General features: G+C 43.1%; 1 protein-coding gene across 1 annotated transcript; it reads left to right on the forward strand.

Annotated features, from left to right (window-relative positions):
- The first annotated feature begins 1,968 nt into the window (after positions 1-1,968).
- LOC117442243 (transient receptor potential cation channel subfamily M member 1-like) lies at positions 1,969-47,321 on the forward strand. The gene is given in 29 exon segments (XM_034078242.2): positions 1,969-2,052; positions 6,943-7,019; positions 7,248-7,310; positions 7,312-7,441; positions 9,268-9,481; positions 9,992-10,116; positions 11,264-11,435; positions 12,066-12,240; positions 12,491-12,614; positions 12,804-12,876; positions 21,674-21,778; positions 23,520-23,689; positions 25,194-25,328; positions 28,882-28,932; positions 29,053-29,193; positions 29,504-29,533; positions 29,701-29,993; positions 30,454-30,682; positions 30,763-30,891; positions 30,965-31,102; positions 31,334-31,462; positions 33,641-33,892; positions 40,929-41,103; positions 41,998-42,018; positions 43,129-43,273; positions 43,841-44,043; positions 44,271-44,403; positions 44,923-46,088; positions 46,430-47,321. Coding segments are annotated over 29 exon segments (5,334 nt in total). The 3' UTR covers positions 46,882-47,321.
- The last annotated feature ends 24,768 nt before the right edge of the window (positions 47,322-72,089 follow it).

The following is a 72,089-nucleotide window of genomic DNA, read 5'->3' on the forward strand; positions in this document are numbered from 1 at the left end:
GAAGTGACATGTTTCATCCTCCATCATGTTCACCTGAGCTGAGGCAGCTGACCCATGGCTCAGTTAAAAACAATATGTTTTGCAATAAATATGTAAAAATATGTGTTTTTTAAATACAACATATAAATATATTTATATAAGGGAAGCAATAAGTCATAATGTAAATAAATATAACCAACAATACAAAGTGAGAAAGGAATTTAAAATAATACTTTTACTACAGAATATAGAAATATATGAATCTATTATTAAAATGCACTCTAATATTTGTTCAAATGCACCGAATAAATACTTTATGAATGATTTATTTCTACTTCCTCTCAGATTCACAGAGACACAAAAGCTGCTGCCTCAATAATCCTTTATAATCTGTGTGTGTGTGTGTGTGTGTGTTTAAGCTACATTATAACGTCAACATTAAATGTCTTTCTGTAAAAACACGGCCTTTATTTAAATCACATTATTATCGGAAAGCAGCTGCATCTCAATCCCTCTGTTCTCCTCCAATCAGCAGCCACTAGATCTGCTTCCATTGGAGCGGAGCCCCACCTCCTCTAATCCTGATAGCTGAGGGGTCGGGGGGGGGGGGGCCCTGAACGCATCACAACACTGCAGCCTGAGAGACAGGAGGACAGACAGGAGGACACACAGGAGATAGACAGGAGGAGAGACAGGAAGACAAACAGGAGACAGACAGGAGAGAGGAGGACAGACAGGAGGAGAGACAGGAAGACACACAGGAGACAGTTTGGAGAGAGGAGGACAGTTTGGAGATAGATAGGAGATAGACGGGAGAGAGGAGGACATACAGAAGACTGACAGGAGACAGGAGGACAGACAGGAGATAGACAGGAGACAGGAGGAACAACAGGAGATAGACAGGAGACATGAGGACAGACAGGAGATAGAGAGGAGACAGGAGGACAGGCAGAATATAGACAGGAGACAGGAGGACAGACATGAGATAGACAGGAGGACAGACATGAGATAGACAGGAGACAGGAGGACAGACAGGAAGACAGACAGGAGACAGACAGGAGACAGGAGAAGAGACAGGAAGACAGACAGGAGGACCGACAGGAGAGAGGAGGACACACAGGAGATAGACAGGAGACATGAGGACAGACAGGAGATAGAGAGGAGACAGGAGGACAGGCAGAATATAGACAGGAGACAGGAGGACAGACATGAGATAGACAGGAGGACCGACAGGAGAGAGGAGGACACACAGGAGACAGACAAGAGGCAGGAGGACAGACATGAGACAGACAGGACAGAGGAGGACGGACAGGAAATAGTAAGGAGACAGGAGGACAGACAGGAGATAGACAGGAGGACAGACAGGAGACAGACCGGAGAGTGGAGGAGAGACAGGAGGACAGACAGGAGACAGACAGGAGACAGACAGGAGAGAGGCAGGAGATAGACAGGAGGAGAGACAGGATATAGACAGGAGAGAGACAGCAGGAGAGACAGGAGACAGACAGGAGGACAGACAGGAGACAGACAGGAGAGAGAGGAGAGAGACAGGAGGAGAGACAGGAGACATACAGGAGAGAGAGGAGAGAGACAGGAGGAGAGACAGGAGACATACAGGAGGAGAGACAGGAGAGAGACAGGAGGGGAGACAGGAGACAGACTGGAGGACAGACAGTAGACAGACAGGAGACAGACAGTAGACAGACAGGAGACAGACAGTAGACAGACAGGAGACAGACAGGAGAGAGAGGAGAGAGACAGGAGGAGAGACAGGAGAGAGACAGGAGGAGAGACAGGAGACATACAGGAGACAGACAGGAGAGAGAGGAGAGAGACAGGAGGAGAGACAAGAGAGAGACAGGAGGAGAGACAGGAGACATACAGGAGGAGAGACAGGAGAGAGACTGGAGGACAGACAGTAGACAGACAGGAGACAGACAGACAGACAGACAGGAAGAGGATGAAGGTAGAGGACTGAACTTCCTGAAGATGGAGGGCCGAGGACGGAGAGGAACCAACGGGTCCTTCAAACGTTCGTCCATCAAACGCAGCGCGTCGTCTTCGTCACAGAAGGTGAGCCGATTCAAACTCTCACAACTTTATTATGTTCTATTAAAGATCGGGATGTGCGGATTTATGTTCACAATACAACACATCTTCTAAAGTCGGGCGTGGTCAAAAGGACCTGCTGCCTGACTTCCTGTTGGTAAAGATGCACTTTAATCTGTTATATATGTATTCATCACCATGCAGATTATAGTGCATTGTAATCTGTAGTGCATGCTAATCCCTGTTTAATGATTATAATGTGATTATAATTATTCTCAGTGCTGCTTACTTTATTAAAGGCAACAGTTTGATGCCGAAGTCACCATTATGAAACGGCTCATAACAGGAAGTGAGCTTTCACAGGTATTCATATTTCAGTTAATCCCTCTAAACGGCAACCTCTGCTTTATTGAGCAGCTGTACTTTCTGTCACTGTTCACCAAGTATTTCCAGAAGCTCCGTGAAACACAACTTCTCAGAGAATGGATTCTCTGAGAAACCAGAAGCTCCGTGAAACACGGCTTCTCAGAGAATGGATTCTCTGTGAAACCAGCAGCTCCGTGAAACACGGCTTCTCAGAGAACGGATTCTGTGTGAAACCAGAAGCTCCGTGAAACACGGCTTCTCAGAGAACGGATTCTCTGTGAAACCAGCAGCTCCGTGAAACACGGCTTCTCAGAGAACGGATTCTCTGTGAAACCAGAAGCTCCGTGAAACACGGCTTCTCAGAGAACGGATTCTCTGTGAAACCAGAAGCTCCGTGAAACATGACATAGAAACCTTTAAAAATTTAAATATTTATTTATGGACACATGCATGCTCCAGCATCTGGAGTAGCTTTGTTGTAAATGTATTATCTTTTTCATTTACACTCGACATCTATTGCAGTCTGTCCGTCCTGCGTGAGGGACCCTCCTCCGTATGGAGTCAGAATTGGGTCAATATTCTAGCGCACAAAACAAGCTACTCACGAGCGTAAAATGTGCTTTTACATGCGCATAAAATGACCCTCGCGCGCAGATTAAACCCGCGCAAGAGAGACAGCCCTCTCGCTCGCTCGCGGCAGTTTCAGCCAATCAATTAATTTGATATAAAACAATATCTTTTTGAGTGGGCTGTGTCTGTCGAACACTGCTAGCTACTGTCTGCTGTACACTCTTAGAAGGGATGTGTAAAAAATGACACAACATGTGTTGAATTTCATCACCCCTACAGAGTGTGCTCAGGGACAACAAGTGATGTGTAAATCATTTTTACACACAAAATGTGTTACATGCCCCTAACACACAATGTGCACATTTTACATTGTGTGTCATAAATGTGTAACCAAGATGAACACACTCATTTGTTATTTCTGCACATTTTGTGTTATTTTTCTTTCACCAGAATTCACATTTGATTGTGTTATATCTGCACATTGTGTGTCAATGACGATTACTGGAAGTACCAGGTGGTGCATATGGTTTTTATTCAAAAATCAAATGCAAGAATACATTCATTGGACATTTATTTACAAGGATTTAATTAGCACAATATCTCATTAAGAAAATAATTTTGAACATTTAAAAACATTAATATTTTTCTAATGCATTAAATCACACCTAAAAAAACCTTATACCTTGGTTAAAACAAACTTAGTGAGGACATGCAAATATGTTTGTTGTCTACTACAAAGACAACCAATGATCTTAAAATATATATATAGATATATATATCTATATATATATATCTATATATAAATATATAAATATATACACTGAACAAAAATATAAACGCAAAACTTTTGTTTTTGCTCCCATTTTTCATGAGATGAACTCAAAGATCTAAAACATTTTCTATATACACAAAATAACCATTTCTCTCAAATATTGTTCACAAATCTGAAGAAAAGGGTGATAGTGAGCACTTCTCCTTTGCCGAGAGAATCCATCCCACCGCACAGGTTTGGCATATCAAGATGCTGATTAGACAGCATGATTATTGCACAGGTGTGCCTTAGGCTGGCCACAATAAAAGGCCACTCTGAAACGTGCAGTTTTGCTTTATTGGGGGGGTCTGGGGGGGTCCGAAAACCAGTCAGTATCTGGTATGAGGGGTAGGGGTAGGGTTAGGGTTAGGGTTAGGGGTAGGGTTAGGGTTAGTGTAATGTTGTGAATCGAATGGCCCATGGTAGTGGTGGGGTTATGGTATGGGCAGGCGTATGTTATGGATGACGAACACAGGCCACTCGATTCACAACATTACCCTACCCCTACCCCTACCCCTCACACCATATACTGCCTGGTTTTCGGACCCCCCCAATAAAGCACGTTTCAGAGTGGCCTATCACACATTTTTTCAGATTTGTGAACAATATTTGAGAAAATGGTTATTTTGTGTTTATAGAACATGTTTTAGATCTTTGAGTTCATCTCATGAAAAATGGGAGCAAAAACAAAAGTGTTGCGTTTATATTTTTGTTCAGTGTATATATTTATTTAGTTTTACATTACACAACACCCTGTTAGTGCATTAATTCATTGCTTTAAAATATATTGTTTTACGGCCTCCAGATTAACTTGTTTCCTACATGTTATAACAATGTGTGGACCTTCATTTTCTTATGTCATTCTGTCAGTCACTAACAGAGGATGGACCTGGTACTGTAAAACGATTCCATACATGGGCACAGCATAGCTGTTAAGGATCCGAAATATTTTTACCTAGCTTATAAATGTAGGCTAGGTGCGTACAGCAGACAGTAGCTAGCTGTTTTCAACGGATACAGCCCACTGAAACATATATATTTTTATATAAAATGAATTGATAATATATAATTAGCTGTACACTTTACGAATATAATAGTTTTCTATGGACAACTTTACCATTCAATCTCGTCCAACTGACCTTGCTGCCGTCACTCCTCGGCTCTTGGTAGTTCAGGCATTTATCAAACTTGGCAACTCCGGGCTTCCAGGCAGCTGTCAATCAAAGTCCAGTGGCTCCGCCCCAAAGTGTCAGAAACGTTTCACTCACGCGCAGACAGACTCCGTGAGCGAGTGAGGCTGAAACTCCCGCGAGCGAGCAAGAGGGCTGTCTCTCTCATTTTCTACGCGTGTAAAAGCACATTTTCCGCTCGTGAGTAGCTTGTTTTGTGCGCTAGAATATTGACACAATTCTGACTGCATACTCTGTTGCTCTCCTGAGGTTTTTCACATTGACTGGGGGTTTCTTCCATCAACTGAGGGGTTCGTCCCCTTAACTGGGGGGTTTCTCCATTAACTGAGGGGTTTCTCCCAATAACGGGGGGTTTCTCCATTAACTGGGGGGTTTCTCCATTAACTGGGGGGTTTCTTCCATTAACTGGGGGGTTTCTCCCATTAACGGGGGGTTTCTCCATTAACTGGGGGGTTTCTCCCAATAACTGGGGGTTTCTTCATGAACTGGGGGGTTTCTCCATTAACTGGGGGGTTTCTCCATTAACTGGGGGTTTCTCCATTAACTGGGGGTTTCTCCATTAACTGGGGGTTTCTTCATTAACTGGGGGTTTCTCCATTAACTGAGGGTTTCTTCATTAACTGGGGGGTTTCTTCATTAACTGGGGGGTTTCTTCATTAACTGGGGGGTTTCTTCATTAACTGCGAGTTTACATATTCTGTACAAACGGCAAAGTCCACAGAGACAAATCTAAAGGTTGTGATATTAGGCTTTATATATAAACATTGATTGATTGAAAACAAGAAACTATTAACACAATATAAACTAAAATGATACATCTTCTCACTGTGTCTGATTCATAGTAGTGTTGGTGGGCAGTGTGTGTAACCACATCTGCTCCTGATACACAGGCTGCCGTCGAATTGTCAGTTTCTCTTAGGAACCTTCCTAACGGAGTGAAATGACCCGGAAGTACCTCAGTAGCAGCCATGATAAGAGCTGTAAGAATGATCTAGAAGATAATACGTATTAGGACCATTTGTATTAATGTGGACTGGAGGGAGAGGGTGAGGAGCATAAGTTTCACTTTCCTTTTTTATTTCAATTCCAAACTCATGAAGAATATATGTTTCTCTGTTGTCCACGTTCATAAAGCATATTTAAAGCAACAGTATCAGAGCAGGTTAGGGTTAGGGTCGAGAGGTGCAGTGTCTCTAGATGTGCTTACAGTAGTCTGCCGTTCTTATTAAACATCCATGTAGTCCGCTGTCCCACAGCAGATGCACATTGATGACATCATAAATACATCCAATAGTGTCAGTGCAGTCAATTCTCAAGTCCTTTTGAATTCTCCTATCCACTAACCCTTAACCAGACACTTCACACAGAGGAGAGGAAAAGACGAGAGGAGCTTATTCCTGGACAATTCGACTGCAGCCCCCGATCCTTATTCTGACTGCAGACATCGTTAGTGAAACACACTGTAGGTGTTTACGCTGTGACCTCTCAGTTTACGCTGTGACCTCTCAGTGACCTCTCAGTTTACACTGTGACCTCTCAGTTTACGCTGTGACCTCTCAGTTTACGCTGTGACCTCTCAGTGACCTCTCAGTTTACACTGTGACCTCTCAGTTTACACTTTGACCTCTCAGTTTACGCTGTGACCTCTCAGTGACCTCTCAGTTTACACTGTGACCTCTCAGTTTACACTTTGACCTCTCAGTTTACACTGTGACCTCTCTGTGACCTCTCAGTTTACACTGTGACCTCTCTGTGACCTCTCAGTTTACTCAGTGACCTCTTTACACTGTGACCTCTCTGTGACCTCTCAGTTTACTCTGTGACCTCTCAGTTTACACTGTGACCTCTCTGTGACCTCTCAGTTGACGCTGTAACGACCTTCAGTTGACGCTGTAACGACCTTCAGTTGACGCTGTAACATAATCATGTCTCTTCCGGTTCTAACAAGTAACAGGTAATGTAATGGTTTGTTTTCAGACTCAGCGAGCTTGGATCGAAAGAACCTTCCAGAAGAGAGAATGCATGCATATCATTCCCAGCAAAGATGCCAGCAGGTACTGCAGCAGATACAGCTCTACAGAGAGGGGGGGGGGGGGGGCACTTATTAATGCATACTCAGCAGCTGACTGATGACATCATCATGTTCCAATGTCTGAAGCTATCCTAATAACATCACAGCTACCTGTACTCACCATTCATATCCCTGCTGGCTCTCTGCTGCTTGACTGAGAGGGTTGTGTGTGTTTGTTATTGTTGTTGTTGTTGTTGCTGTTGTATTTCAGGTGCGGCTGTGGTCAGCTGGTGTCGCAGCACCAGTCGGTCCCGGGGGGTGCCCCTGAAGAGGGGGGGGGGGGCGGCGGTGCAGCTTGAGGCCCCTGCAGAGAGATGGACCCCCCCGAAGCACACGCAGAGCTCCGGCACCGACGCATATGGACTCATTGAGTTCCAGGGGGGGGGGCACGTCAACAAGGCCATGGTATATCACACACACTATCATACTCTATATTATATTTCATTATACAACATTATATATCATACATGAACATTATATATCGTTATTAGGGATGTAACGATACCAAACAACTCATGGTACGATAATATCGCGATAACAAGTCCACGGTATGATATTTATCGCAACATTGGATAATAAAGAAAAAAAAATGTAAAGATTATTTTTAAAAAAGAAGCATTTTAGTAGGATAGCAGTATTTTAAAGTGTCAAAAACAAAGTGACAGTAACAGACTGGAACAAGAACAGTGTTTTTGTACATACTAGTACTACCAAACAAAGTAGGCATTTTCTTTGTGCCACTGCACCTCACAAATAAACAAGGACATTTAATAATCAGACCCCGCAATAAAATAAATCAAGTTTCACTTTAGATTTTCAAGTAACTCAACTCAAACTCACTAAGTAACTCACTCAGCATCATCAGACAGGTTTTTAGGAATATTAGCATGTCCACATTTCCAGGTAGAAGCTGGGGTGTTTGGGCGTTTACAATATCCCCTGCTGGGACAGCAGTGGTCGCGTTAACCGAATATCTTTTTTAACAATGACGGACAAATCTGAAAGCAGTCTGTCATTTTGACAGATTAGAACAAACTCGGAACAGCGCCAAAGTTTCCCCGCAGCGAGGCACTGGTATTATGCCGTGTTATGCATGCCCTCCACAAGCAAATTATATAGTTTCCAAACTGTACTTTGTCGTACAGATCATTGAAATATCTGGGAGTTTTTGCTTTACGCTGTGCGCGCTCCCGCGAGGTGCATGCATATCTCGGTGAGTATGCATAACACGGCATAACACTGCCCCCCGTTGACAGTTCACGAGCGTGCTCCCTCTCTCTCCCCCCCCATGTCAGTATGACACGTTAGTGGCTAATTCAGACCCGACGGGTAATAATGGATTATGACGGATATTTTACGATTCGGTCTGTCAAAATGACGGACAGCGAAAAAGTCTAACGCCAACTCAATGGGACAGAGAGATATGCTTTGGCCATGGGTGACAGTAGTGGGTCAAACTGTACATGGTCTCTCCACCACTTCAAAAACAATACCGTTTTTGCCAAGAAGGTGAGGCTTATTGACAGGGTGAGATAGACATATACTGTTGGTACTAGTAAATGTCTCTAGGTATGTAAATGTAGCCCTGTAAATATGATGTCCTTCTGTGTTCTGTTGTTTTATGCTCATGTTGTAACCTACTTGGTGCCATGTTGAACAGGTCCATCTCGAAAAAGAGATCGATGATCTCAATGGGACCAACTGGTTAAATAAAGGTTTTTCACGACAGTTTTGGGACGTTTATTTATGGTGATACCGCGATATTCAGTATATCGTTACATCCCTAATTGTTATACAACATTATATATCATACATGAACATTACATATCATGCATTAACATTATATATCATACATTAGCATTATATATTATATATTAAAATGATATTAATTATACAACATTATGCATCATAGATTAACATTATATATCATTATACAATATTTTATATAATTATACAACATTATATATCATGCATTAACATTATATATCATTATATGTCATGCATTAACATTATATATCATTATATATCACACATTAACATCATATATCATTATATATCATACATTAACATTATATATCATTATATATCATACATTAACATTATATATCATTATATATCACACATTAACATTATATATCATTATATATCATACATTAACATTATATATCATATGATATACATATAGGTATTATAAAACATGATATATCATATTAAGACACTTAATGTTCCAGTACATCCGGGTGTCGTACGACTCGAAGGCGGACTCGCTGCTGCACCTGATGGTGAAGGACTGGGAGCTGGAGCTCCCCACCCTCCTCATCTCCGTTCACGGGGGCCTGCAGAACTTCGAGCTGCCCCCAAAACTGAAACAGGTTTTTGGGAAAGGCCTGATCAAAGCGGCGGTGACCACTGGAGCTTGGATCTTCACCGGGGGGGTCAGCACGGGTAACAAAGCGCTCCTCACTTCTATTGCCTCTACAGGTGCAGGGTTAGAGGGAGGGGTTTGAAATGTTGGTTCATACGGTCCTGCAGCTGACAGGATGTCCAGGGTTCTCCTTAGAGAGCTTCAGGGATTCAGTTTGATACAGGCTCGGTTCAGACCCAGGTGCTGTTCGGTGAGATTCAGATAGGGGGGTTCACGCTTTACTCTGAGAATAATGCAAACAAAAAAATCAGTTTAATTGATTCGTCACATGTTTTGTGAAGTGCGGTATCTGCTGCATGAAACTGATCTCCTGCATCAGATCCTGCACTGAAACCAGGACCCAGACACCAATCTGAGGACATTTCTACATCCTTCAGTCCATCTGAATGTTCATATATTTCAGCTCTCTTTTACATATTTCAGTCTAACGTTGTGATGGCCAGAAATAAATAGAATCCTCTCCGGGTGAAGGTACAGTTGAGATTACCTTTATAAACTCTTCATGAACTCCTAGCTGATCTGTGTTTCAGGAGTGATCCGTCACGTGGGGGACGCTCTCAAAGACCACTCGTCAAAGTCCAGAGGGAAGGTCTGCGCCATCGGCATCGCCCCGTGGGGAATCATCGAGAACAAGGAGGACCTCATTGGGAGAGACGTGAGATATTGTTTGTTTTTATGTTTCATGTGGAACTAAATTGATGCAGGTCTCCCTTGTAAAAGAGATCCATGATCTCAAGGGACCTATCTGTCTAAATAAAGGTTTGAAATGAAATGAAATTAATTTAGAAATACACAATACCACACGGCAGGATGATACCATACTTTACTGTCAGATCTAGACTGAAGTTTTCCTGGCAGCTTAAGATAGATAGATAGATAGATAGAGCCACCATCCCATTTAGGAAAAGTGCATTCAGCCAGGCTGTCTTTTCATTCCATGCATCCCATCAATGGAATTCAATACCTCAACCAATAAGAGAATCCTCATCCTATTAAACATTCAAGCACAGTATTCAAAAGTAGCTCATTAATAATCAACAGTGTCAGCACTGATGTGTGGGTGTAGGTGTGTGTATGAGTGTGTATTGTGAATGTTTTATTTATTATCATGACTTTCTCTTATCTTTATTCAGTGATGTCATATATTGTAAATATGCAATATGGTATAACAATGTTGTGGTATTTTCATTATTGCTTTTAGGATGTCTATCACCATCTGGCAAAGGTACTATCGGTGAAAACTAGCCTTTTGGCAAATTCGAGTACTTTCACAAGTTTTTAATATGTTGATTAATGTACACTGTCCCTTGTTTTCTTGCACTTATATACTAATAAAGGGCTGGCTTATCTAAAACCAGTGAGTAGCACTTGAAATGTTTTAGCTCTATGAAATCTGATGTACTTTATGATTCTGTTTTCTTCAAGGTTGTATCTTGTTGGTCGAACGCACGTAACCCTAACCCTATTATATATTTATCCAAAGCGACGCACACACCCTTCAGTACCAAAGACTCAATGCCTACAGGAGCAGGGTGGGGGGGGGGGTTCAGTATCCTGTCCAAAGACACTTGTTGACTGGAGTCAAACCACTGACGCTCTGATTGGTCGATCAGATCTATTTTACTTTCTGATTACATTTTACGTTAGGAATATTCTCTGTTGCACTGTTGCAGGCGACATTAGCTGCTACACAGACCTCACTAAATCCTTTGAATCTTGAATACAGCACATCAGTGAATCTCCGGTATCTGTGCACGCTACAGAAAGCTCTGCTGGTTCTTCACTCTAAACCCTTTTTGCAGGTGACCCGGCCCTATACGACCATGTCCAACCCGCTCAGCAAGCTGTCGGTTCTGAACAGTAGCCACTCCCACTTCCTCCTGGCTGACAATGGGACGCACGGGAAGTACGGCGCCGAGGTGCGCCTCCGCCGGCAGCTGGAGAAACACATCGCTCTGCAGAAGATCAACACTCGTGAGTCCCACGTTAACTCAATGCTAAAACAACTTCTCCGACACCGAGAGAACTTACATCTATTCAAATGTATGCAGTACAGTTAGTGACTCACTTACCATACTTGTATAATACATGTAGTCCTGAGCCAGGACAGACTAGCCATGGAGAAGTGATTAGGAAAGACAGAGGATGGTCTCTTATCTATATAGAGAGCTGCAGGGTGTGGGGTTTCTCTGTTGGACCCTGAAGGCAGCATCTCCCTGGTCCAATGGGATTTCTCAATATGATTTTGGATTATGTCAAACGATCATGTGACCAGTGGGTTTCCCTTTGTCATCCTATGCCTTGAGCTGTGTAAGGCAGGGACAGCAAAGGGAGGCCCAGCCGTCACTACCTTCAGCTTTAGAGGACCAGGAACATCTGAGACATCTGAGACATATTGAAGACATCTAGGACATCAGAGACATCTGAGACATCTGTGACATCAGAGACATCTGAGACATCTGAGACATATTGAAGACATATGGGACATCAGAGACATCTGGGACATCAGAGACATCTGAGACATCTGAGACATCTGAGACATCAGAGACATATTGAAGACATCAGACCATTCAACTTGTTTTACTGACCCAGTGTTTCCTCCAGGTCTGGGTCAGGGGGTCCCGGTGGTGTGTCTGATCCTGGAGGGGGGTCCTAATGTAATCTCCATCGTGTTGGAGAGTCTGAGGGAGGAGCCTCCGGTTCCCGTGGTGATCTGTGACGGCAGCGGCCGCGCCTCCGATATCATCTCCTTCGCCCACAGATACTGTGGAGAGGACGGGTGAGGAACCAATATATAGTCCACTAACCGTCCTGCTCTCCGTCCCTGAAGAATGTGGTTGGGGGTCTCTAGGAAGGTTTAGAAGGTGGTTGCTTGTTAGGGTCCTGGTCTAAGGTGAGCTGGTAGATGTTTGGGAGATCTGGACTCTTGCAGCAGTTTGTGTCTTTGTTATTTTCACTGGCTATTAACCAGTAGCTGGTTTCAATACATGTTCTCTGATCTCCCTGATCTTCCTCCTCCTCTTCCTCAGATTGCTGAGTGACAGTGTGAATGAGCAGCTGTTGGTCACCATCCAGAAGACGTTCACCTACAGCCGCAGTCAGGCGCAGCAGATCTTCCTCATGGTGATGGAGTGCATGAAGAAGAGGGCGCTGGTAGGCCAGACGTAAACATATTACATGTTATTATGTATATATGAATAGATAGATAGAATCATCTGCTACATAGATACATCACAGTGCAGGTGTCTGCTATTAACCCTGGGTAATGTAGTCTTTATGTAACGCCTCATTAACTTAATGACGCTCATAATGGAGATTGTTCTCTATTTATTGTGTGTGTAGATCACGGTATTCAGGATGGGCTCAGAGGGACAGCAGGACATTGAGATGTCCATCCTGACGGCTCTGCTCAAAGGTGACTCACTGATCAAAATATAAAGAAAAACGCTCATTAAACAAAAAACAAAACAGAAAAAAGAAAACAAAATAAAAAGCACTTAGATACTAACCAAGCACTTATATACTAACAAAGCACTTATATACTAACAAAGCACTTAAATACTAACAAAGCACTTCGATACTAACAAAGCACTTAAATACTAACAAAGCACTTATATACTAACAAAGCACTCATATACTAATTAAGCACGTATATACTAACAAAGCACTTATATACTAACTAAGCACTTATATACTAACTAAGCACTTATATACTAACAAAGCACATATATACTAACAAAGCACTTAAATACTAACAAAGCACTTAGATACTAACAAAGCACTTAAATACTAACAAAGCACTTATATACTAACTAAGCACTTATATACTAACAAAGCACTTATATACTAACTAAGCACTTATATACTAACAAAGCACTTATATACTAACAAAGCACTTATATACTAACAAAGCACTTAAATACTAACAAAGCACTTATATACTAATTAAGCACGTATATACTAACAAAGCACTTATATACTAACTAAGCACTTAAATACTAACAAAGCACTTATATACTAACAAAGCACTTATATACTAACTAAGCACTTATATACTAACAAAGCACTTATATACTAACAAAGCACTTATATACTAACAAAGCACTTATATACTAATTAAGCACGTATATACTAACAAAGCACTTATATACTAACTAAGCACTTATATACTAACAAACCACTTAAATACTAACAAAGCACTTATATACTAACTAAGCACTTATATACTAACAAAGCACTTATATACTAACAAAGCACTTATATACTAACAAAGCACTTATATACTAACAAAGCACTTCGATACTAACAAAGCACTTAAATACTAACAAAGCACTTATATACTAATTAAGCACGTATATACTAACAAAGCACTTATATACTAACTAAGCACTTATATACTAACAAAGCATTTATATACTAACAAAGCACGTATATACTAACAAAGCACTTAAATACTAACAAAGCACTTACATACTAACAAAGCACTTATATACTAACAAAGCACTTATATACTAACAAAGCACTTATATACTAACTAAGCACTTATATACTAACAAAGCACTTATATACTAACAAAGCACTTATATACTAACAAAGCACTTAAATACTAACAAAGCACTTATATACTAATTAAGCACGTATATACTAACAAAGCACTTATATACTAACTAAGCACTTATATACTAACAAAGCACTTATATACTAACAAAGCACTTAAATACTAACAAAGCACTTATATACTAACTAAGCACTTATATACTAACAAAGCACTTATATACTAACAAAGCACTTATATACTAACAAAGCACTTATATACTAACAAAGCACTTCGATACTAACAAAGCACTTAAATACTAACAAAGCACTTATATACTAATTAAGCACGTATATACTAACTAAGCACTTACATGCTAACTAAGCACTCATATACTAACAAAGCACTTAACTACTAACAAAGCACTTAAATACTAACTAAGCACTTATATAATAACAAAGCACTTATATACTAACAAAGCACTTAAATTGAACAAAGCACTTACATACTAACTAAGCACTTACATACTAACCTCTTTAGCCCCACGGACCCGCCAAAGGGGCCGCAACCACAACATCTGCAAGCAACAGTGTCTGAATGTTTCATATCCATGTAACGGGAAGATACTCAGCTAACTGATGATTTATTTATTTTTGGCAACAAAACCACAAGGCTAACGCTGAGCCTCTGAATTAGCCCTGGGCGAGAACATCTTAACACCGTTAGCACAGCAACTCTAGGTACACTGATCGATATACTTATTGGATCTGCACAAACAAGCTTACATAACATCCTGAGAGTCCACAGATTATAGAAATATAAGGATCATCACTGAGCGATGAGAACTCGTGACAGGGGAAGCCAATACAGACAACACACGACGTAGCTTTAGGTAGCAAAACATGGAGATATGCTCACCTTAGCTGTTATTCTCATCAAAAGTCGTGTTCAATGGCATTAAAACGAGAAAAAACGCGATGAAGGTTAATCCATAGGTTATAGCAATGTGTCTGTCACTTTGAACAAATTATTGATAATCCATAATTCAATTTTTATACAAAAATCGGAGACTAAACATTAGCTGCTAATGAAACAAAACCCAGTGACGTCCCTAACCCACCCACCCACCCACCCATCCAGATCACCATCCCCATTAGATAGTTATCCTAATATGTGACCCGCTCTATCGAAATCAGTCGGAAGTCGCAACGGCTCATTTCAAAATAAACGTGGATTTACGTAAAAAACAATTTTTTTTGGGGTTTGGGTGTTTTGTTTGATTTTAAACAAAAAAAGTCTTGGCTTTCAGAATATGAAACTTTTATTTCCAAAATCACACGATAAATACATTTTTGAAGCTTGTAAAGGGAAGATGACAGGCACCTCTCATTCGCAATCTGCTCTTCCACGGCGCCGCCCCCCCACCCTCCGGCTGACATTATGAATGTAAGAGTATAGTAATCATAGATAACACGGCAGGGTCCGTTACAGTTTGTTTTCATCTGATTTCAATTAAACAAAGTTTAAACCACAAAATTCTGAATAATTTCCTCAAAATCTAACTTTTTTTCTGAAAAAAGAAGATTGTGTTTGTTTCCCGGGGAAAACACTCACGAGAAACACCGGCTGTTGTTATGCCTGCTGTGATGTTAAGTTACTCCGTTCTCCGCTTGTAATTATGCCGTTACAAGCTTCAACGTTGTATTTATCAGCTGAACAAGTTTAATATTCTGAAAGCCACACAAACGCAAAATTACACAAACACACACACACGTATACACACACACTCGCGAGCTTCCCCTCCAAACGAAAATATCTTCCCTCCGTAGTATTTTGATTATTTGCTCCACTAATAATCAATCAGATCGATGGATTCCAGAGAAGAGAAAACTTTGAAGGCCTTTTTCTCAAAATGACGACTCGGTGACAGTCATTATATAATGTGACATATTTCGCTTAATATTTGGAGTACAAAAACAATCCTGATATCATTAGAAAGCTAGGAATCTCCTCTTTTCAGCAGTGTATACAACTAAAAATGTGTCTTCGGGTCAATGCGACTGATTTCGATGGAGCAGGTCACATATGCTCTTGAGGTTCACAATGAGTGAAGTCCACATCTCTATTGTTGACTCATTTGCCCCATGTACCCGGGCTGTCAATACTTCTAGATACGATATGTCTAGGTATGTTAGAACCCAGACCTTACGTGAGAGGGAATGGGGAGGCTTCCAACGAGTCGCAACCATTTTTTTTGCTGTAAGCCCGGCTAATAGTGCTCGCCTTTTGATCAGGGTTAAACCCAGGTTGGACAGGTCGTTTAGGATAAGTGTAACAGGTGAATGAGGCATGTTGGTCTCAAATATCGCCGAAAGGTTAGAAGCAACCATCTCCCAGAATCTGGCCACTGGCGGACATTCCCAGAACATATGTATATAAGTACCAATAGCCTCTATGTCACATAGAGTGCAATTTGGATCAGCAATTATTTTCATTAAACAAAGCTTCCTAGGTGTAAACTCTGTGAGTTAAATTATAATGTATGTGTTGGTGGTCAGGATTCATAGAAGCTATTAGTATATTGGACCAGACTTCATCCCAATCAAACTCTGGATCCAGATATGGGATATCGGCCCTCCATATCGCCTCTAACGCCAGGGGTCTATAAGTGTGTTGTGAAATGAACCAGTAAAGTTTGGAAACAAGGCCACTTGTACCTCTAGTGGAGTGTAGAATGTTATGCAGCGGGTGTGGTGATAGAGGACTTTGCAATGGAACACCGCTAGCCCTTAAAGCCGATCGCAACTGTGAGTAAAAGAAAAAGGAGGAACGAGGTAAATCAACTTCTGTACACAGCTCCTGAAACGAACACAGACCTCCATCTCCATAGACGTTCCCCAGTATATGAACCCCTCTCACTTTCCACTGAGGAAACTGAATGGGATGGCCACCAATCAACAATCTGGCATTGTTAAATAATGGGGAACATGGATTCCATGCATAGGGGCAGCCACATAGTTTCTCTACCGCCCTCCAGACAGACAGCAATTGTGATACAATGGGGCCGAACCTGCAATGACACTGCGCAATAGGAATGTTTGAATACAAGAGATCTTGAAGGGTGTAAGGATGCACTAGACTCTCTTCCAGGGCACGCCATGACACTGATATCTTAGACTGGAGCCAGGTTAATAAGGGTCTAAGCGTGAAGGCCCAATACTAGTGCTTACAATTTGGGAGAGACAAACCCCCGGCCTGTCTTTCCCACTGCATTGTAGAGAGCTTGATGCGTGGGTGTTTGCCTTGCAATACAAATGTCGTCACAGCTGTCTGTAGCTTGCTCCAGTACTGAGTTGGTGGAGGAAGAGGTAGCATTGAACTACAACAATTAATTCTGTGTAGAATGTTCATCTTGATTATTGATACACGGCTGCGAAGTGAATTAGGCAATGAAGACCATCTATCCAAATCAGAAATTATTTTATGAAGTGTGTTACCATAGTTATGTTTAACTATTGTCTGAATCGAAGGAAAAACGTCTATCCCCAGGTATGTACAAGTTTTGACAACTGGGATAGATGGAGGGACAGGTGCATTGATCATTGCCTGGTTCAGTGGCATCAAAGCAGATTTCTGCCAATTTATCTTAAACTCAGAAAGCTGACCATATCGATCAACAATAGACAGTATTCTTGGGATACATTGTACAGCATTGCCCAAATACAATAGCACATCATCAGCATATAACGAAAGATGATGATGCGTACCATTAATAGAGATTGGGGTTAACGTGGGTGACTGACGAATGGTGTGTGCCAGCGGCTCAAGTGACAGCGCAAATAGCAAGGGGCTTAGCGGAAAGCCTTGCCTTGATCCTCTCGAGATAGCAAAATATGGGGAGCATACCTTGCCTGTAAGCACCATAGCTGTTGGGTTTTTATATAGCAACTTGACCATGTCAATAAATGGGGCGCCAAAGCCCATTCCCCCGAGTACGGACAACAAAACGGGCCATTCTAGGCGGTCGAAGGCCTTCATCACATCAAGTGAGCGAACTGCAGCTGGGGAAGGTAGATGTTGGGCCCCATCTATGATGTGTAATATCCTCCTTACATTGTCAGCGGAAAGCCTGGATTTTATAAAGCCTGTCTGATTGCTATGTACTAGATTCGTCATGTGAGACTGAAGGCGCCTAGCCAGCACTTTGGCATAGATCTTTATGTCAGTGTTTAAGAGTGAGAGGGGCCTGTAACTAGTACACTATGTCGGATGCTTGCTTTTTTTAAGAAGCAAGGATAACAGGGCAGTATTGACGTCTCTCAAAAATGAACCCTCCTTAATAGAAAATAATATCATCTCTACAAGCAAGGGGCCGAGCAAGGGCGAAAAAGTGAGAAAGAATTCGGGTGGAATACCATCTGGGCCTGGCGACCTGCTCTTACACATGTCCGTTACTGCTTTCTCAATTTCATGGTGTGTGATGGGGCATTCAGATTTTCAGAGTCGCTGACAGGAAGAGACTCCATTTGGATATTATTTAAAAAATCATCGCATTCAGATTGGAGAAAGCCACTCTCCGAACTGTACAGATCCTTGTAGAAAGAAACAAAGGTGGTGTTCACACTCTTGGGATCGGTTAGAACAGTGCCATCTATAGATTTAACACTAAAATTATCAGCAAAATGTTCATTGGTCCGAAGCCTCAAGGCCAGCAGGTGGCTAGGTCTGGCGGAGTGGAAGTAGTAAGTATGTCTGGTTCTGTGCATAAGAAATTCTGAACGGCGCCTGAGGAGAGAATTCATAAATTTTTTGATCAGGTCTTTATGGAGAGTAACAGAATCGCTGTAATGGTGTTGTAAGTTAGCATCGAGAGCAGCATACTTTATTTATAATGCTTCCAATTTAGCTGCACGTTCCTTGTTTCGGGTGGATGTGTACAAAGTGGTGTTGCTTCTAATAAAGCCCTTTGTTGCCTCCCACAAAAATCTTGGGTGAGACACTGACCCCTTGTTGAACCTCAAAAACTCATGGAGGTTAGTCTCAAACTAAGACTTGTATGCTTCGTCACGCAGCAGTGAGGAGTTCAAACTCCATCTTGGAGGTCTAGTGGGGACAGCCCTAAGTGTGACAGAACAGTAGATGGGTTTGTGATTAGTCCATGTAACTGGTATATAGAAAGCCATCCGAACATTATGAAATAGATCTTTGGACGCAAAGAGAAAATCTATCCTAGAAAAGGATTTATGTCTACCTGAGAAAAAAGAGTAATCCTTTATGGAGGGATTCATTACATGCCAGATGTCTATCATATTTGTTTGGGCCGCCCACCGGCGTAACGCATCATACACTGAACACAAATATAAACGCAACACTTTTGTTTTTGCTCCCATTTTTCATGAGATGAACTCAAAGATCTAAAACATTCTCTATATACACAAAATAACCATTTCTCTCAAATATTGTTCACAAATCTGAACAAATATGTGATAGTGAGCACTTCTCCTTTGCCGAGATAATCCATCCCACCTCACAGGTGTGGCATATCAAGATGCTGAGTAGACTATGATTATTGCACAGGTGTGCCTTAGGCTGGCCACAATAAAAGGCCACTCTGAAACGTGCAGTTTTGCTTTATTGGGGGGGGTCTGGGGGGGGTCCGAAAACCAGTCAGTATCTGGTGTGAGGGGTAGGATTAGGCTTAGGGGTAGGGGTAGGGTTAGGGTTAGGGTAATGTTGTGAATCGAGTGGCCCATGGTGGTGGTGGGGTTATGGTATGGGCAGGCGTATGTAATGGACGACGAACACAGGCCACTCGATTCACAACATTACCCTAACCCTAACCCTACCCCTACCCATACCCCTACCCCTCACACCAGATACCAGTTCAGTTTCTTGGCGTTTATCATCATACGAACTTTTGTCTTTCTGCTCACAAGTGTTGTAATCACCCTTTGGAATCCACTTTCCGACGGCTTCCCGAGTGTGTGGCAGATCTCAATCTCCTCAGACTTCAGGTACACGCCACGATTGTGAAGTGCCTCGACCACCTTTGTTTCGACTGAATCATCTCTGTCTGTAGAAGGCGCAGAATCTCCTTTCACTACCTGGGAATATGGTTTTATGATTTTTAATCCGGTCACGATAACATCCTCTTTTCGGGTGTGTTGTTCAAGCTCCTCGATCCTTCTCTCCAGCGTGACAATCTTCTCGTCTTTTTCCTTCATTATCCTCTCCATGCTGCGTTCACAGCGTTCGCAGCATTCACAGCATTCGCTCGTGTCGCCATCTTTTCACACAATACGTATTGACTTTTATGTTCAACTGCTAAATTCGTTACTGATAAAAAAGGGCTCCTAATGTACCTAATTACCTTAACACTAGAACCGCCAGAGGTTTTTTTTATAGGCCTACCTAAAACCGTCAAATCCCGCTATTAGAATGCAATTTTTAACAACATAGGGTGCTACATAACACACTTTCAGGAAAAGTCATGGACTGGGAGACTTTCATATTTTATTGAAATGTGTTTACATTGCACACACACGACACACATCACACAAATTGACCCGATTGGTGGTTCTAGTGTTAAATAAACTCACTAATGAATGAAACAAGTTCAATACGCATTATTCTTATCGTTCTTTATGAGCGCAGAAATAGTCTTAAAATCTGACCTGTTTTTTAAATTAAATCTGACGGCAGGCAGTTAGCTCTGATCTCCTATGATAAATGCGCCACACCTAATCGCTGGCCATTCAGCCACAGAGCTCCCTCTATACAAATCACACTGTAGACGGTGTGAAAGCACCTATTGTTTTAAATAATGGTCGGAATGTGACCTGTGAGCCTTCTGTATTACCGTGGGACAGCACATTCTAAACTAAAATGTTCAATCAATAAAGTAACATCTTATCTTAATAATATCTTCATATTAATAATATTAATACATATTACAGTATGTGTCCGAAAGGGAGCAGGAGGAAGCACACACACAAATATACAACAAATATACTGCATATTAAAGCAAACGATTGTAAAGGTAAAAGTATGAGCATAACAAATAAAGAATTGTAATGTAAACTTTTACATTATTATTATGATTATTTAATATATAAAGACTATATATTATTGAATTACAATATTAGATATACTTTAGTTGATCTAAAATATTGATGTGTTCAAATGCTCTTCAAAACACAACTGAAAGTGCTTGAAAAGTTGTCTTTTGGTTAAAACCTGAAATTGAAAATCTGGCAACGCCCTCTTGGAAAATAGTGGGAGGGCTTAACATTCCTTGATACTGGTCTTAGGCAGGTCGTAGGCAGGAAGCTGTAAGCTGGAGTCTGAAATGAGGTGCTACATCTGTATATACTAACAAAGGACTCGCTCATCTAAAGCCAGTTGAGTAGCACTTGAAATGTTAGGCTCTATGAAATCTGATGTACTTATATGATTCTGTTTTCTTCAACTTTGTATCTTCCTGGTCGAATGCACTTATTGTAAGTTGGTTTGGATAAAAGCGTCAGCTAAATTAAATGTAATGTAATTCAAGTTTGTGGAGTGTTTACACATGTGTGTGTGTGTGTGTGTGTGTGTGTGTGTGTGTGTGTGTGTGTGTGTGTGTGTGTGTGTGTGTGTGTGTGTGTGTGTGTGTGTGTGTGTGTGTGTGTGTGTGTAGGGACTAACGCCTCAGCCTCTGATCAGCTGAGTCTGGCTCTAGCCTGGAACAGAGTGGACATCGCCCGCAGTCAGATATTCGTCTACGGACACCGCTGGCCCGTGAGTGCATATCTATGGGGTCTGGATCTACACTGAACAAAAATATAAACGCAACACTTTTGTTTTTGCTCCCATTTTTCATGAGATGAACTCAAATATCTAAAACATTTTTTATATAAACAAGATAACCATTTCTCTCAAATATTGTTCACAAATCTGAAAAAATCTGTGATAGTGAGCACTTCTCCTTTACCGAGATAACCCATCTCCATATATAATCCATAGAGGTAGGGTTAGGGTTAGGGTAATATTGTGAATCGAGTGGCCCATGGTGGTGGTGGGGTTATGGTATGGGCAGGCGTATGTAATGGACGACGAACACAGCCCACTCGATTCACAACATTACCCTAACCTGCCACTGGGAGTACAGAGCCAGTGTGTCTCATTTGTTCAGAGACCGTGGCGCTCATTAAAAGAGACAACACGCCACTATGAGACAAAACACAAAGTGTTTGACCAAACATTCCCTCTCAAGTCAGAACTGAGGTCAGATGAGCAGTCTCAGAGCCCGATATGATCAGTCCACCTAGATCTACATTCAAACTAAATATGGTTCCAGGGCAGGCTAACCGAGGCTAACCAATGAGCTAACCGAGGATAACCAATGAGCTAACCGAGGATAACCAATGAGCTAACCGAGGCTAACCAATGAGCTAACCGAGGCTAACCAATGAGCTAACCGAGGATAACCAATGAGCTAACTGAGGCTAACCAATGAGCTAACCGAGGCTAACCAATGAGCTAACCGAGGCTAACCGAGGCTAACCAATGAGCTAACTGAGCTAAACGAGGCTAACCAATGAGCTAACCGAGGATACCAATGAGCTAACCGAGGCTAACCAATGAGCTAACCGAGGCTAACCGAGGCTAACCAATGAGCTAACCGAGGCTAACCAATGAGCTAACCGAGGCTAACCGAGGCTAACCAATGAGCTAACCGAGGCTAACCAATGAGCACCTGTATGTGTATGAGAATGGCCCTGACACCATTTCATCCCAGATCTAAACTCCTGACAGGAAAAGCTCCAGTTCAATTCTCGCACTGAACAGAACAAAGTGAGAGAGGGACTGCAATATAAGAGGGACAGAAAGAGACACTTTAAAACTGTTCAATTGTTATGATGTGTAAAGACTGATATTGTTCTATAATCGTCTGAAACTGTTAAGTCATGATGTGAAACGGTTAACAAAGAAAAAGGGAAACTCAAGCTGCTGCTACACTTTATTTTATTTATCTAAAAGTAAGCACTTTTATGATGCACACATTTTCAAAAGCTATTTTATTTATTTTCTCTAATTTATTTTTAAATGCAGCCCGAGAGGAACATTACACATAGCCACAGTATTTACTGTATATCTGTAGAGTTCAATGTTAATGGACAATAAATATTGTTGTTTTTGAATTGTACTTTCTTTATTTGATTGGCAGTCAGTTGTTGATTACATGCAAACGTTGATAAAGCTACAGCTACTTCAATATATATATCACACTAATTCATAAAGCAAGTTAGACATTTTGATGTTCCGGGCCTTTGCATGGGGAGATTTTCTCTAACTGGACCTCGTTGAGTTTTAGTTGAATACCCCAGCTTTAGCTGATTGATCTCAGAGATAAAGAACCGTTAGATTATAGATTTTAGAGATATAGATCTTTGAAATATAGATATGTTTAATAATACATATGTTAGATCATAGATCTGTGTGGTATAGATCTGTACATTGTGTGTTGGTCTGCAGCCGGTGAGGCCCTCAGCCAATGAGCGGCCGAAGAGTCCAGGGGCCCAACGAGCAGGAGGGGGGGGGAGGGGGAGGTGGGTGGAAGGCTAAAGCCCGCACGAAAAAAGGAAAAGGAGGAAAAACCAAACCGGAGCCGCCGGAGGAAACAGACCCGAGGAAACTGGAGATGCTCAACTGGGTGAGATTATTATTATTATTGTTATTGTTATTAATATTGTTATTGTTATTATTATTATTATTATTATTACCCTCACTATAAGCTTTATAGGAGAGTCTTCAGCCTATTGCAGCATAACTAGGAGCTGGTCCCAGGTCAGTCTGAACCAGCCCTCACTATAAGAGGAGAGTCTTCAGTCTATAGCAGCAGAACTAGCAGCTGAGGCCTGTACAACGAAGCTGGTTCAACCTAACCTGGATATGTTTGAGTTAGCCGGTTGGCCTAATCCAAAACATACGCGCTCTCGCTAAGCAGTACTGCGACGCGGGTTATCAAGTGGATCGCTCAAGCCAGCCGTGTCCTATCTAGTTAGGTGCGCGTTCACATGAAAGGGGTGGTATTTGGAGCATTCGACCAATCACAAACATGGAGAAGCATACTGACAGCGCAGCGTCATACTTCCTGAATGAAAAGTCAACTATAATATTAGACATATGAAGAAGTTAAACTTTAAACATCCATGACTTAAACACTTGATCAGGATCAAAGCCACAGAGCTGCACCTGCAAGGTGAACACAGCTGGTAACAGAACAAGTGTTTGTATGCGTACATTAACAGGTTTATGATATCACTGCCCCGTCTAAGACACACTCTGACTTTCATTACATTTGTCTCGAGTGTTTCCTCAACTTAATGTGTTGCTTAAACTAATACTTCTGCATACAGTCTGTGACACTGAGTGTTGCACGGCCAGATACGGCTCAGCTGACTCAGATCAGGAGATATATGATACATTATGAAGTGATATGCCGCGGACTGTACTTAATGTACTCTGATCCGGTTACTTATGTTGTGGCCGATATTTAAGTGCTTTCTTAACGCTAATGTTCTAACAGTCAGACTGCTCTGGAGATGGAGGTGATGTTCTATTCATGTTCACGTTCACACAGTCAGTGATTTTTGCCGGCCGTCTTTCCTGCAACGGCAGCTTTTCTGTATTTCCTTTCTCCTGAAATATGACTTGATCGCTTTAAACTCCGCACACTGAGCTCTGATTGGTCAGCAGGCGGTGCTTTCACTGAGTTGAGCTCTTAGCCTGCAACCTAACCTGCTTCGGAGAAGGTTAGCCGCTTTTAATGTTTATTTTATTAGCTTTTCTTTTTAATGACTGATTTTAAATGCCATTTTCTTAATGTCTTTCTTTTTTTGTTTTTCTTTTAATGTTTGTTTTTATTATCTTTTACTGTTTTTAAATGCCTTTATCTGAATGTCTTTCATTTTTGTAAAGTACCTTGAATTGCCTGGTGCTGAAAGGTGCTATATAAATAAACTTGCCTTGCCTTGCCTTGGCTAAGCATAAGTTACCATGGAGATCTAGCTTGCTAAAAAGAGAACCAGCTTCATAGGACCGGAAAGCCGGAGTTTTCCCTGAAGTTAGCCGCGAAGAGATCATCCTGCTTCGTAGTATTCCCCCCCTTGTCCCAGGTCAGTCTGAAACCGAACTCACTATAGTACTTCCTGCAGGTGAACTCTCTGGAGCAAGCTATGATGGACGCTCTGGTTCTGGACCGGGTGGACTTCGTGAAGCTGCTGATCGAAAACGGAGTGAACATCCATCACTTCCTCACCATCCCCCGCCTGGAGGAGCTCTACAACACGGTCATACACACCTTTATATATCAGAATTAATATGCTTACAGACACGAACACCTTTATATATCAGAATTAAGATTTAAACATGTACAAACACCAGCGTTCAGGGCCTTTGTGTGTGACAAAACAGAAGGTCCAGTTGTGATAGACAGGGTTCGCCACTGACACACACGCATCTTTATATATATATCAGTATTAATATATAAACATAAACAAAAACATATATAATAAATGTTATAAAAAACGGTCCCAGGGATTAAACTAGAATTATGTGACGTTTACATAAAAATATTGCTGACTTCATGATTAATCTGAGTCACTACTGCAGTAAATGTATATTTAACATGTGTTTTTACTAAAGTAAATCATTATATTATATATTATCTGAGAGGAGAAGAGACGAAAGCTTTGAGCGTTTGTCACTTTTATTCTAGTGCAGATAAATATCCATCATCTCTAATCTCTGCATCACTCTGAGCAAAAGCTCTTAAATAATTATCTTTCATCATAACATATCTGTCAGAGTTTGGTAGTGAAAAAAGAAGGAATCAAGTTTGCTAACAAAAACCATCGATTAAAAAAAGATGACAGAAAAACAGGAAACTAAACACAAAAACTCAAATGGTGACATAATCCTCTCAGCGCCACATCACAAGAGTGTTGAAATGTTCATGTGTTCATGTGTTAGTATGTTCATGTTTTAGTATGTTCATGCTGTAGTATGTTCATGTGTTAGTATGTTCATGTTTTAGTATGTTCATGTGTTAGTATATTCATGTGTTAGTATATTCATGTTTTAGTATATTCATGTTTTAGTATGTTCATGTGTTAGTATGTTCATGTGTTAGTATGTTCATGCTGTAGTATGTTCATGTGTTAGTATGTTCATGTTTTAGTATGTTCATGTGTTAGTATATTCATGTGTTAGTATATTCATGTTTTAGTATATTCATGTTTTATTATATTCATGTTTTAGTATGTTCATGTGTTAGTATGTTCATGTGTTAGTATGTTCATGTTTTAGTATGTTCATGTTTTAGTATGTTCATGTGTTAGTATGTTCATGTTTTAGTATATTCATGTTTTAGTATGTTCATGTGTTAGTATGTTCATGTGTTAGTATGTTCATGTTTTAGTATGTTCATGTTTTAGTATGTTCATGTGTTAGTATGCTCATGTTTTAGTATATTCATGTTTTAGTATGTTCATGTGTTAGTATGTTCATGTGTTAGTATGTTCATGTTTTAGTATGTTCATGTGTTAGTATATTCATGTTTTAGTATGTTCATGTTTTAGTATGTTCATGTTTTAGTAAGTTCATGTGTTAGTATGTTCATGTTTTAGTAAGTGCATGTGTTAGTATGTGCATGTGTTAGTATGTTCATGTATTAGTATATACATGTGTTAGTATGTTCATGTGTTAGTATGTTCATGTGTTAGTATGTTCATGTTTTAGTATGTTCATGTGTTAGTATATACATGTGTTAGTATGTTCATTTGTTAGTATGTTCATGTTTTAGTATATTCATGTTTTAGTATGTTCATGTGTTAGTATGTTCATGTGTTAGTATGTTCATGTTTTAGTATGTTCATGTTTTAGTATGTTCATGTGTTAGTATGTTCATGTGTTAGTATGTTCATGTTTTAGTATATTCATGTGTTAGTACGTTCATGTGTTAGTATGTTCATGTGTTAGTATGTTCATGTTTTAGTATATTCATGTTTTAGTATGTTCATGTGTTAGTATGTTCATGTGTTAGTATGTTCATGTGTTAGTATGTTCATGTTTTAGTATGTTCATGTGTTAGTATATTCATGTTTTAGTATATTCATGTTTTAGTATGTTCATGTTTTAGTATGTTCATGTTTTAGTAAGTTCATGTGTTAGTATGTTCATGTTTTAGTATGTTCATGTGTTAGTATATACATGTGTTAGTATGTTCATGTGTTAGTATGTTCATGTGTTAGTATGTTCATGTTTTAGTATGTTCATTTGTTAGTATGTTCATGTGTTAGTATGTTCATGTGTTAGTATGTTCATGTGTTAGTATGTTCATGTGTTAGTATGTTCATGTGTTAGTATGTTCATGTGTTAGTATGTTCATGTTTTAGTATTGTTACAACCTTCCAAAGGCTGGAACAAACAGGGAGGCCACACAGAGTTTAATGCCAAATATATATTTATTTAACAGATTGTTGAAGAACACCTCTGATGTATAATGTGGTAAGAATCAGACTGTCAGTAGTGTGAGCAGTGTGTGAGTGTGTGGAAGGGTGTTGTAGCATGTTGGAGGGTGCATCAAACCTAACACAGGCTGTAGGCTGAGGTTGCTGCAGCATGCCAGGATCTGAATCAGAGAGATTGATCCTTGCAGCTGGGAAACCTTTATGCCTTCTGGTGGCTCCGCCTCTAGATGGGCGGGCACAAACAGGACGACACTCCCAGTACCTGCCAGAAGACAGCAAGGCAGGGAGCACAGCCAGGCAGAAGGGGGGAGGGGTCGTCACAGTATGTTCATGTTTTAATATGTTCATGTTTTTATATGTTCATGTATTAGTATGTTCATGTGTTAGTATGTTCATGTGTTAGTATGTTCATCTTTTAGTAAGTTCATGTTTGAGTATATTCATGTTTTAGTATATTCATGTGTTAGTATGTTCATGTTTTAGTATGTTCATGTTTTAGTATGTTCATGTTTGAGTATGTTCATGTTTTAGTATCTATATGTGTTAGTATGTTCATGTGTTAGTATTTTCATGTTTGAGTATGTTCATGTTTTAGTATGTTCATGTTTTTATATGTTCATCTGTTAGTATGTTCATGTGTTAGTATGTGCATGTGTTAGTATGTTCATATTTTAGTATGTTCATGTTTTTATATGTTCATGTGTTAGTATCTTCATGTTTTAGTATGTTCATGTTTGAGTATGTTCATGTTTTAGTATGTTCATGTTTTAGTATGTTCATGTTTTAGTATGTTCATGTTTGAGTATGTTCATGTGTTAGTATGTTCATGTGTTAGTATGTTCATGTTTTAGTATGTTCATGTTTTAGTATGTACATGTATTAGTATGTTCATGTTTTAGTATGTTCATGTTTTTATATGTTCATGTGTTAGTATGTTCATGTGTTAGTATGTTCGTGTGTTAGTATGTTCATGTTTTATTATGTTCATGTTTTTATATGTTCATGTGTTAGTATGTTCATGTTTTAGTATCTACATGTGTTAGTATGTTCATGTTTTTATATGTTCATGTGTTAGTATGTTCATGTTTTAGTATGTTCATGTTTGAGTATGTTCATGTTTCAGTATGTTCATGTTTGAGTATGTTCATGTTTTAGTATGCTCATGTTTTTATATGTTCATGTGTTAGTATGTGCATGTGTTAGTATGTTAATGTGTTAGTATGTTCATGTTTTAGTATGTTCATGTTTTAGTATGTTCATGTGTTAGTATGTCCATGTGTTAGTATGCTCATGTGTTAGTATGTTCATTTGTTAGTATGTTCATGTGTTAGTATGTTCATGTGTTAACATGTTCATGTGTTCATTTCTGCAGAAGCTGGGTCCGGCGAATACGCTGCACTTCGTGGTGCGAGACGTGAAGAAGGTAAGTTTGGTGTTTCTTGCTTACAACCATTCTTCATATGAACAAATACAGTAACCAGAAACCTGATTGGTTCTTAATAACTAAATACATGATATGTGTATTATACCACGTGCTGTTCAGGGGAACCTGCCCCCGGACTACCAGATCACCCTGATCGACATCGGCCTGGTTCTGGAGCTGCTGATGGGGGGGGCGTACCGCTGCAACTACACCAGGAAGAGCTTCAGGACTCTTTACAACAACCTGTACGGCCTGAAGAGGGTGAGCAAATCCACCTCAAAACTGAAAGAGTTTCAATGGTTCTGACTGATGGTTCTGATGGTTCTGGAAGAAGTGTTGATGTTTCTAATGGTTCTGGAAGAAATGCTGATGTTTCCAATTATTCTGGATGAAGTTCTGAAAGTTCTGAAGGAAGTGCTGATAGTCATTGTGGTTCTAATTGTTCTGAATTAAGGGCTGATGGTTCTGGTGGTTCTGAATGAAGTGCTGGTAGTTTTGATGGTTCTGTATGAAGTTCTGATTGTAATGGATGAAGTTCTGATGTATTTATCTCCTGTCGGTTATCTTGCAGCCTAAAGCTCTGAAGCTCCTCGGGATGGAGGTTGGTACTTCCTGGTTCTGTGGTTCTGTGCTCTCTGGTTTTGTGCTCCCTGGTTTTGTGCTCCCTGGTTATGTACTCCCTGGTTCTGTACTGGTTCTTTACTCCCTGGTTCTGTACCCCCTGGTTCTCTCTCATGTTGCTCTGGACTCTGACATGTTGTCTCACAGGATGACGAGCCGCGAGCGAAGGGAAAGGGGAAGAAGAACAAGAAGAAGGAGGAGGAGGTGGACATCGACGTGGATGACCCGGAGCTCAGCCGGTTCCAGTACCCGTTCCACGAGCTGATGGTGTGGGCCGTGCTCATGAAGCGCCAGAAGATGGCGCTGTTCCTGTGGCAGCGCGGCGAGGAGGCCATGGCCAAAGCTCTGGTGGCCTGCAAGCTCTACAAGGCCATGGCCCACGAGTCGTCTCAGAGCGAGCTGGTGGACGACATCTTCCAGGACCTGGAGAACAACTCCAAGTGAGTTATTATACACCTTCCAGGACATGGAGAACCACTCCAAGTGAGTTATTATACAACTTCCAGGACCTGGAGAACCACTCCAAGTGAGTTAGGTGATAAAGGAGGGCCCAGTGTTTCATAAATGAGGTGATAAAGGAGGGTCCGGTGTTTCCTAAAGGAGGTGATAAAGGAGGGTCCAGTGGTTCCTAAAGGAGGTGATAAAGGAGGGTCCAGTGTTTCCTAAAGGAGGTGATAAAGGTGGTTCCAGTGTTTCCTAAAGGAGGTGAATATGGAGAAATTGATGCTCCTTTCCTCTCATCTAGAGAATCAGCTCGTATCATGGCTGCAGATCACAGACTTCAGGTCACTCTGTCAGGAACCTTCCTGATCTTAACTCACAATGAGAATGCAACCCTGGTGTTTTGTGACCACACAAACAGGAAGTGTGTTTTCATGACTTCCTGCTTTCTGTGTGCAGGGAATTCGGGCAGCTGGCCTACGAGCTGCTGGATCAGTCGTACAAACACGACGAGCAGGTGGCCATGAAGCTGCTGACCTACGAGCTGAAGAACTGGAGTAACTCCACGTGTCTGAAGCTCGCCGTTGCTGCCAAACACCGAGACTTCATCGCCCACACCTGCAGCCAGATGCTGCTCACCGACATGTGGATGGGCTGCCTGAGGATGGGCAAGAGCAACAGCCTGGAGGTAACGCGCACGCCACCAGGCTGACATTGGTTGGCGGATAAAGTATTTTAATATTATATTGATCTAGTTTTTGTCTGCAGGTGATCTTAGGGCTGGTCTTCCCGCCTCTAATCCTCCTCATGAAGTTTCGTCTTGGAGAGGAATCTTCCTTTCATTCATCCAGAGAGAACGACGAGCGCAAAAACAAAGACGACGACAAATCCAGCAAGGTACCAACACTTCAGATAAATATTAATAGTTAACTTTCATATCAGAGTGTAGCCGTTTGAGTTTCTTTTTCAGGACGCCGCCTCCAACGTGGACGCCACGTCAAAGAAAGGAGACGAAGATGAAGACCAGAAGAAGAAGAGGAAGACTCCCATCGGGAAGAAGATCTATGAGTTCTACAACGCTCCCTTCACCAAGTTCTGGTTCAACACGGTATAGATATTATAATCTCTGAATTATTATCTGTCATTTTCTTTAAGAGTTCAGACAGTTTGTCTCTCCTGGTTTTTAAAAAGACTATCAATGTTCAAGACCTGAAAAGGTCCAGGATCATCAAGAAAAAGACAAAAAACATTAATTAAAACATTCAAATTAAATTAAAATAGAAATAATAATAACAATAATACATTATTAATTATAATAATTATAATACTCTCTCCACAGCTCTCCTACCTTGTGTACCTGGCTCTGTTTAACTACATCATCCTGGTGAAGATGGAGCGCTGGCCGTCCCTGCAGGAGTGGATTGTCATCTCCTACATCATCACGCTGGGCCTGGAGAAGGTCCGACAGGTAAGCACACCTGAAGCCGAAAGTGGTGATAACGGTGGGCGTTGCGGTGACACTTGTTAGCAATTCTAGAACCCTGATATGCCATGGTTGCCCTTCTGTTTATTCTCCGCTCTGGCTCTTTTTCTCCCTCCCCGAGGCAAGCGTTTGCTCCCGCTGCTGTAATTCAATGCAATCCCTCCCCGTCGAGGCCAGCGCTGTAATTCTCTCCGGTAGTCCACCAGCAGATGACAAACACCCACCTCTCCGCCTCTTCCAAGGAACCAGGGACCGTGCGGCAGAGTTTCAGTTAGGTTTTCTTTCGCCGGTCAAGATGTCCGTTAAAGTTTAAATCTTCCTGACAAAATTAGAGAAGTGCCGGTCCAAGGTCTTCTTTGTTATTTATTGAGTTTTTAAAAAAATGAACAAGGACTCTATGTAATAATATAATAAAACACAGAGGACGGAGATCTATTTTTCTCCCCCTCTTCTGACTTGATCAGAGCACGTGGTCAGCTGCAGCTCACAGAATCAGCCCCTGCAAAAACACGGCTGGAGAACAGCAAATAGGGCGAAATGAGGCATGGCTAAAATGCATGATCTGTTTGGTATTTTGAAAACAGAAACGTATAAATATACCTTATATAAGTGGGGCCCTACAATATATCATTTAAATATAGCATGATAGGTGTCCTTTAAATAGTGTATTTAATTCAAATTACGCCATATCAACATTGGTTTTAATTTATAATACAATAGAAGACTGTATCTGTATAACGAGTAACAAAAAGTGAGTAACGAGGAGTGTTTGAAACTCAGCTTGTACAGAGCAGGTAATGTGCACAGAACGTCTGAAAAACCAGTAAGGAACTGGCAGTGTTGGTCTGGGCCTGGCAGAGGATCAGGAAACAAAGAGGTAACTCCACCGGCTGGTGGGCTCACCGGGGATTCAGGAGAGGAAGGCAGGGTCGGCAACGGGAAGTCAATCTGGAAGAAAGTCCGGAAGAGTCTTGCATGAGAGGCTTAACCCATAAGAACCGGACCCATTTCTACTTTTGGGAAAATTAAGGGCAAAATAATTTACACTAATATACTACATAAAACACATTTCTGACAAGTAACCCCCCCTAGTGTCAAATATCTGAAAAGTGACATTTATGTCACATTGGGCTTTAATGGTAAAATAACTCTTATAACTTAATTAATGAGGACGATTTTTTTGTTTAAATTAGTTTGAACATTCTTTGAATTGAGGAATAAAGAATATATTAACTAAATATAATTGAATCAGCTAAATTAACTGAGCAGATCATTATCATATTTCTAATTCTGACATATGTGTCAAACCAGATTTACTTTGAAAGTTTAAGGTTAAAGTCCCGATGTGACATCAGTTTCACAGCGATGTTTATTTCATTTGTTTCATAGTGTAGCGACCCTGTATAGGATGCTGAGGGTGTCACTCAGGCATCCCCCGTCTCTCTGCCAATCATAGAGCTGTACAGTGATGTTGGTTGAGGTGCGGGCCTGTGGTTGGGGGAGCGGACGGGGGTGGGCGGGGAGTTGTGACGTAGACACTGCTATATATATATGTGTAGGGGTAGGAGTTAGGTTACTGTGAGGTAGAACCCACGAAGTGACATGTACCTGTGATCATCTGCGAATAAGAAGAGTTATTAAAGCCTAATAACTAGAAGCCTGTTTCCGACTCCTTTTGTGAATGTTACAATATCAATCTGATCAATACATGTTTCCACAACAGGTTAAATGTAATAAAGGATGTGTTATGTAAGCATTTTAATTCTTAAATGGCTTGAATTTTACATTTAGCAACACAAAACAAGCTTCTAAAATGTAGCTAGTTCTGTCACATGTGTTAGTCTGGCACATGGACATCTTGGACATGTTGTTATGGAAACACTAAATCACATAACCCGGCCCATGAACCACCAGACTGTTCAGGGTGTGTTACTTAGGGACTTCATGAGATAAAAGCAAGGCTAAAGCTGTGTAAGGAACTTTTCAGAACAGTTACATGTCCTGTAACACCTGTAACGGTGGGTCCTTTTAAACACTGGCTTGATTGCAGATGAGCTGCAGCTGGGAGCACAGGTGAGCTGAGTGGCTGACAGGTGGGGTGAGGTGGAGGTGGGGCTAAGGAAAAGTACTGATAGTGTATAAATGTACTGAACCCCCCCTCAGATCCTGATGTCGGAGCCCGGGAAGCTGAAGCAGAAGATCAACGTTTGGATGGAGGATTACTGGAACATCACGGACATGGCGGCCATCGCCGTGTTCCTGCTGGGTCTCCTCCTGCGGCTGCAGAGCGAACCCTCCATGGGCTACGGACGCGTCATCTACTGCGTGGACATCATCTTCTGGTACATACGAGTCCTCGACATCTTCGGTGTCAACAAGTACCTGGGACCCTACGTCATGATGATCGGGAAGATGGTACGGCACTCCTACATGTAACTGTTGATGAAACTCATTAAAATAAAGCTTCCTGTCAACAGCAGGTGGCGCTATATCTATGACTCATCATTGACCGGTTAAAGTCCTAAGGCCGGGATTGTAATGAAGCAAAAAACATTTAGACCAGGTTGGACCCTGCATGCCTAAGTCTCAAATTGGCTGCAGCGCTACGGCCAGAGCGTTGAACTAAAGCTTTGACTAAATTATTGACCAACAACGACAACAACATGATCATATTTTACCTCGATTTTACTTTAATAAACGCATCAAAATTATGTTGAAATAACATCATACTGATATTGATGCTTTGGCTATTCCGGGTCGTACCGAGCAAAACACTTTAAATATGAATTCTGAAAGGAGATCGGATCGATCAGACTACGCTACCGTGGTAGCGAGTTTGTTCCTACGTCTCCTCGGATCTGCTTTGACTTAACAAGTCAATGCACCTGATGTTTGTAACAGATGATCCACATGCTGTACTTGGTATCCTCATGCTGGTGGTCCTGGTGTTTGTAACAGATGATCCACATGCTGTACTTGGTATCCTCATGCTGGTGGTCCTGGTGTTTGTAACAGATGATCGACATGCTGCACTTGCTGGTCCTCATGCTGGTGGTCCTGATGTTTGTAACAGATGATCCACATGCTGTACTTGCTGGTCCTCATGCTGGTGGTCCTGGTGTTTATAACAGATGATCGACATGCTGTACTTGGTGGTCCTCATGCTGGTGGTCCTGGTGTTTGGAACAGATGATCCACATGCTGTACTTGGTATCCTCATGCTGGTGGTCCTGGTGTTTGTAACAGATGATCAACATGCTGCACTTGCTGGTCCTCATGCTGGTGGTCCTGATGTTTGTAACAGATGATCCACATGCTGTACTTGCTGGTCCTCATGCTGGTGGTCCTGGTGTTTATAACAGATGATCGACATGCTGTACTTGGTGGTCCTCATGCTGGTGGTCCTGGTGTTTGTAACAGATGATCGACATGCTGCACTTGCTGGTCCTCATGCTGGTGGTCCTGGTGTTTGTAACAGATGATCGACATGCTGTACTTGGTGGTCCTCATGCTAGTGGTCCTGGTGTTTGTAACAGATGATCCACATGCTGTACTTGGTGGTCCTCATGCTGGTGGTCCTGGTGTTTGGAACAGATGATCCACATGTTGTACTTGCTGGTCCTCATGCTGGTGGTCCTGATGTTTATAATCAGATGATCGACATGCTGTACTTGGTGGTCCTCATGCTGGTGGTCCTGGTGTTTGTAACAGATGATCGACATGCTGTACTTCGTGGTCCTCATGCTGGTGGTCTTGGTGTTTGTAACAGATGATCCACATGCTGTACTTGCTGGTCCTCGTGCTGGTGGTCCTGGTGTTTATAACAGATGATCAACATGCTGTACTTGGTGGTCCTCATGCTGGTGGTCCTGGTGTTTGGAACAGATGATCGACATGCTGTACTTGCTGGTCCTCATGCTGGTGGTCCTGATGTTTATAATCAGATGATCCACATGCTGTACTTGGTGGTCCTCATGCTGGTGGTCCTGGTGTTTATAACAGATGATCCACATGCTGTACTTGGTGGTCCTCGTGCTGGTGGTCCTGGTGTTTGTAACAGATGATCCACATGCTGTACTTGGTGGTCCTCATGCTGGTGGTCCTGGTGTTTATAACAGATGATCCACATGCTGTACTTGCTGGTCCTCATGCTGGTGGTCCTGATGTTTGTAACAGATGATCCACATGCTGTACTTGCTGGTCCTCATGCTGGTGGTCTTGGTGTTTGTAACAGATGATCCACATGCTGTATTTGGTGGTCCTCATGCTGGTGGTCCTGATGTTTGTAACAGATGATCCACATGCTGCACTTGCTGGTCCTCATGCTGGTGGTCCTGGTGTTTGGAACAGATGATCCACATGCTGTACTTGCTGGTCCTCATGCTGGTGGTCCTGGTGTTTATAATCAGATGATCCACATGCTGTACTTGGTGGTCCTCATGCTGGTGGTCCTGGTGTTTGTAAGAGATGATCCACATGCTGTACTTGCTGGTCCTCATGCTGGTGGTCCTGATGTTTATAATCAGATGATCGACATGCTGTACTTGCTGGTCCTCATGCTGGTGGTCCTGGTGTTTGGAACAGATGATCCACATGCTGTACTTGCTGGTCCTCATGCTGGTGGTCCTCATGCTGGTGGTCCTGGTGTTTATAACAGATGATCCACATGCTGTACTTGGTGGTCCTCATGCTGGTGGTCCTGGTGTTTGTAACAGATGATCCACATGCTGTACTTGGTGGTCCTCATGCTGGTGGTCCTGGTGTTTGGAACAGATGATCGACATGCTGTACTTGGTGGTCCTCATGCTGGTGGTCCTGGTGTTTGTAACAGAAGATCCACATGCTGTACTTGCTGGTCCTCATGCTGGTGGTCCTGATGTTTATAATCAGATGATCGACATGCTGTACTTGGTGGTCCTCATGCTGGTGGTCCTGGTGTTTGTAACAGATGATCGACATGCTGTACTTCGTGGTCCTCATGCTGGTGGTCTTGGTGTTTGTAACAGATGATCCACATGCTGTACTTGCTGGTCCTCGTGCTGGTGGTCCTGGTGTTTATAACAGATGATCGACATGCTGTACTTGGTGGTCCTCATGCTGGTGGTCCTGGTGTTTGGAACAGATGATCCACATGCTGTACTTGGTATCCTCATGCTGGTGGTCCTGGTGTTTGTAACAGATGATCGACATGCTGCACTTGCTGGTCCTCATGCTGGTGGTCCTGATGTTTGTAACAGATGATCCACATGCTGTACTTGCTGGTCCTCATGCTGGTGGTCCTGGTGTTTATAACAGATGATCGACATGCTGTACTTGGTGGTCCTCATGCTGGTGGTCCTGGTGTTTGTAACAGATGATCGACATGCTGTACTTGGTGGTCCTCATGCTAGTGGTCCTGGTGTTTGTAACAGATGATCCACATGCTGTACTTGGTGGTCCTCATGCTGGTGGTCCTGGTGTTTGGAACAGATGATCCACATGCTGTACTTGCTGGTCCTCATGCTGGTGGTCCTGATGTTTATAATCAGATGATCGACATGCTGTACTTGGTGGTCCTCATGCTGGTGGTCCTGGTGTTTGTAACAGATGATCGACATGCTGTACTTCGTGGTCCTCATGCTGGTGGTCTTGGTGTTTGTAACAGATGATCCACATGCTGTACTTGCTGGTCCTCGTGCTGGTGGTCCTGGTGTTTATAACAGATGATCAACATGCTGTACTTGGTGGTCCTCATGCTGGTGGTCCTGGTGTTTATAACAGATGATCGACATGCTGTACTTGGTGGTCCTCATGCTGCTGGTCCTGGTGTTTGTAACAGATGATCCACATGCTGTATTTGGTGGTCCTCATGCTGGTGGTCCTGGTGTTTGTAACAGATGATCCACATGCTCTACTTGGTGGTCCTCATGCTGGTGGTCCTGGTGTTTATAACAGATGATCGACATGCTGTACTTGGTGGTCCTCATGCTGCTGGTCCTGGTGTTTGTAACAGATGATCCACATGCTGTACTTGGTGGTCCTCATGCTGGTGGTCCTGGTGTTTGGAACAGATGATCGACATGCTGTACTTGGTGGTCCTCATGCTGGTGGTCCTGGTGTTTGGAACAGATGATCGACATGCTGTACTTGGTGGTCCTCATGCTGGTGGTCCTGGTGTTTGGAACAGATGATCCACATGCTGTACTTGCTGGTCCTCATGCTGGTGGTCCTGGTGTTTGGAACAGATGATCGACATGCTGTACTTGCTGGTCCTCATGCTGGTGGTCCTGATGTTTATAATCAGATGATCCACATGCTGTACTTGGTGGTCCTCATGCTGGTGGTCCTGGTGTTTATAACAGATGATCCACATGCTGTACTTGGTGGTCCTCGTGCTGGTGGTCCTGGTGTTTGTAACAGATGATCCACATGCTGTACTTGCTGGTCCTCATGCTGGTGGTCCTGATGTTTGTAACAGATGATCCACATGCTGTACTTGCTGGTCCTCATGCTGGTGGTCTTGGTGTTTGTAACAGATGATCCACATGCTGTATTTGGTGGTCCTCATGCTGGTGGTCCTGATGTTTGTAACAGATGATCCACATGCTGTACTTGCTGGTCCTCATGCTGGTGGTCCTGGTGTTTATAATCAGATGATCCACATGCTGTACTTGGTGGTCCTCATGCTGGTGGTCCTGGTGTTTGTAAGAGATGATCCACATGCTGTACTTGCTGGTCCTCATGCTGGTGGTCCTGATGTTTATAATCAGATGATCGACATGCTGTACTTGCTGGTCCTCATGCTGGTGGTCCTCATGCTGGTGGTCCTGGTGTTTATAACAGATGATCCACATGCTGTACTTGGTGGTCCTCATGCTGGTGGTCCTGGTGTTTGTAACAGATGATCCACATGCTGTACTTCGTGGTCCTCATGCTGGTGGTCCTGGTGTTTGGAACAGATGATCGACATGCTGTACTTGGTGGTCCTCATGCTGGTGGTCCTGGTGTTTGTAACAGAAGATCCACATGCTGTACTTGCTGGTCCTCATGCTGGTGGTCCTGATGTTTATAATCAGATGATCGACATGCTGTACTTGGTGGTCCTCATGCTGGTGGTCCTGGTGTTTGTAACAGATGATCGACATGCTGTACTTCGTGGTCCTCATGCTGGTGGTCTTGGTGTTTGTAACAGATGATCCACATGCTGTACTTGCTGGTCCTCGTGCTGGTGGTCCTGGTGTTTATAACAGATGATCGACATGCTGTACTTGGTGGTCCTCATGCTGGTGGTCCTGGTGTTTATAACAGATGATCGACATGCTGTACTTGGTGGTCCTCATGCTGCTGGTCCTGGTGTTTGTAACAGATGATCCACATGCTGTACTTGGTGGTCCTCGTGCTGGTGGTCCTGGTGTTTATAACGGATGATCCACATGCTGTATTTGGTGGTCCTCATGCTGGTGGTCCTGGTGTTTATAACAGATGATCGACATGCTGTACTTGGTGGTCCTCATGCTGCTGGTCCTGGTGTTTGTAACAGATGATCCACATGCTGTATTTGGTGGTCCTCATGCTGGTGGTCCTGGTGTTTGTAACAGATGATCGACATGCTGTACTTGGTGGTCCTCATGCTGCTGGTCCTGGTGTTTGTAACAGATGATCCACATGCTGTACTTGGTGGTCCTCGTGCTGGTGGTCCTGGTGTTTATAACGGATGATCCACATGCTGTATTTGGTGGTCCTCATGCTGGTGGTCCTGGTGTTTATAACAGATGATCGACATGCTGTACTTGGTGGTCCTCATGCTGCTGGTCCTGGTGTTTGTAACAGATAATCCACATGCTGTATTTGGTGGTCCTCATGCTGGTGGTCCTGGTGTTTGTAACAGATGATCGACATGCTGTACTTGGTGGTCCTCATGCTGGTGGTCCTGGTGTTTGTAACAGATGATCCACATGCTCTACTTGGTGGTCCTCATGCTGGTGGTCCTGGTGTTTATAACAGATGATCGACATGCTGTACTTGGTGGTCCTCATGCTGCTGGTCCTGGTGTTTGTAACAGATGATCCACATGCTGTACTTGGTGGTCCTCATGCTGGTGGTCCTGGTGTTTGGAACAGATGATCGACATGCTGTACTTGGTGGTCCTGATGCTGGTGGTCCTGGTGTTTGGAACAGATGATCGACATGCTGTACTTGGTGGTCCTCATGCTGGTGGTCCTGGTGTTTGGAACAGATGATCGACATGCTGTACTTGGTGGTCCTCATGCTGGTGGTCCTGGTGTTTGGAACAGATGATCCACATGCTGTACTTGCTGGTCCTCGTGCTGGTGGTCCTGGTGTTTGTAACAGATGATCCACATGCTGTACTTGCTGGTCCTCATGCTGGTGGTCCTGGTGTTTGTAACAGATGATCCACATGCTGCACTTGCTGGTCCTCATGCTGGTGGTCTTGGTGTTTGTAACAGATGATCCACATGCTGTATTTGGTGGTCCTCATGCTGGTGGTCCTGATGTTTGTAACAGATGATCCACATGCTGTACTTGCTGGTCCTCATGCTGGTGGTCCTGATGTTTATAATCAGATGATCCACATGCTGTACTTGGTGGTCCTCATGCTGGTGGTCCTGGTGTTTGGAACAGATGATCCACATGCTGTACTTGCTGGTCCTCATGCTGGTGGTCCTGGTGTTTGGAACAGATGATCCACATGCTGTACTTGGTGGTCCTCATGCTGGTGGTCCTGCTGTTTATAAGAGATGATCCACATGCTGTACTTGCTGGTCCTCATGCTGGTGGTCCTGGTGTTTGGAACAGATGATCCACATGCTGTACTTGCTGGTCCTCATGCTGGTGGTCCTGGTGTTTATAATCAGATGATCCACATGCTGTACTTGGTGGTCCTCATGCTGGTGGTCCTGGTGTTTGTAAGAGATGATCCACATGCTGTACTTGCTGGTCCTCATGCTGGTGGTCCTGATGTTTATAATCAGATGATCGACATGCTGTACTTGCTGGTCCTCATGCTGGTGGTCCTCATGCTGGTGGTCCTGGTGTTTATAACAGATGATCCACATGCTGTACTTGGTGGTCCTCATGCTGGTGGTCCTGGTGTTTGTAACAGATGATCCACATGCTGTACTTGGTGGTCCTCATGCTGGTGGTCCTGGTGTTTGGAACAGATGATCGACATGCTGTACTTGGTGGTCCTCATGCTGGTGGTCCTGGTGTTTGGAACAGATGATCGACATGCTGTACTTGGTGGTCCTCATGCTGGTGGTCCTGGTGTTTGTAACAGATGATCCACATGCTGTACTTGGTGGTCCTCATGCTGGTGGTCCTGGTGTTTGGAACAGATGATCCACATGCTGTACTTGGTGGTCCTCATGCTGGTGGTCCTGGTGTTTGTAACAGATGATCGACATGCTGTACTTCGTAGTCCTCATGCTGGTGGTCTTGGTGTTTGTAACAGATGATCGACATGCTGTACTTCGTGGTCATCATGCTGGTGGTCCTGATGAGCTTTGGCGTGGCGAAGCAGGCGATCCTTCACCCGGACGAGGAGCCCACCTGGAGGCTGGCCCGCAACATCTTCTACATGCCTTACTGGATGATCTACGGAGAGGTGTTTGCAGACTCCATAGACTGTAAGACTAGAGTTCATAGTAAGACTGCAAAATGTCCATCCTCACTGTCCTTAACCTATATCCTTAACCTATATCCTTAACCTCTGTCCTTAACCTCTATCCTTAACCTGTGTCCTTAACTTCTGTCCTTAACCTATATTCTTAATCTGTGTGCTTAACCTGTGTCCTTAACCTGTGTATTCACCTTCTATCCGTAAATGCTATCCTTAACCTCTATCCTTAACTGTGTCCTTAACCTGTGTCTTCACCCTATATCCTTAACCTATATCCTTAACCTGTGTCCTTAACCTCTATACTTAACCTCTGTTCTTAACCTCTCTCCTTAACCTGGGTCCTTAACATCTGTCCTTAACCTCTATCTTTAACCTCTGTTCTTAACCTCTCTCCTTAACCTGGGTCCTTAACATCTGTCCTTAACCTCTATCTTTAACCTCTGTTCTTAACCTCTCTCCTTAACCTGGGTCCTTAACCTGTGTCCTTAACCTCTATCCTTAACCTCTGTTCTTAACCTCTCTCCTTAACCTGGGTCCTTAACATCTGTCCTTAACTTCTGTCCATAACCCCTGTCCTTAACCTGTGTCCTTAACCTCTATCTTTAACCTCTGTCCTTTTTTTTGTTTTGATTTGGATACTTTATTAATTCCCGTCGGGAAATTGTTTCTCTGCATTTGACCCATCCTGTGTTAGGAGCAGTGGGCTGCCATTTTTGAACGCCGCCCGGGGAAAACTTAACCTCTACCCTTAACCTGTGTCCTTAACCTCTATGCCCACCCATTTTCCACAGACATGTCCCCACTGTGCAGATTGGTCCTCTGCTGTCCAATGTACGGCTTATTATAACTGTAATTTGATTGCCTGCCTCTTTTCTGTTTCCCTTTGACTGTTGACGGACAGTGTATGCCATGGAAATCAACCGTAAGTGACTCAGACATCATTTACCGTGAACTTCAGCTCACTATCTTCTTCTCTTTCAAAATAAAAGCCCACAAGTTTGTTGAGTTTTGTTATTGTGAACGTTTTCTGAAAGCAGATGACTTGCACATGTGATATATATATATTAGGGCTGTCAGTCGATTAAAATATTGAATCGCGATTAATCGCATGATTGTCCATAGTTAATCGCGATTAATCGCAAATTAATCGCACATTTTTGATCTGTTCTAAATGTACCTTAGAGGAATATTTTTCACGTTTTTAAAACTCCTATCAACATATCAGTGGACAAATATGCTTTATGCTAATGTTTATTATCATTTGAACAATGACGAATATTCTCATGAATATTAAACACAACAACCTCTGAACATTACAAATATTCGCCTCAATTCAACCTGGAACCTCTCTCATACAATACAAATGGTGTGTGTGTGTGTGTGTGTGTGTGTGTGTGTGTGTGTGTGTGTGTGTGTGTGTGTGTGTGTACGCGCGCGTGTGTTGGAGCTATGTGCAACTCAAGGCATATGCTCGAACCGGAGCTGCCTGGAAGCTGCAATCATGTTCATGTATCTGAGCTGAGTGTGCTGACTTCTCCTCCAACGTCCCGCTGTCTGCTTCCTGCATCAAGTCAAGTGCTCGGCGCAATTGTGGCGAAATGTCGCTTCTCTGTTTTCATTTAAACAGCTCCTTATATCCGTTAGCGCAGCTAGCTAGCACCAGATGCTAACAACAACAATGCACGTAAGGTCTCTCTCTCGCTCGCTTGGGCCACACATACACACACCCCCCCCGGTCCTCCAGATGGCCAGTCGGTGCCTGCCGGTGAGCGTGGAAGTGTGGTCTGCTGCAAGGGGGCGGCAGGAGCGGGGCTGTCAGCATCAGCTTGGAGATGGTATTTTAAACTCGATGCGCTCTGAAGCTACGGGGCGGCCGAGGAAAACAAATACACATGCGTTAATCGCGTTAAAATAATTAGTGGCGTTAATTATTTTTTGCGTTAACGCGTTATTAACGCGTTAACTTGACAGCCCTAATATATTTATATATATATAGATAGAGCACATATAATAATGCTGTGTTTGGGTTTAGCTCCGTGTGGAGACAACTTGTACGATGAAGATGGGAAGAAGCTCCCCCCCTGTATCCCCGGCGCCGGGCTCACCCCCGCCCTCATGGCCTGCTACCTGCTGGTGGCTAACATCCTGCTGGTCAACCTGCTCATTGCTGTCTTCAAGTCAGTGTTAAATACATATACACACAGCACACACTAACCACAGACCAGGAAACACACTGACCCCAGATCAGAAAACACACTGACCCCAGAACAGGAAACACAGACCCCAGAACAGGAAACACACTGACTCCAGATCAGGAAACAAACTGACCCCAGAACAGGAAACACACTGACCCCAGATGAGGAAACACACTGACCCCAGATCAACACCTCTACAAAATAAAACGTTATTTCCAAGTTAATATTTACACTAATCTGCATTTAATTTAAGACTTGAGGATAAATCTTCTTACCTCTTGACCAATATAATAAAAGCATTTTTCAAGTTCATCACTGGCACGAGGCTTAGTTTGATCTAAAGCACAAAGCTAGTTTTGAACCTTAGCACAATATTTAGTTTTGACATCAAAATGTTAAAAGAAAATTGTTAAAATATTAACATGTGGCTCAGTTTGAACTCCATATGATATCTACAGGCTATGTGTCAAAGCATGGTAAAGTAAAAACGAGGCTTTGTTTACACATTAGCACAGAGTTGACCTGCTGTCCTCCTCTTCCTCTCCACAGTAACACGTTCTTCGAGGTGAAGTCCATCTCTAACCAGGTGTGGAAGTTCCAGCGCTATCAGCTGATCATGACCTTCCACGATCGGCCCATCCTGCCCCCCCCCCTCATCGTCTTCCCACACATTTACATCATGCTGCGCAGACTGTGCTGCCGCTGCAGGCGCCGGACCGACGGCGAGCGCGATGACGGCGAGAGGCGCCTCCGTAAGAGCCCTGAGTTAAACATTTATATCTGATTATCTATTTTTAATAACAACATATATATACTCCTTGGTTAGAGCATATTACATTAATATCTAATGTGTTATTTAATAACCTGATAATAAACATATACAGGAATATCTGTCCGATGTTAAATTAGAGATGCACGTTCATCTATCTTTCAACATTTTAAATAAATATATTGTTCTATATTTATATGTGTATTTCAGAGCTGGTGCTGAGTGCGGAGGAGCTGAAGAGTCTGCATGAGTTTGAGGAGCAATGTGTGGAGGAGTACTTCAGAGAGAAGGAGGACGAGAAACAGTCGTCCAACAACGAGAGGATCAGAGTCACCTCAGAGAGGTACACCACCACATACATATTTTTATATATAGACATTTTTATTCATTGGGATAAACCCCTTGAGATGCACCGTCTCGTTTGCAAGGGGGTCCCGACAATAACAACTGTCAGACATACATAAACAAAAGGACAAAATGCAAAACATGACACACAAGACAAACCACATACAGTCTGTCAAGTACAATTCAAGCAACGCACACAATCATTACAATTTGAGAGACAGTCTAGTCTAGTTTTCATTAATATAATTTTCATTAAAAACAAGTACAGACCAGTTGAAAGTGAGATGATAATGCATGTTTAAACATACCCAATGATGCAAGAGATCTAATAGCAGCAGGTTAATTATTCCAGTCTGTTGGGGCTTTGAAAATGAACGCTCTTCTGCCAGTCCATTTGTTTGCAGAGGACAGAGAAATAAATCTGAACAGAATGTCTATATATATATATATATATATATATATATATATATATAAACTCTATTATTATACTTGTACAGACTTCTATCATGTGTGGCAGGGTGGAGAACATGTCCATGCGTCTGGAGGAGGTGAACGAGCGGGAGCACTCAATGAAGGCGTCCCTGCAGACCGTGGACCTCCGGCTGACTCAGCTGGAGGAGTTTTCCTCCCGGATGTTGAGTGCTCTTGAGCGGCTGGGGGGGCTTGACCGGGCCGAGCTGGTCCGCAGCCGGGGCTCCGTCCTCTGCGAGGGCCCGGGCCTGCTGCGCCACGGCAGCATGAACAGCAGCGATGGGTACAGCCTGTACCGATACCAGCTGGAGCTGGAGGACCGGGGCCCCGGGTCCCCAGAGGGGGGGAAGGGCCTCTCCGGGGCGACGGAGGAGGGGAAGGGCCTCTCCGGGGACACAGAGATGAGGAAGGGCCTCTCTGGGGACACAGAGCTGGGGAAGAGCCTCTCCGGGGACACAGAGCTGGGGAAGAACCTCTCCGGGGACACAGAGCTGGGGAAGAGCCTCTCCGGGGACACAGAGCTGGGGAAGAGCCTCTCCGGGGACACAGAGATGAGGAAGGGCCTCTCCGGGGACACAGAGCTGGGGAAGAGCCTCTCCGGGGACACAGAGCTGGGGAAGAGCCTCTCAGGAGACACAGAGCTGGGGAAGAGCCTCTCCGGGGACACAGAGATGAGGAAGGGCCTCTCCGGGGACACAGAGCTGGGGAAGAGCCTCTCCGGGGACACAGAGCTGGGGAAGAGCCTCTCAGGAGACACAGAGCTGGGGAAGAGCCTCTCCGGAGACACAGAGGTGGGGAAGAGCTTCTCCGGGAAGACGGAGGATGGGAAGGGCCTCTCCGGAGACACGGAGCTGGGGAAGGGCCTCTCCGGGGACACAGAGATGGGGAAGGGCCTCTCCGGGGACACAGAGATGGGGAAGGGCCTCTCCGGGGACACAGAGATGGGGAAGGGCCTCTCCGGGGACACAGAGATGGGGAAGGGCATCTCCGGGGGGACGGAGGATGGGAAGGGCCTCTCCGGGGACACAGAGCTGGGGAAGGGCGTCTCTGGGGACACAGATATGGGGAAGGGCCTCTCCGGAGACACAGTGCTGGGGAAGAGCCTCTCCAGGGACACAGAGGTGAGGAAGGACCTCTTCAGGGCTGGGGATGTTGAGGAGGGCAACGAGAGCTTCCAACTGAGCCCAGAGAGACGAGCCAGACCCCTGAGAGGTGGGTCAAGAACCAGGAAGCTAACACTGAAGGACCTTAGTTAACAGGATTAAAGTCTTAAAATTAAAACTGCTAAAAACAGGGAAAAACGTGGATGTTCTGAGATTAAAGAGAATATCTGCACTAATAAAAAACAGACAGATTCATGATAAATGATGAATGTGGGTTTTTCTGCAATTAAAGTCTCAATTTATGATAAAATTGTACAAAGGTATGAGAAAATAACTTAGATCATCTCTGAGAGAAACCGTTTGTACACCTGCGCCTACTTAACCTGTGCTAACACATGCTAACCTGTGCTAACAGTACAAACACATGCTAACCTGTGCTTCCTGTTTCAGGGTGGACTCTGGAGGTGGGGGTTTCCAGAGAGAGGACTCAGTCTCTGTCCAACGTTAACATCCTGATCTCCACCTGCCCCCCCGACCCCAACCCCCCCATCAGCCCTGACCCTCCGGAGGAAACCCGGCTGTGGGGTTCGGTGTCCTTCCCCCTGGAGAGGTCAAAGGTCACGCAGTATCTGTCCTCCCCCACCCTCAGCAGCTCCTCCAATAGGAAGTTATTCAGCAGCACAGTCATCTGTAGCTCCGCCCACCAGGGCCCGGAGGACAAACAGGAAGTGGAGGAGAGTAACATCGGAGAGGGGGAGGAGCCTCTGGAGGACAGGATGTACCCAACGCTGCGCTCCAAGAGTCTGCACATCAAGCAGAGGAAGACGAGGAAGAAGGATGGCGAGGAAACGCTGCAAACCGCCGGCAGCGTGAAGGACCTGGTGTTCAGAGACTCCGACTGATGAACATGAAACAATGACAGAGGAAACAAAAGGAACTTTGTTATTTTATTATACAAAGAACCAGGACTTTTTATCTGAGTAATACATGCCGCCCTTTCCTGGTTTTTATTATGTGACTAAATACACATTTACTCTACAGGTGCCAAGCCTCTTCCATCTGGAGAAACGTACTGCAGCTTCAGAAACGATGCAGATAGAACATCATACATGTTCCACACACGAAGAAACATCTTTAAAAAACAACGGAAAGCAGGACCACATTGTTTTATTTTATTTGTCTGTCACTAAAACGTATTTTGCAGCATCTGTTTGCAATATGGTCTAGCTGCAGCCTCCGCAAGTACACGACACGCCTACCTGACACGACACTACGGTGGCTGAGAGACATTGACACCGTACATGGCAGATTAAAAACGAATTGCAAATGTTATTGTAGCATTTTAAGCAACTATTAGGCACATTATTAATGTATATATCTTTATTTTTTAGTAAATATAAATTGGTAATAATGAGATCATCTATTAATGTTTGTGTAACTGCTACACATGTTTTAATACATACATGTAGATATGTATGAACGTCTAAATATAGTTGGTAAAGGTTTTAAATTATAATCCCATCATGGGGTCATTAATGTTTCAAACATGTTCATGTAAGGTAGGCCTACTATAACATGAAAACATGATTTTTAAATGTCTGAATCTCACATTAGCCTATGTAGTTTGGTATGTTGTTGATATGGGCTGGACCAAGTTAGGAGGGCCAGTCAGGCCACTAATGAGCTCAATCATTCACATGTATTATTATTACTTTATAAATTAAGAGTATAGAGTCTATTACAAAACCTTTGAAGGAATCGTCATTAGGGTTGGGTATCGTTTGAATTTCCACGATTCCGATTCCGATTCCGATTCTACTTTTCGATTCCGGTTCTTAACGGTTCTCGATTCCGATTCTTTGAGGGGCAGGGTAAACAAATGATACATGCTTCTTCCACCAAAAAAATTACATTTATTCGAGAAACTTTTACACAGGTTAGTTTAAAGTAATATTCACATTAATCAGTCTGTTTATATTCACTGCTATGTAACTTTAACCTGAGAACCCCTGAAGCTACAACGGTTCAATTTTTAAAAACAGTTCTTGTTGAGAAAAACAAGCATATCTGCCTTCTCAGGCATACCGGGAAGAAATGTTTGAACATTTTGAAGTAAAATGCTTCAATCTGGTGCACACGCAGAATTACTAGAGACTAGATCTAGGGGGTACAACTCCAAACACCCATATGAAAAAGATCGGTTTACATTTGAATAATTAAATAACAAATAGCCTACATGTAATGCATTTTATTTTTGTTGTTCATTCATATCTTATTTTACTATTTTATGTATGCATATTTTTTTATCTCCAGTTTAAAACGATATGTCTGGTTTACTGTCCTATAGTATACATTGGAATGATTTCAAACCTGTTTTATCCCAATAATTATAAAGGAGTGCCTTGGAAATATGTGTTTACATAAATTGTGATCAAAACGTTTGAGACCCACTGAGATAACTTAGACTAAAGTGAACTATCTAAACACTGAGAGTCCTTTACCTCACTGAGCTGAAGTTATCAGCCTCTCAGTCTGACTGGAGAGGACTCTCCCTCCACATCATTGTAGAAACATCTTCTTCTTCCGTAAGAGCAGCTAGCACCAGATGCTAATAACAACAGCGCCGGTTCCAGTGCACCCTCGTGAGCTGCGGTTGCCAGATAAGCCAACATCCCCCATTTTCATCACTTGCAGCGCCCAACGTACAGGGCAAATGAAAAGTGTAACCGGGATGAAAAGGGTGTTACATTTACTTAATTATGAATGTTGTTACATCAAGGCCGAAAATTAGGATGAGCACCAACGGTCAAAACATTTATTTTTTCTCCCAGAGCTGTCAGCGCAGCGCCTCCACAGATTTGGCGCCCTAGGCGAACAGGCCGGCCCTGGTCTCAGGTTACACTGTAGGAAATGTAGATACAACGCTACATTTCCCGCCCCGCTGCAGTCATGCAGTAGGCTACGGAGAGCGGCGAGAAACATTTCCTCAGGCATCGAAAAGCGGAACCGAAATTCACATTTCTAAATGATACCGTTGGAATCGAAATGTTGGAACCGGTTCCGAACCGGAACCGGTTCTCGGTACCCAACCCTAATCGTCATGCATTCTGAATGTTTCTGTACTTTAAAAACATCATGGCTCAAGATCCTGTTCTTGTTTAAGATTATTCATACTAATTTGTGAATTTAACATCCATATTCACTAGGGATGTAACTTACCCCAAACTCACGGTACGATAATATCGTGATAACAAGTCCACGGTACGGTATTTATCGCGATATTGAATGATAAAGGAACATTTTTTTTGTTTTTTTATTTAAAAATGTTTTACTTGGAAAACATTTTCTTTATTAAATAATATATCTGATGTGTACACCCCATCACGTGCACTCCACTCTGCATCAGCCAAACAGCTCACTGCACCCTCGCTGCGAGGGGGACCCAAGTTCCCATCAGCAGAAACACGTGGGTTTGCTATCCTGGCTCCAAGATGGTGGAATGAGCTCCCATTGACATCAGGACAGCAGAAAGCTCACACACCTTCCAGACTGAAAACTCATCTCTCTCGACTCCACCTCGAGGATAGAACTACTAACAAAGCACTTATATACTAATAAAGGACTGGCTTACCTAAAGCCAGTTGAGTAGCACTTGAAATGTTTTTGCTCTATAAAACCTGATGTACTTATATGGTTTGTATTTTGTTGGTCGAACGCACTCATTGTAAGTCGCTTTGGATAAAAGCGTCAGCTAAATGCAATGCAATGTAATGAGGTGAAAGCAGTGGGTCAAACTTTGCATGGTCTCTCCACTACTTCAAAAACAATACAGTTGTTGCCAAGAAGGTTAGGCTTATTGACAGGGTGAGATAGAAAAATACTGTTGGTACTAGTCAATGTCTCTAGCTATGTAAATGTAGCTCTGTAAATACGATGTCCATCTGTGTTATCTGTTTTATGTTCATGTTGTAACCTACTTGCTGCCATTTTGGAAAGGTCTCCCTTGAAAAAGAGATCAATGATCTCAATTGGACCATCTGGTTAAATAAAGGTTTACATTTTTTTTTTTTTTTTTTAAATCACAGTAGATTCAGTAGTAGTCAGTCTCACGATGGTATTGGGACGTTTATTTATGGCGATACAGTGTTATTTGGTATATCGTTCTATATCCTAATATACACTCTTCAAAACTGAAACAACACCAACCTTTTTAAAGCATTGCAGGTCTAAAGCTTGTTAGAGATATGAATGGACAACTAGTCCGCTTTTTCAAATCTCCGCGCGTCCCTAAACAAGCTGGTTATATTACAGGAAGGAATCCAGAGCATACAATTAACCGATAACAATAATCTACTTTAATGGTAATAAGAAAATGCAATACAATCAAATACAGTACAAATTCAATACAGTTATCTTTGGGATCCCACATTTACCTGATACTCACGTGAGCCAGCCAGAGGAAAGAGAGAGAGAGCACACAGCGTGCTTCCTGTCTAAATACCTCGCTTACAAGAGGAGGAGTTATCTGCGCCTCCCTTCCAGACCTCCGTGATTGGCTGCCCAAATATCATCAACACCTCACATGTTAAGTTTCCCCAATCCCAGTAGCTCAGCTTCATTATCTCCTAGATCTGAGATGACTGTATGTTAACTCCTCACCTTCCCCCCTTCTTCCTTTGTCCTCAAAAAACCACATGTTAACAGGCCCAAAATCAGCTCACAGTTTTCTACACAAATCATTTTCCCCTTTTAAGCTTCTTCATAGTTTACTAACATGAATACATACACATATTTCCTTACAAGCTCCACGTAAGTGACCTATATTTAATTTCTTCCATCAAATTTTAAAAATGGCAAGCAGCAGGTTCTCAAAGATGTAATCTTTTAAGAAACAAAATATCAACTTTAAATAGAAGGGTTTAAAAACACGTTTTTAATGGAAAGAAACTTGAAACATAAACCTATTTGTCATTTCAAAATGCACTTTTATTGTCTGCGTGAAAGGCACAGTAGGCTATGAGCGAATCAACATTCAAAAATTACAAAGTCGTACAATATATACCATGTAACGGTCTAGGATTAAGTATGATGAGACTTTTCAGCCCGCGACCTCTAAAATAACAGTGCCAGAGACTGGCGACCCCTGACGGGATAATGATCTCCCGTGTGTAGGACAGTGTGGCGGCGGAGGGAACCAAGGGCACCACCGGAGGAGAGGTGAGCGATGACAGCAGCATCACCGTGGTTCAGATAGAGCAGAGGGTTAGGTTGGGGAAGAGCGCAGGGCTCCGGAATAGCCCTGCGTGGTGCACTGGCTCTCGGTAGATAGGTGTTTAAAAAAACATTAAAAACCTCCGTAAACATAATCCTTATAAACACCTTTTTAAAAGCATCATAAAAGCTCCGTGAGGACAAGACCGTTTCAGATGAATGGTTAAAAAGTGCAGAGCGGAGCCGGACCACGGAACGGCGGCAGAGTATGCTTAAAAAGCAGATCTCCCCGTCCCAGGATCTGGAGGGTGGTGTGTGTGTGTGTGTGTGTGTGTGTGTGTGGGCGTGTGTGCGTGCGTGTATCGATGTATCTACGTGCGTGTGCGGAGCTTGTCCCAATGGAATCCATAAAACACCCTAAATAATAGGGGGATCTAATTTAATATCAATTTAAAAGTGATTCCAGTTCTATTAGTAACACCCATGCATAGAAGTGTAAGTGCAGTTAAAACACAAATGCAATGATACAAATATAAATAATTAAAACATTCTCCCCAGTAATATTAATTTAAAAAGTAAAGGGAGTGTTAAAATTAACTAATAAAATAAAATAAAGGAAGGCACACCGGGTTAGTAAAATCGTATACAATGAACTGGATGTCACTGAAAAACAGAAACCATTAAAATCGAGGCCGGGTAAGTTTAAAAGAATCTAAAGGATAGCTGTTTTTTTCTCTGTTTATTTAAAAGGGTGGCAGGTAGGTGAAGAGTTCCCCTCTGCGGGTGGTTTTCCGGCCTCCAGGTAATAAAATAATTTAAAATAAATATAAATAAACAAATGAAGCTTAGCGCAAGTTCAGACAGGAAGACCTAACACTCCGTATTGCTCGTCATGGCAATACTTGCTCCCTGCATCTAAATGACAGGGAGAGCCACTCCTCAGCTAACCTATCACGCCCCTCCATTTACAAGCCTAATGATCGCACCTGTTAATCCCTCTATATATGCTCTCCCCTGTTCTATCAGCTGTCTTCCAGGTGTCAACGCGCAAACAGCAGCAGAGCTTCGTCCCAGCTCCAGGCATTATTCATCAGCTCCGTAGTCTGGCGGATTAAGCTACAGGCGGCATTCCCCAGTCGGCTAGCGGTTCCAGCCGGCCGCCCCGCAAACCCGGACGAGGGAGGAAAAGACAAGGAAATCGGGCTCCACGGAAGTTCCTCCGGCTTAATGGAAACGGGCTACTTCACCCAAACAATTGACGCACGCCTTCAGTCTCTCAAGAGGGTATCACTGGCTTCAGGGCCGCTCAAATGCGGCGCTTCCGGCTTCACGCGGAACGGGTCCTCATCGCATGCGAAGCTTTACCCATTCTGGCTTCAAACCACAACCCCTCCTGCAGGCAGGCAGGGCTCAAGCTACATCCCATTGAAGCTACTTCCTCCTGCGCCTCACTCTAAAATAGGCGTCAGAGTAGCACTGGCAAGAGGGGTAAGGTGAGTTCCAGGCAGTGTTGGGTGTAACGCGTTACAGTATGGAGTTTCAGTAACGTATTACTTGCATTACTAATGCAGTCGGGTAATTACTACCCATTACAATGCTCAGTAACTAACGCAGTTTCAAGCTTCAACACAGAGTTACCTGAAATGAATGGCGCCAACTCATTTCTAATATGCAAAAGACAAACAAATGCGTCTATGATGTATTTTCGATCAGACGAGATCTCTCTCCCCGGTCTGCGTGCGAGGGGGCGGGGCAGTTTACACACACGCAGCTGCTACATGCAGCGGAGCACTCTGCGGAGGTGGCGGAGAGAACGCGCTCCGAGGTGTGGTTAAACTTTACCCGTCTCGACGTGGAGAATGCTCGTTCCCAAAAGTGAGATAAGAGTTTAGCTTTTGTCTAAACACTTATCAAAGTGCAGCACATTCAGACAGAGGAATGCACAGTTTTCGACTGTCTAGCAGCTCTGTAGCCCCATCCACGAGTAACGTTTCCACGTCAGGAGTCATGTATGCTGGCAGCAACACACAGAGTTCACTAAATTATACAAACATGGGTTAATGATTAGAGGTAACTGAGTGTTTTATTTTGTTGGGCTAGAGTCTTTCCCATGCTGTTTTCCGGGAATAATAGTCAAAGCCGTCAGGTGCAGCATAGGCAAGACGAGAAGATTTGTCATAACTTTAACGAAAACGTCTGCTACCACCCATATCGTACATTCCTCCACATCTGCAGTCCTGCAAGGACGCTCATCCGAGGTCTGTATGCCCCAGGCGCAACCGCAGCTTTGCCAGTACCTCGCGCCAGGAACCACATGGAAATAATCTTTCAAACCCCCCCCGCCCGCATTAACGCCACACATTAGCAGCGGCCATATCTACTCACTCAGACACTCAATGAGTCTCCGTTTTAATTCACGGATGCTGCCCATCCGTGGGCTTTTTTGGGGAGTTTCTTCAGGGAGAAAGAGAAGTTCACGTAAGATGATAGAAGACAGTCTAATCACCCAATCAAGTGCATCTATGTCTCACCGTGGTGTAATTAAACTGCTAATTAAGCTAGACCCATATCATGGGTCATGTTTCAGTGTTTACCTAAGCATACATCATTTTATGCTGCGCATATTGTCTCATTTATATTGGTTCATGCTCACATGGCTTACGATAAGCCAGGGTATAACATTCATGTATCATTGTACTCAAGCTAACAGCTGCATTACATTGTCTACATCTCCCTCTTCCCCCGGACATCGACTCGTGCCGGCAATCCTAGATCTCTCAGTTTACCTATGGTAAACATGCATATAACTGGTGGTGGTGTCTTAATAGCATTTCAGGGCTTCGTCCAGGATAGGTGCAGCAACCCTGCCGCAATCAAGGTAATTATTCCTCATCCCTACAACAACCGGACGGCCATCCAAGATCTCTCTTTTCTGGTATCTATACATTTAGTGGTAGTGTTCATCTGTGCATGTTTAACCCTGCATCGCAGGTCACCGACCATCGCGTCGACAAGGTTTAGTGGTAGTGTTCACGTAAGCCCGGCTCTGATTCCGGCCGTCGACTTCCGAGTCAGCATCCTATGATGTACAGTAAGCCCGGCAGCGATTCCGGCTGTTGTTTAGTGGTAGTACGTAAGCCCGGCCTGATTCCGGCCGGTGGCTCTCGGGTCAAGCATCTTATGATGTACAGTAAGCCCAGCAGAGAACAGTAAGCCCGGCAGCGATTCCGGCCGTTGTTTAGTGGTAGTGTTCTCGTAAGTCCGGCGCTGATTCCGGCCGTCGACCTTCGGGTCAGCATCTTATGATGTACAGTAAGCCCGGCAGTGATTCCGGCCGATTGTTTAATCCACATGTTAATCTCTCATTTCATCCATAGATCACCGCAGTCAGCCCACAAGACCGGAACCTCTGCCCAGGAGCCAGCGCTCAACCCGTCAGGATTCCTCCCCTGCATCTCCTCTCTCTCTCTTAAATAGAAGCCCCCTAGAAAGGCACCTCGAATCAGCAGGTTTATGAGGAAGGGCTTAGCGCGTCCACCCTCAAAACATATGATTCGCTTGGAGAACGTTTGCGACGTTTTGCTTTTCCGTAGGCATCACACTTAAACCTGTTCTCATCTCCACCGTGTGTGCCTTCATGTGCTACTGTGCCACTGATCGCCACCTCAAACCCCAATACATCCGGGGCCTCTTAGCAGGAGTTCAGTTTAACATTCACGTTCCGATCCCGGCTTTCCCAGCCTGTTCGCAAACCAGTCAGTCAAACTCATCCTCAAAGGTCTCATTAAAACGTTTCCCCCGTCTTAGATCGGAGACGCCCTATTACACTCTCCACTTTACGCCTCATGCTCTCCAAACTTAGAAGTGGGTTATTCTCCCCTTATATCGATGCACTACTCGATGCTCTATTTCTCCTAGCTTTTTATGCCTTTCTCAGACCAGGCGAATTTACCACAGCTTCCCTTACTTTCGATTCCAATCGAGACGTCAGCTTTCTGACATATCCTTTCACGCTAGCGACTTTAGTTTATATCTTTAACACTCCAAATGCGGCGGTGCCTGCTCCGTCATCGCCGCCCGCATCGACTCCCAGTTCTGCCCTTATAAGGCCATGATCAAGTTCCTACGGCTTAGACCTACCTCTAATCCTCTCTCACCATTATTCCTTATCTCAGGGAATTTTCCTTTAACGCAACGACAGTTCAATGTCTATTTAAAACAAGTCCTCATTAAATCCGGGTTATCACCTCTTCTATACACGGGGCACTCCTTTAGAATAGGCGCAGCTACTTCCGCTGCTAATCAAGGTGTCTCATCCTCATCCCTGCAACAACTCGGACGGTGGTCCTCCTCCGCTTTCTCATCCTACATTCGCCCCGACCTCAATGCCGTGCTGGCTATCCAAAGGTCTCTCCAAACCTTAACAAATTGGTACGTATGCATATAACTGGTGGTGGTTCTTAGCATGTCAGCACGTATGTCGCCCCGCGGCTCATGTTTATTTCTGCATATCTAAACCTGTATGTCCAGGCTGTAAAATCATTGTTTATTTATATAGCCCAATATCACAAATGTTACATTTGTCTCAGTGGTCTTCACAGTTTATACAGAATATCAGTATGACAATACGACACCCTCTGTCCTTAGACCCTCACATCGTACAAGGAAAAACTTCCAAAGAAAACCCAGTTTAAAGGTAAAAATGGGAGAAACCTCAGGGAGAGCAACAGAGGAGGGATCCCTCTCCCAGGACGGACAGACGTGCAATAGATGCCGTGTGTAAATTGAAAAGATAATACATTTGCAACATAGGTAGTCCAAATGTTTGGAAATGCATGTGTGTATAATAGGAAGATGAATCCACGAGGATATCCATCCAGGACCACAGCCACGACTCAAGATCCAGCGCTCGCGATCCAGGACACAGGACCGCAGGATCATCCATGACTCCGGATCCCAGCGTATATAGACACCAAAAAGAAAGACATTTGGGGAAGCTGGGTTAATGGAACATGAGAGGACACAGGTACAGACAGAGAGAAGGAAGAAGTAAGATGTCCCCCGACAAACTAAGCCTATATCAGCAAAACTAGGGGCTGAATCTAATCAGCCCTAACTATAAGCTTTATCAAAAAGGAAGGTCTTAAGCGCACTCTTAAAAACGGATAGGGTGTCTGCCGCCCGAACACAAACTGGAAGCTGATTCCACAAATGTGGAGCTTGATAAGAAAAGGCTCTGGCTCCCATTGTACTTTTAGAAATTCTAGGAACAACCAACAACCCTACATTCTTGGAACGCAATGCCCTAGTAGGACAGTAGGGTATAATGAGTTATTTAAGGTAAGATGGCGCCTGCCCATTAAGGGCTTTGTAGGCGAGAAGAAGAATGTTAAATTCTATCCTGTGTTCTATAGGGAGCCAGTGTAAGGGAGCCAGTGTAAGGCAGCCAGAACAGGAGTAATGTGGTCCCTTTTCCTAACTCTGGTTAGTACACGAGCCGCAGCATTTTGAATCAGCTGAAGCGACTTGACTGACTTCTTGGTACTCCCTGATAATAAAGAGTTACAATAATCCAGCCTAGAAGTAACAAATGCATGGACTAGTTTCTCTGCATCGTTTTGAGGCAAGATATGCCTAATTTTTGCAATGTTACGTAGATGGAAGTAGGCGGTCCTTGAAATTGATTTTATGTGGGCATTAAAGGATAAATCCTGATCAAATATAACACCAAGATTCCTTATAGTCTCACTGGAGGCCAAATTAATGCCATCCATAGTTAGTATATCTTTAGATAATTTGTTTCGTAGATTCTTCGGGCCAAGTACAATAACTTCAGTTTTGGTCGTGTTTAACATCAAAAAGTTTAAGGTCATCCACGTTTTTAAGTCCTTAAGGCAGTCTTGAATTTTATTTAGATGATTCATTTCATCAGGCTTGATTGATAAATATAGTTGAGTATCATCCGCATAACAATGAAAGTTTACAGAATGATTCCTTATAATATTGCCTAACGGAAGCATATATAATGTGAACAAAATAGGTCCGAGCACTGAGCCCTGTGGCACTCCATGGCTAACTTTGGTTTGCGTGGAAGATTCATCGTTAACACGTACAAACTGAGAGCGTTCAGATAGATAGGACCTAAACCAGCCTAAAGCAGTTCCCTGTAAGCCAACTAAGTGCTCTAGTCTTTGCAATAGGATATCATGGTCGATAGCATCAAATGCAGCACTGAGATCGAGCAAAACAAGAATAGAGACAAGTCCCTTGTCTGAGGCTATTAGAATGTCATTTGTGACTTTAACCAGAGCTGTCTCTGTGCTATGATGTGTTCTAAAGCCAGACTGAAAATCTTCAAATAAATCATTGTTTTTTAAGTAATCACACAGCTGTTTTGCGACCGCTTTCTCAAGAATCTCTGAGAGGAACGGAAGATTAGAAATAGGTCTATAGTTGGCTAAAACCTCTGGATGGAGGTTGTGCTTTTTAAGAAGCGGTTTTATCACTGCTACTTTGAATGATTGTGGAACATAGCCTGATAATAAAGACATATTCATAATATTTAATAAAGAAGTGCTAATTAATGGAAAAACTTCCTTCAACAGCTTAGTTGGAATTGGGTCTAACATGCACGTTGATGGTTTAGAAGAGATAATCATTGAATGTAATTGTTCAAGGTTAATGGCTGAGAAGCATTCTAGTTTACTATCTAGTGTAATATTAGAACTTACGTTTCCGGGAGCTGTTGATAACACTATACTGGTCAAAGGCAAGAGGTCAGGGTCAGGGTTAGGGTTAGGGTTAGGGTTAGGGTTAGGGTTAGGTTTTGTGTAGGGGTAGGGTTTAGGATTCTCGGTTGAGAATGGGTGCACGGGCCTGAGGATCTGTGGATGGGTGTATGCAAAAATGTTTATTCGACATAGGGTCAAATAAGGTTTTTTAAGGAGTTTGGACAAATGCTGGAAAATGTGTATGTTGTTTATAGGTAGAGGGGATCATGGGGGTTTGGTTTTCTAGATAGTCAGCCGAAATCAAGGATTCTGATTCCCACTCAGATTCATTACTGGAGCCAGACCTAGGTTCCGGGGGTGAGCTGGTCCTGGTAGGGGGAAGCACAGGGGGAACCAGGGGATAGCTTGTATGCTTATGACTGTTTGGTTGAGGGGATCCTGGGGGAATGTCATTTCGACAGCCATGATTTTGTGGCGTGCTGAGTCCCGGAGAGGGCCCGCCGGGCAACGGGAGCCCAACAGAGGAATCCAGGGAGGGGTCAGATTGGGTTTTTGGGTGGTTCAGAGTGACCATTTTAGTCCCTTTCATCATGGACCCTCCCGGATTTTGGGTTTGGTCTGAGGGGACCCGCTGACCGGCCGAGCCCGACCGGAGACCAGCATCGCCTGTAGAGGGGAGACACAGAGGAGAGGTGATGTTATGAAAGTATTTCCTACCAGTCAGCTGGGGAGGGGGGGATGGGAATGGAGGGGAGGGGAGGGAAAGCTCCGGGGTGGCAGCAGTCAGGGGGAAGGGCCTAGGTTTGGGGTTGGGGAGGAGGGGAGGCCTCCAAAGGAACTGTTGGGGAGACCTGGATGTCTTGAGTTTAGGACGGTGGAGAGATGAGGGAGGGGGTGGAGAGGGGAAGGGGGGAGGAGGAAACTCCTGGATGGGAGTGCTGGGGGAGGGGGGGCCCTTAGGTTTAGGGCTGGGAGAAAGGGGAGGGCTCCAGAAGGACTGTGGAGGAGACCCGGGTCCCTTAGGTTTAGGATAGGGGGGAGGGGAAGGCTCTCTCAGTCGTAGTTGAGAGGCCTGGAGGGGTTTGGGGTTGAGGGCTGGGTTGGAGTAGGCACCCTGAGTAGGGTGGGGTGACTTATGGTCAGGGTAGGGGGTGAGGTTGTAGTAGGTGCCCCGGATGGGGTGGGGGGTCCTAGGGTATGGGGAAGGGATGGGGAGGTGGGGGTGGGAAGAGGGGTTTAAAGAGGTGTGTACAGTGGTTAATGTTAGGGTGGTCAGTCTGGGTCCATACCGTTTTCTAGCCCACCCTGTGGCAATCTGGAAGGCTAAGGGGTTGAAGGGGGAGGATGTGGGTGTATGTAATGTGTTTGAGTAATGTTGTTGTAAAATGAGCATGTTCGTGTGCATCCAGTTTATTGTGTTTGCATGTATCTGTGTATGTGTGTATTCAGTGGGGGTGGATGGTTTAATAAAAGCAGAGAGTCTGGTGACTTGCCTCAGCATACCTGGGGGGAATGTGTGTGTGGAAATGGCTTGGTCTGTAGTGAACTTATGGTGAGTGGCCTGAATGAGTGTGAGGTAATATTTTGTAGTTTTTCTGGTGGCTGTGTCTAATGGTGTGTAGGGTGTTTGTGTGTGGCTGGGATATGAGTCAGTGTGTGTGGGCTGTGCATGCTCTCCACCTCCACTCAACCGCACGTACTGAGCTCTGGGTCTGAACATCTCAAAATGTTGTGTGGGCTCTTACCTGGAATGGTTGCAGTGGGGCCTGCTGCAGAAGTCTTTGTTTGTTTTCTTTTGTGCAGGTCCGAGTGGGATAGTTATATATCTCTCCTCTTGGTTCCAGGTGGCGGAGAGGAAGTGTCAGGGTTAGGGTTAGGGTTAGGGTTAGGGTTAGGGTTAGGGTTAGGTTTTTGTAAGGGCCACCAGATCTCCCCATGTCGCCCAACGACTTCATGGTTATACAGAGATCCAAGGAAAGGCACACGCACTAGAGGCATTGTCGGCGCATGCTCTAGCTTAGCATCATGACTGAATCATAAGTGTGTAGGGTTAGGGTTAGGGGTTAGGGTTAGGGTTAGGGTTAGGGTAGGGTTAGGGTTAGGGTTAGGGTTAGGGTTAGGTTTGTGTAAGGGCCACCGGATCTCCCCATGTCGCCCGACGGCTCCACGGTTAATAGAGATCCAAGGAAAGGCGCGCGCACTAGATGACGTGTCGGCTCATGCCCTAGCTTAGAATCATGACTGAATCATAAGTGTGTACAGGTGAAGTAGACAGAGTAATTAAGCTTGAGGACAGACACCGTGGAGGTTAGTTGGTGGTTACCAACGGATGTCTCCCCATGGCCGCAAGGACCGTATCTGTTTATGGCCCGTTTCCTTACGTTACACCCCGAGGGGCCTCGCCCAGAAAGGGGTTGAAAGAAAGGTCAGAGTGAAAAAGTGGGGAGATAATGTGGTTTAGATTTAGGCTAAGAGCCAGAGTGGTCAAGGTTAAAGGTCAGATTAAGGGTAACCTGGTCCTCTTGGGGAACAAAGTAGTTCGCAGTTAGACTGAAGATGGTCTATTATTTGACATTTATTTAAGAGTGTACCATCAGTTAGTTGTAGTGGTTATAATTAAGATATGGAGACGTATATTAGAGTTAGGTCAGTAGCCAGGGTGATTAGGTTTAGAGATAACATTAAGGATAAGATGGTCTACAGTTTGATGGATATTAACTTAAGTTTAGGCATCACGTCTGAGTGGTTAAGTTTAGGAGTAAGATTAAAGATGAGGTGTTACATTTATTGCTGAGCAATGGAGGAGTATTGTTTTCCATGCTTAGTAGTCTGCCTAAAAACAGGAGAACGCTGTGTGGAGTATAATGGTCCAAATAGCCATAATGAACGGTTAGTGCTCTGTTTAACAACAGAAGGAGTACACTGGGTGTCGTGAATGGTCAAAATAGCCATAATGAACGGTCAGAAGTCTGCCTAAAAGCAGAAGGAGTAGGCTTGTGGTGTAAAAATGGTCAGAATAGCCACAATGAACCATTAGTAGTCTGCATAATGACAGAAGGAGTAGGCTTTTTGTGGAGACGTATATTAGAGTTAGGTAAGTGGCCAGGGTGATTAGGTTTAGAGATAACATTAAGGATAAGATGGTCTACAGTTTGATGGATATTAACTTAAGTTTAGGCATCACGTCTGAGTGGTTAAGTTTAGGAGTAAGATTAACGATGAGGTGTTACATTTATTGCTGAGCAATGGAGGAGTATTGTTTTCCATGCTTAGTAGTCTGCCTAAAAACAGGAGAACGCTGTGTGGAGTATAATGGTCCAAATAGCCATAATGAACGGTTAGTGCTCTGTTTAACAACAGAAGGAGTACACTGGGTGTCGTGAATGGTCAAAATAGCCATAATGAACGGTCAGAAGTCTGCCTAAAAGCAGAAGGAGTAGGCTTGTGGTGTAAAAATGGTCAGAATAGCCACAATGAACCATTAGTAGTCTGCATAATGACAGAAGGAGTAGGCTTTTTGTGGAGACGTATATTAGAGTTAGGTAAGTGGCCAGGGTGATTGGGTTTAGAGAAAACATTAAGGATAAGATGGTCTACTGTTTGATGGATATTAACTTAAGTTCAGGCATCACGTCTAGTGCTTACATTTAGGAGTAAGATTAAAGAAAGGTTTGTTGAATTTACTGCTGAGAGATGGACGATAAATCTTTACCCCTAAATAGTAGTCTGCATAAAAACAGATAGAGAAACCTGTGCGGCGCAAATGGCCCAATAACCATAGTGAGAGACAGTCAGTTGTTTTTTGTACTCCCAAATAGAAGTATTTGGGGAACAAAATAGTCCTTTATGTTTGTTTGGAACACATCGTCAGTAATGAACCTAGAGGTCACAGGGTGTTTCAGCCATTATCACCAGACGCCCTACTCTAGGGGGGCCCCGCTGGGTCGATCAATTCCCAGTGTTGTGTTGTTTTCTAAACGGTCCCAACTAGGGGAAAAGGACTGGTAGGTCGGTCAAGTTCGTGAGCTTTAAGGTGGACAGAGACCCACTGGGTCAACAGACCATAATGAAATATATGTAATCACCCTGGGTAAAGGGTACTGTATAAACACCCTGAGAATTAGTAAACCAGAATTAAATACCAGGTCAGCAGACTCAAATAAAGTATATTTAACCACCTGTAGAGGGGAATATAAACCCATTGTGCTGATTAATACACCAGAGTTAAAAGCTGGGTAGATAGACCAGAATGAAGTGGATTGAAAAATGTACCGGTAGTAAGAAAAACACCTTGACCAATTAAACCAGAATTGAGTATTGGATCAAGAGACTCAGAAAAGATAGATTTGACCACTCTCTGTAGAGAGATATATACCCTCACTATGTTGATAATAAACCAGAATTAAATATTGGTTAAATAGACCAGAATAAAGTGGATTACACCCCTGTAAGTGATGGGAAAAATACCTTGAAACAGAAAACCCGAAGTAAGTTTTTGTGTCAAGAAACTAATGTGAAGTGTGGTACCTGAAAAGTGCTGGACCGCACTAGAATGGACCTAGCAGGCAGAAACCGGGAGAACGGGCTCAAAACACCTCCGCTGTGCAGGGGTCAAGTCAAACTGAAGTGACCCACCGATTTTCTTGTCAGTCTCAGAGAAGGGAGATTCAAGCGAGGGTTGGATAGCCACAATTCACCAAAGACATTCTAAAGGTTGGGGAGAAACAAGAAATACACAAAGCAGAACAGCGAAAGGACGTTGCCTAATTAAATACAAATGCACTTCACCTCTTATATACACACTATATGGGTTAGTAGACCCGAGCCAGACCCTGGGTCAACGGACCAGAATGAAGTAAATTAAACCCCTATAGGTAGAGGGAGAACCACCTTGGATAAGTAAACTGGAACTGAGTATTGGGTCAAGAAACCAAATTTAGGAATAATTAACTTTAATGTGTAAGGCCGCACCAGCTCGGATAAAGTCAGGTAGGGCCGGGGAAAACCGGGCTCAATCAATCTCAACCGTGATGGGGCACAGTCAGACCGAAGAGAACCAAATCCTCCCTTATCAGCCCCGGCTAACCGAGATCCGAACCAGGGTTGGACTGCCACAACTAAGACCGGACCTGACAAGGTTGGGGGGAACCGGACTAAATCAATCATAAACGGCGATGGGGCGCCGTCTGATCAAACACAAGTGCACCTCCCCCCGTCCATCCGACAGGTCTGAGCATAACCGTAAACTATAAATAAAATAGTAATCTAATTGAGACAGAAGTAATTATTATAATTAAAGTGTCCCATAGATAAAAAATAGGAGGCATGCAGAGAAAAACTCGGTAGCATCCTCTATCTAATAAAAAGTCCCGAGCTAATTGGAAGTGGATAGAATAAACTATTTATCTATGTTTAATAATTCATGTTTTATCCCAAAGGGGGTTAAAACACAGTAACTGTAGTAGGTAAACAATTAAACAAGATAATTACTGACTTGATTAGAAAATCATTTAATGTACAATCGAAAGGATTATGACAGTATCCCAGTTGAAACAGCGTGTTTAAGGTGCCATTTTGTAGTCTTGTTTATAAAAAAACGATGTATTTATTGGGCCTTTTAAGTATACTAAACCTCAACCGAGTCTTAAGGTTAGTGTATCTAGTATATTAATAATTAAATCGAATCCCTCCCGATATTTATTGGTCAATAAATCAATGTAAATCTGAGAAAATAAACGAGTTAGCCTTGGAGGTCATTTTGTGAAGCTAACAAAAACGATCTATTAATTATAAGTATTTTAAGTCTATTTTTCCAAATGAGTCCAAGGTTAGCTTTACTAATGTTTTAATAATTAAACCTGATAACTCCCGACACTTACCGATCAATAAAACCGTGTAAATCTGAGAGAAAGGAACCGAGTTAGCATCAGGTAGCTAACTGGCCACGCTAACAATAAAGCGATCTCTTAAATAAGTAATTAAAAGCCTATTTTCTCCGATGAGTCTAGGGATAGCACAACTAACATTTCAATGATTAAACCTGGTCACTCCCGACCCCAAATGGTCCATAAGTCTGTGTAAATAAAAGCTAAGTTAACAACAGTTAGCTATGGTAGCTGTCTTATTAAGCTAACAATAAAAAAACGATCTATTAAATATAAGTGTTTTAAGTCTATTTTTCCTCAAATGAGTCTTGGTATAGTAGCTATAGGATTTTAAGAATTAAGTCCAATCAATGTCAATGTTGAAAAAACTAATTTGGATGTAAATTCAACAAATTGTCATCGCGTTTAAATACTCCTGCACTGTTATGTGCACGTGCACCCCGAAACGAAGCATTTATAAAGCTTTTTAAAAAACGTTTTCCCCAAAATAGTGTCTTAATATAAGGGTTAAAACATGTAAACAATTAAATGTAATTGAGTAGACCTTGATTAATCCGTCTAAAATATACATTTTTAACAATTCATTATTATTTTCCCCCTGCTTAATTTTTCACTCACCGTGGGTCAGCGGACCGACGTCTGAAAGGAAGTGATGTAATCCTTCCTGGCGGGAAATTCCCATAGACCAGGAAGTACATTGTTTATACCTTGTTGTGATTGGTTGAATGTGAAACAAGCGGGTCACAGGTGAACGTGGTTCTAAGACATGAACTTCCCTATTAGCTCCTGTTAGCCTAGCAAAGATGGAGGGTTCAGGGCCATGTAGCTTAGATACTCTGATTAGCTTAATGGTAGGTGGCTATAATGACCGGGTCAGGGGTCATGGTCCTGTGATTGTGATGTCACCATTAGCATTAGCATAGTGTTAGCATACAATTAGCATCTGAATTATAATGAAAAAATATTATTTTAAACTCATTCTAACCCTATTGTATGTACCTATATAAGAGCAAAGTCAAAACTGTACACTCATAAGTAGGTAAATAAGGATATATTCTAAAGATAAGCCCTTAAATCTTTTGAAATGCCTTAAAGATAGGTTGTATTTGCGTTACACAAATTATAAGAATAAGGATATAAAATGCCTTCACTCAGTAGTCGGTCAGTTGACCCCTTCCACCTGTTGTTCCACTTGTTAGTTTAATCACAAAGTTCCATGCCCAAAATAAGGTCCCAATAGACCCTTCATTAAAGCATCAAAAGAAAGGAACAGATTATTTGTCTTTATTTTTTAATAAGTCTGGACCGAAAATGATACATCATGTCAAACCTTGATACACTCTTTTTTTTGAGAAAAATATATATGTAGTTTTATAAAACAATGTTGGTAGGGAAAAGAATACACTAAGAACTTGAATGATTATAATTGACAGTAGAAAAGGAAGATTTTTCAATTGTTTAAAGTGTAAACGTCGACCCCCTATTTCTTCTTTTTTCTTGGAGATTTTCTATTGAGAGCTGGTGTTCTGTCCAGTTTTATTCTAGGGCCAGGGAAGTTTTCCAATGGTTCCAGATGATCTTGGCTGTGTTCGGGGACCAATGGATCTGGTCTTTCCCCGTTAGGAAGTCCCTCTTATTAATCCTAGTAATGTGGCCCGGAGTCCGTTTGATGATGCTATTAATACCCTCTATGTTTCTAATGTTGTTATTTGGGAGTCTACTGGAGTAGTTTATCAGAGGGATGTGAATTGATGCATTGGGGAACGTGTCTTTTGCTGCGGTCAGTAGTTTTTGGAGGTTATCCTCCAACCTGATTGTGTCCTGATTATTTCGGTCATTTAGACCAAAGCAAAGGAGTACCTTCTCCGTTTTGGCCGATGTTGGTGTATTATACTTAATCAGGTGGTGGGCCTGGATTAAATTGGCTCCCGGGTAACAATCCATTTGTACATTTTGAATGTCGGCCGGCGGGAGACGGGCAATGTTTGAGTCCCCTGTGATTAATATTGGTCTGTTCGGGGTTAGTGACCAATTTTGGTTCTTGTTTCCCCTGTGCTCATGGCGTTTGAAGAGGTTGATTGGGGGGGTAGGAGGGGAGGGAGTAAGATTAAAGTCCCCTATTGTCAATTCTCTGGATCTACCTGGTTTTTCTTGGTCGACTATGTTAGATAAGATTCTCCTTTTAACACTGGCCATTAGTTTGGGTTCTGTTTGGGTGAGTGGTATTACCGGTGATAGGGATTGGTCCAGGGGGGAGAAGTGAATTGTCGTTGGTGACTGTAGTTCGATGGTGGAGGTAGGACTTGTAACGGTTATATTAATGGGCTCTGGTGTTTGGGGAATGGGTCCAGGTGTTTGGGGAATGTCTCCCGTGAGGGGTTGTTCTTGGTTAGAGATATGGTTTGAATCATCATCAGTCTCTGTGCTTTCTGGTCGGGGGGTAAAGGTGTTTTTTTTGGGAGGGGATGGTGGGTGCAGGGGGATTATAATGCCCATGAGGAGTAAATCCTTGGCTGTTTCAGTGAAGACTCGGTTCAATATTAAAGGGTATTTGGACTTGGCCCATTTGCCAGCAATCGTCCACGCTCGTTGCTCCTCTTCCTCTGATAGGCGTTTGATTCTAGAGAGGAGGTTTGCAGTGGTTCTGTCATAATGTTCATCCGTAATTTGGAGACCTGTTTGAAACCAGTTGGTCGCATTGCCCTTTAGCATGTGTCCCGTCGCTGTGGTCGGGTTACTGGGTGTGATTGTTCCTGCAATCCAGTTTTTGGTTCGATTTAGATGCGGTAAAGCCGTATTTGGACCATGAATTGTATCTTTAATCTTCTGTTGGTTGTGGTGAGTCCGGAGGAGACCAAAGATCGTCCTTGTTAGGATTTGAAAATCAGAGAGATCCTTGTTCTGTGTCATCTTGTGACGAGTCTATCAGAGGAGAAATCAACAAGAGAAAGTATGTAATTGCATCTAAGATTAATTAAATGGTTCAAACAAGGAGGAAACAGAGGTACTACAATTGAAAGATAATAATATATTGTAGATCCTAAATAGTTTTTTATGAATTGACTTTGGATCATTTCTATTTAGAATGGATGAAAGGTTTTTAGGAGGTACGCAGTGTCTACCCTGAAATCCTTCCCAAATCCATCTAGATCAGTCCCCAACCTGTCACCCTCAAACGGGACCCCCGAGGGGCCCAAAGGGGTAAAGGTTTGATCAAGAGTCCACCCGGTAGAAAAAAAGTTTTGCTGATTTTGTTTAAGGTTTTAGGTAAGAAGGCCCGAGTGGTTAATTTTAGTATTTAGATTAAAGATTTCCAACATGTAACCTCAGTAGTTCTGGTTTTGATTCTTCTGTCAATTGACAGTCCATACTCAGAATCGTTTCCTCATCGGTTCTACAAGGATTGGGTCCAGCGGTTATATTAAGGGTTCGGTGATCTATTTATTGACATCTAAGCTTCAATTGAACAGGAGGAGAGAGAGAGAGAGAGAGAGAGAGAGAGAGAGAGAGAGAGAGAGAGAGAGAGAGAGAGAGAGAGAGAGAGAGAGAGAGAGAGAGAGAGAGAGAGGAGAGAGAGAGAGAGAGAGAGAGAGAGAGAGAGAGAGAGAAAGGAGAAGTGTATCCATAATGGGAAACACACTTTTCCCCTAAGAAATGTTTGAAAGGTTTTCAGGAGGTACGCAGTGTCTACATTGTAATCCTCCCTAGATCTGTCTAGACCAGCTTTCATAACCCGCTGCCCTCTGGCGGGTCCCGGAGGGCCCGAGAAGGAAAGGGTTTGGTTTTCCGATACCAAAAAGGTAAGATAAAAGGAAAGGATAAAAATGAAGGGATTGTTCTCAATGTTAGATTTTAAATATTGAACTCTGATATTAGGATTAATAGTTGGAACATTTAATGTTTCATATGTTGAAAGTGTCCCTTATATTTACTTATACGTTTTATTTAATCCACCGGGAAATATTGTTCCCAGGTTTCTGATCCAGTTTCTTTCCTGTTTTTGTCTATCCGCAGTTGTCCAGAGAGGATTGTGTTCGATGCCCCGGAGATAAAGGTTTTGGACTCCATGTCGAATAAAATGTTGGACCAAGTGGGTTGCGATTTTAAGCTCCTGCCGAACGTTGTATTTGTGGTGTGATAAGCGGACTTTTAAGGCGTTCCTTGTTTCACCGACGTAGAGAATACCGCATTGTTGGCATTTAATCAGGTACACACAATTCGCGTGATTCAGCGTGATACCCTGTTGTAGTGTGTACGTTTTTTTGGACCTGGAGTTTGTCACCGTTTTAAGACCTGGATGTCTGTGGACACTTGTACCCACAGGGGGAAGTTTGGCCCGGACCAATAGGTCTTTAAGATTAGGGTTTCTTTTGAATGCTGAAATTACTTTTGTCGGTTGGTTCGCGAATTTGTCACCCATGATTTCTTGGAAGTTCTGTTTTATTGTTCTACCCATCACTGTAGCGTGAGAGGAGTAGGTTGTGATAAATGGAATCATTGTGGTGTTTGCTGTCGTCGTTTGTTCTCGTGGGTGTGGTGTTGTTGTTGCAAACACTTCCCTTTTTAGTTCTCGGAGCATGGATCGTTGGTATTTTCTTTTTTTCAAGACCCCGAAGAGGGTGTCTGTCGCGGATTGTCTATCCTCTATGTTCGAGCAGATTCGTTTGAATCTTATTAGCTGGGACTTCACAATACCACTGAATGTGTGTTTCGGGTGAAAGCTCTCTTGGTGTAAGAGACTGAGAGTCCGTGGGTTTGAAGTAAACCTTGGAACTCACGCGTCCCGTGGTTTCAAAGTCGATGTCTTTGAACGGGATGACGTCCAGGAAGTTGATTTCCTTGGCATTGGTTTCCGACGTGATTTTGATCGACGGGTGGTGACTATTAAGTAGGTCGGTGAATGTTTTGAAGTCTTCCATTGTGTGGGTCCAGATGCCCCAGATGCCGTCGAGGAATCGGAAGTAGCAGGCTGGGGATTTGGGGCATGTGGGCAGAACCGTTTGTTCCCAGTTGGCCATGTATATGTTCGCATAGGCTGGAGCGAATTTTTTGCCCATCGCTGTACCTTTAATTTGTAGATACGTTTTGTCGTCAAACGCAAAGTCATTTTTGGTGAGGCTCAAATATTAAAGTTTGAGGATATCCTGGTCCGGACGGGATAGGTCCGGATGTTGGGTCAGGATGTTTTTTACTGCCTCTAGGCCTTTTTGCGTGTCGATGTTGGTGTCGAGACTCTCAACATCCATGGTGAAAAATATACATGGTTCTTTCAGTTGGATTGTTCTTTGATCTTCTCTAAGAAGTCGTAGGTATCTCTCAGATAGCTACTGTGTCGGGTGGAAAGGGGGTTGAGGTAGTGGTCCAAAAGGTCTGCCACTCTGTAGCTTTCGCTGTCGCAATCAGACACAGTCGGTCTACCGGGAGGCATTATGAACGGGGTGGCCATGACTCCGGGGCCTTGTGGATCTTAGGTAGGAGATAAAATTGTCTTTGTTTTGGTTCAGGTTGGCCTTTGAGATAGGTTTCCTGTTGTTTGGAGATAGATTGTTTTCGAGTCATGCTCTCTAATATACTGTGAATTTCGGTCGCGTGGTTTTGTAGATTGGAGCACTTAACGATTGGTAGTGGTCTGTATTATTCAGTTGTCTATTGGCTTCTTGGATGTACTGGTGTCTATCCATGATAACTACCGCACTCCCCTTGTCTGCCGGTTTTATGACGATGGAAGTGTTTTGTTGAAGTTCCGTAAGGGTTTGTTGTTCTTCCGGGGAGAGATTGGGGGTTTCAAGGGTAGGTTTGTGATTTTTGAGCGAAAGGAGGTCTGTTTGTACTAATTGTTGGAGTTTGATGGGTAACAACCCTAGGTTTGGTTCCCATTTTGAGGTTTCTCGGAACGGGGGAGGCTCTTGTCGGGGTTGGCCTTTGAAATGCTCTCGAAGTTTTAGACGACGGTGGTAGAGGGAGATATCGCCGCGGAGTGTTTGTCTGTAATCTTTTAGCGTGGATGGCGTTGGAATGAAGAATAAACCTCTCTGTAGAAGTTTCGATTCATTTGGTCCTAGTTGGAAATTAGAGGAGAGATTAATGACCGAGTTGTCTTCTTCTGGAGTCGCTTTGAGAGGTGTTTCTAGTCCTAAGAAAGTTCTCCAATGTGTCCACATTTGTCTGGCTGTGTCAGAAGTCCAGTGGATATTATCCCATTCTGTTGCAAAGTTCTCTGCGCTGAGTCTTGGTATGTAACCTGGGATTTGTTGGAGCAGTTTGTTGATGTTTTTGATGTTCCCAACAATTTTGGATGACAGCTTGGTTGAGAAGTTGATGCCAGGAAAAAATATCGTGGCGTTTGGGAATGTGTCTCTGGCCGAAGATTGTAGTTTCGTTAAGTTTTGATTTAGGATGGTAGTATTACCTCTATCTTTATCGTTCAGTCCGAAACAAAGTAGGACTTTTTTTGTGTTTGCAGATGTCGGGGTCTTATTTCTGATTAGGTGAATCGCATGAAGTATGTTGGCTCCTGGGTAACTATCTACCTGGACCTTGGGATCGTAAATAGGTGGAAGAAGGGCGATATTGGAATCCCCTAATATGAGAATCTCCCGGCTGGGGGTCAGAAACCAATTAGCCCTTTTGTTTCCGCGGTGTTCATGGCGCGTAGACAAGTTTTGTGGAGTGTCGGGTAGAAGATCAAAATCCTCTAATGTTAATGGTATGGGATGTCCTGGTACATGTTCCGGATCATTAGATGTATCGAAAATGGGTTCTATTGGACTTCTGTCCTCTAGATCGAGAAGGATTGGTACGGTGGCAGATGTAATATGGTTTTGAAAGATCGTAACCCTGTTAAATGGAGGTTCAATACCTGTCGGTTGTGATATTAAAACCCCTATAGGGTTATCTCTAGTTTGTGGTTCGATCGCAAGTGCTTGGTTCATAGTAGGCGCAATATTACGAAGTCTTGTGGGTAGAGTGGTTACCAGAGTAGGTTGTGCGTCAGTTGGGTGTTGGGTGTTGCTGTCGTTTATTGGGACATTTTGGTGATAAGGGGCCGGAGTGATGGTTAGTGGAGTTTGTTCAGGAAGATTATGTTTATGAATTGAAACTATTATATGTAATAGTTTAAGATCCTCAGCTGTTTGTAGGAAGGCCTGGTCACTGATTTTTGGGAATCTAGATCGAGCCCACTTAGAAGCCAACATCCATGAGTGTTGTTTGTCCTCATTGGTCAGTGTTTTAAGTTTGTCCTGTAGAGTTGTGACGATATTATGAAACACGTCTCTCTCTCTTCTGAGTAGAACATGGGAGGTGTTGATTATTGGGATGTAAGATCTAAGTACATTAGCGATCCTGTTTTGTGTTTGAATTAAGGGGGTAGGGGATGTCGCAGAATCTGGGAAGGTTTGTTTAACGTTTGAGCGATAGTGGGGAGTTCGTAAGAACCCGAAGATAATCCTGGTCAATAGCTGAGATTCCGTTAATTCCTTCTGAGCCATATTGGAATTTAGGAAGATCTAGAAGAGAAATCGAGAAGGAAAATGTAAGTAATTTAAATCATGTAAAATGATAAAATAGTTAACATGGTATATTTATTAATTTAATTACATTTGGAGAGTCAGATAGTAGACTAATTTATTATGTTCTACTAATATTTAAGATGGTAGATACATTGATTAAATAAATTTAGTTTTTGGGTAAAATAATGACCAACAAATTGATGGGTGGTGGGAAAGAAAACGAGCGACTCAGTCAATCATACCAAGGTTCGAAGCAAGTCCCCCGTTTCTCCAGGCTCCGGCTAGGGTTAGGTTTGTGTAAGGGCCACCGGATCTCCCCATGTCGCCCGACGGCTCCACGGTTAATAGAGATCCAAGGAAAGGCGCGCGCACTAGATGACGTGTCGGCTCATGCCCTAGCTTAGAATCATGACTGAATCATAAGTGTGTACAGGTGAAGTAGACAGAGTAATTAAGCTTGAGGACAGACACCGTGGAGGTTAGTTGGTGGTTACCAACGGATGTCTCCCCATGGCCGCAAGGATCGTATCTGTTTATGGCCCGTTTCCTGACGTTACACCCCGAGGGGCCTCGCCCAGAAAGGGGTTGAAAGAAAGGTCAGAGTGAAAAAGTGGGGAGATAATGTGGTTTAGATTTAGGCTAAGAGCCAGAGTGGTCAAGGTTAAAGGTCAGATTAAGGGTAACCTGGTCCTCTTGGGGAACAAAGTAGTTCGCAGTTAGACTGAAGATGGTCTATTATTTGACATTTATTTAAGAGTGTACCATCAGTTAG

This window comes from Pseudochaenichthys georgianus, unplaced genomic scaffold, assembly GCF_902827115.2.
Source record: "Pseudochaenichthys georgianus unplaced genomic scaffold, fPseGeo1.2 scaffold_396_arrow_ctg1, whole genome shotgun sequence".
In the NCBI taxonomy this organism is placed as follows: Eukaryota; Metazoa; Chordata; class Actinopteri; order Perciformes; family Channichthyidae; genus Pseudochaenichthys; species Pseudochaenichthys georgianus.